Here is a 70,892-nt window from a genome sequence, read left to right on the forward strand (position 1 = left end):
TTGTGGTCCAGGCAGTTGATCAAGTTCTCAGTGACACCAAAAAGACAGTGGGTACGGAAATTTTGGGCAAGGTTGTGTTGCCTAGCTTTTCTTTGCCATTTCTCAGGCTGAAGGAAGGCATGCCGGTATTCTGTCTCCAAAACCTGACCATATGTACAGGCTTATGCAATGGCACTAGGCTGTTAGTCACAGGTATTCAACCTCATGTTTTGAGGTGCCAGATACTGAATGAGCCAACAGTGGGAACAGAATTTGCCCTTCCAAAGGTCATCCATGAAGCAGATGAGGCATTTGGAACCAAATTTTCCCAATATCACTTCCTGGTAGGCCTGGCTTTTGCAATGACCATCAACAAGGCTCAAGGTCAAACGCTTGGGCAAGTTGGAGTTTTTCTACCAAAACCATTTTTTTCACATGGTCAGTTGTACGTGGCTCTATTCAGAACAAGGATTGTGGACGGCGTCATGGTAGGCTTGGTTGCGGACACGTGCAAATCATGTGCAACTTCAAATGTGGTTCATTTGGGTGTGGTAGAAGAGGGGGTGGAGTAGCACAATGTTTTACAATATTGTGGGTAAGTTTTCCTTTTTGAATATATTTTGGTTCCTGTACTTGTAGCAAATTTCCTCACATTTTGTGTGAGATGTATTCTGCCAATGGTTATGTTAATGTGCGTGGGAGAGGTTGAGGATGGTTGTGATCCGTGGCAGAGCCGCGAGTTCCCTAGTTTATAGGGAAAAAGGGGAGAGGGACAAGCTTGCTGTGGCTTGGACCTCCATTTGGATTTTGACACTTTTTGAATGGATTCAAAAAGTGAAGAGTTGGACCACAAACAGGCCCAACATCTTACTCTCTGATGTACCAGTACTGTTTGCTGGAAGGGCTGCATTTATCTTCATGAAAGTGATGTTTCCTATGTTTCTTGACTATAAAGGCAAACTACTAAGGGTTCTCAGTTGCAAAGAGCTGTATAGACATACAAATCAGACTGGGCTACAAAATTTGGTCAATAAATTTCCAGGATTATTAGGAAGAAGGTTTGGGAGTGAAAGTTGAATTAATTGATAATCAGGAAGAAGAAAGTGACAATGGCTATGATTACATTTATTTTATCTAAAAATCTAAGGCCCTGTTTGGCTGCGCGATGTAATATGATAAATCGGGCAATTTATAACGGGCGGCGCCCGGGGTATCACACCTGTTTATTTGGTGTTTGGGGCTGCCAATGATATTGTAAAATGCATTACCCCACATCACCAAAAAAAATATCACCCCCGCCATTTTGGAAATAGAGGTCAGGACCTCTATTTCCGGGTGATATATCGGTGACTACATATGTACTCACCCCCCATTCATCAAGCTGCACCTCTCGATGACCGATCATCTGGTCATCAAGAAGGACACAACCTCTTGATGACTGGTCAACCAATCATCAAAGAGGACACAACCTCTGGATGACCGGTTGGACCGGCCATCCAGACACAACCTCTGGATGACCGTTCTGACCGGCCATCCAGAGGACTTCACCTCTCAATGATCACCGGTTCAACCGGTCATCGAAGAGGACACACCCTCTTGATGACTGGCCAACCAGTCATTGAAGAGGACAGACCCTCTTGATGATCGGTCAACCGGTCATCAAAGAGGACATAACCTTGGGAGTCTGGTTGACCGGTCATCAAGAGGGTGTGTCCTCTTTGATGGCCAGTCAACCGCTTCACCTCTCGATGACCAGTCAACAGGTCATCGAGAGGTTGTGTCCTCATGACCAGTTGACCGGTCATTGAGAAGAGTTCAGCTCTTGATGAACGGTCAACCAGTCATCAGGAGCTGAAGCCCTCTGGACGACCGGTTCAACCAATCATCAGGAGCTGAACTCCTCTAGATGACCGGTTCGACCAGCCATCCAGAGGAGTTCAGCTCTCAATGACCGGGTGATCGGACATTGAGAGGTGGGCTCCTCTCGATGACCGGATGATTGAGAGGAGTTCAGCTCTCTCGATGTCCGGTTGACCGGTCATTGAGAGGAGTTCACCTCTCTTGATGTCCGTTTGACTGGTCATCGAGAGGAGTTCATCTCTTGATGTCCGATCAACCGGACATCGAGAGAGGTGAACGTTCTTGATGGACCAAGAGACGTTCCTGATGGACCGTTCATCAAAGAGGAGTTCAGCTCTTGATGACTGATCAACCGGTCATCAAGAGCTGAATTCCTCTGGATGGCCGGTCAGAGCTGAACGCTCTTGATGGACCGTTCATCAAAGAGGACTTGACCTCTTGATGGACCGTTCATCAAAGAGGACTTGACCTCTTGATGACCAATCAACCAGTCATTGAGAGGTGAACTCCTCTGGATGGCCGGCCGAACCGTTCATCCAGAGGTTAGGTCCTCTTTGATGACCGGTTGACCGGTCATTGAGAGGTGAAGTCCTTTTTGATGACCAGATGACCGGTCATCGAGAGGGTGTTACTCCTCCAGATAACCAGTTGAACAGGTCATCAAGATGTGTACTAGGTGTGTGTACATGTATGATACTGTCTGCTCTCCAAACAGCCTGTTATAAATGGACTCCAACATTATTCTGGAGTGGATGCGCCAAACAGCCATGTTATAAATCTAATCATTTCTTGATTGGCTTTATTACAGTTGGATTGCACATTGGGTGGTATGTATATTATGATGCAATTTATCATGTCACACCGGGCGTCCAAACGGGGCCTAAGTTTATTAAAACCACAGTTTTGCCAAAAAAAAATTCAAGGGTTTCCCCTATATACAAGCAATCAAAAAAAAAAATACAAGCTAAACTAATAAACAAACAAACAATGCATATTGTAATCAACTAATATATGTACAAAAAAAGCAAAGGATTTAACAAACTCCCAGCCTGTGACATGCCACAGGTGAAAAGAGACCGGTGTTAACCCGCTCAGCCTGGCGCAAGTGCGTGGGGCAAAAGTCGGGGCTGGAAACCCCTCAGCCAATTGCAAGTGCAATTGGGGAGGGGGAGGATCACCACCAGTGCTCTGCAAATGCACGAACAGGGAGGATCACCTGGGGCATAAAACTTGGTGCAGGAGATGCCCCCTTATATGCTCAATATGTTGTGATTGCAGACCGCTTCATCATCACCTTGGCCCAGGATGGCCCAGAAAGCCACTGTGACCGTTGCCAGGTGATGTACAGCGCTAATTCCAATCATACAGCCACTGTAACTACCATTGAAGCCTAACCAGCCAGTGCCCAGGCATTCCGCAATGAGACGCCGGCAGGGAGTCTTGCCAAAATCCTCTTCATCAATGTCTTCTCCTTGCCCCTCACGCCTGGCCTTTGAGGACCATCCTCTCCGTCTCGCACAGACTCTTACCGGTAACTCATAGCAAACAAAACTCTTTGACCTTTACTGCTGCCTGCCTTGTCATCAATGCAGATGATGAAGACAACCGCAGACAGAAAAGGCTGTGTCGGTTTGATAGAACCCCAGCAGCTACCTTGGCCGTCTATGGCCTCATGTCACCCAGTTGCTCCAGAACACGCTTGAGATCATGCGACAGGAACTCAATCGCTCGGTGATGTCCCCCCATTTAATAGGTCAGTCACCTCCCACACACATTCTCTCTGCACAGGGCTACTTAGACTGCTCATCCCATTCCTTATATATATCGAGAACAACAAATGGCCACGCTTCAGCTGACCCCGGACCAATACTTGAGCTTTGGCGAGCTGACGAAGCCCTCACAGGCGCTGATCAGCAGGCTGCAAAGGGCCGATCAGCTCGACCGGATCCTACTCACGAGGGCCTCAACCTTCTTCGTGCTGGCGTGTCTGTACATCCTCAAAAAGCGGATCCTGGACCGCAGCGTCTCGCTGCTTCCCACCCTCCTCTCTCCCCTCAGCCGGACGACGGCTCAGATCATCACAAATAACAAGCAGGCCGCCGTCGCCATCGCCTCAACTGGCGCGCAGGATGTCCTGCTGGGCGCTTCAGCAGAGGCCGCCGCCGCCGCTGTGACCACCTACACAGTCGCTTTCATCCCAAGCCTCGCATCCCCCAATTTACCCCCAGCCGTCGCCAAACTTCTGCTGACACCCACCCCCGCCAATCCATCTGTCCCCCAAATGCCAGAAATTGAACTGCTTCATGAAGAGCTTTAAAGTTGCATACTTCCCTTCAGGACTTGTCCAGCTGACCATGACACTTACCAAGATTTCGTATTCTTTTGTACTCATAGTCTCATACAAATACCCTGTTCAGATTGCTACCCCAAATCTTTGTATTGTATTTCCTGGTCCTGACAAGCAGCTGTCATCCTTCTTGTTTGCTCTCCCTGGCGGTCATTGGCCTGTGGATTTGGGCAATGAACAACACGGAGGTTGAGAAACGGACGCTCACCAGGATGCTCCCTGGGGGGCAGCTCAAGGCCCGGAACATTGTCACCAGCAGTGTCGCGCTTGTTATCGTTTGTGTGCGGATCTTCCTCTGATTTTTTACCAGCGCGACGGCCCCTTCCCGAATAGGGACGGATCCTAAGACGTATTAGCCTGTTTTGCATATCAAATATACATCAGAAGGACATACTACTGACAATCATCACATCCCTTCTGTAGATTAAAATGGAAGCCACCATTTGAAAACTCAATTGACTTCTGTTTAGAACTCAGTGTTTTCCCTTTTAACAGACGGCCCAGAGGAGGCAGACTTTTATGCAAATACACTATTTGTTCTGATGATGAATTGCGGAGAGAAGGGAAACAGTTTTTTGAAACACTCGAGATGTCTGATGAAGAATGGATGGAGTTGAGTGTGATTCCTGCCAAAAGTTGGGCGCAAATAACACAGCTTTGTGTGATTACTGACACCACCAATGTTTTAACAACCAAATAGACGAAAACAAAGACGTGAGCAGCTTGGTCATCGAGTTGTTGACGTTGTCTGGGACGCGCCTCAGAATACATGGAAACTACTGAGGTTCAGGGATGACAAGAGCAATGGTAATTATCGGGCCATTGTCTTTTTGATCCTCAACAGTATTTGCCATGGCTGCCTTCGCCCTCCCCTCGGCGGCAGGAACAATCAACTGGACGGCCGCTGCGCCCTTGTGTGTCTTTCAAAGGCTTCATCGCTCAGAAGGCTAAGGAATCCATCCGCAGCCACACACTGGCCTTGAAGCTGCTCATCATCCTTGCCCTTATCACACGCCAACACCTAGCATCCCCCTCCTCCAGCTGGGCAATGTCCAGCAATATCTGTTTTTGGTTGCCGGTTGAAGGACAAGGACACCCAGCACTATGACAATCACAAGATTGAATCAAAAAATGTTTTTCCCTATTATTCAAGCCTCACAAGGAAAATTTGTGTTGTCCAGAAACTAATACACCAATTAGTGTAAGGTCTTGATTGAGAACACATCAGGGCTCATAATGGACCATGAAACTGTGACTTTCATTGTCCACTTACTAATTGAGATGATGAGAAGTTAAGCTAATAATAAGAGACGCCAGAGGACCGCAGTGAGCACGCGAGGAGATCGTGGGGGAGCGAAGAGACGAGGAAAGGAAAACAAGGGAGACTAATCACCTAAGAGACGCCAGAGGACCGCAGTGAGCACGCGAGGAGATCGTGGGGGAGCGAAGAGACGAGGAAAGGAAAACAAGGGAGACTAATCACCTATTGAGGTGAGAGAGAGACGACTGATGTGAGTGTGCATTGCATAGCAAGGAAACAAGAAGACAGGACACAATGAGAAAGAGAAGAGAAAAGAAAGAGAGCAAACCTAAGAGACGCCAGAGGACCGCAGAGAGCACGCGAGGAGATCGTGGGGGAGCGAAGAGACGAGGAAAGGAAAACAAGGGAGACTAATCACCTATTGAGGTGAGAGAGAGACGACTGATGTGAGTGAGGAAAAAAAGGAAAAGGAAATACAGGCTAAGTTCGGATGTCTGTAAGTACACGAGTGATGAAACCTAAACTCAGTATATACATGATCCATTAGGTTTCCCCCCACTTTGGTCAGTGACCCCTATCCCAGATGTCCCTGTCCTGTCACAAATAATGTCTAAATTTTTTGCTGCAAACTGAGGTCCAAATGTGATTGGGCACAGTTTGAATTGACAATGTACAAAAGAATGATCTACAAAAGAATGCAACCCAGAGATGTGGGGTTCATAGCTTTGGGGTTGTAAGTTGTATTCCTGGTGGAACAGTGACAGCGGGAGCTGTAATGTCAACAAGGGCAGGGATTGCCAATGGTCAGGGTTTTGGGCAAGTATTGGGGGGTGGAATATGGGGGGTAAGGGAATGGAGGTGGAGGTTGGAACCCTGAAAGTGCAGCGGCGTAGCCGCCTTGGACTCTAGTATGTCTTGAACCTTGATCCATTAGGGGGGTTCACAATAGGATTAAAATAAAATTTTGTAGTCATTTTTATGGCCTTTATCACCAAATTTTAAAAATCTGGCAAGATGTGCAGGACTTGCTGTCCCCTGAGAATCAGACAAACTTCTTCATTTTTATAAAAAAAATTCATAAAGGCCTTGAAATTAACTACAGACTTCCTTTGTGTTGCGCACTAGCACTTTTCTTTTTAATTTTTGTATCTTGGGGAAACCCTTGTTTTTTTTTTGTGATTTGATGTATTTATAGGGGGAACCCTTGATCTTTTTTTTCAATTGTGGAAAATCTGTGTCTTTAATAAACTTGGATACAGGTCTTTATTGACGTTTTCTGATAATAAACAATGATCAGCAATGTTGGCAAGGCACAAACAGCTCAAGTGACTCAATTGTGTGCTCATGAGTCCCTAACCATCAAGTGCAGGCTTTGATAAGCTTATTCTTCAGCAATCTGGGATAAGTTTAATCTGTTGGATATTGTGGCTCAGCAATACCTTTGATAACAAAATAAAATGTGTGATAAGAAATGCCCAAATTCATTCAACAGTACATACAAAACCTCATTTTTGTTGACAGATTTCAATCTTGGGATTGCTGGATCAGTGGGGTTTGGGCGGGTGCCATCCCTGTGCCGTGAGCAAGGCAACAGGGGGAGCTTGGCCCAAGCAGGGGGCGTATATTGTGCAGTGGCATAGCCGCTTTGGCCTCTAGCAAATAGTGAAAGAAGTAAAAGATGAGAAAATATAAGACACAGGCAAAAGAAAAATCAATCACAATAAAAAAGAAATGTGTCAAAAAGGATCATAAAAAAGTAAGTCAAGGAAAAACCTCTGGTGCTATCCTTGAGATTGAGGTTCTTGACTCTTGAGGCTCCTGGTAAGTGCACAGGTGTAAACACCACACCAGGGGAATACAGATATCAGTTCTCTACCATCATCTTGCCACATTATAATCTCAAAGTTTATCTCAAATATTCATCAACTCAATGAATTGACAGTTGAATATTTTATAAATTTCTTTCTTCTGATTTTCTTCACCCCATTTTTTCCTCCAGATATTCCATCAAGTCTTGAAACTCAGCATGAACGTTTCTTGAGTTACACCTGATTCCTCTGAGCTCCTTTTGTATGATGGGTATGTTTAGTATATTTGTTTTGATTTTCCTTTCAAGTATTTTTTGAACCCTTTTATAATCTTTAATCATATTTGAAAGCAGATCATATTGGTTTTTATAGAAAGATTGAATGTTGCATGAATGTCTCCGGAGACGGTGCTTAATGAAGCTATTGTACTCTTCTTCAGATATAGATTTGGTATATTTTTTCATTCCATGGATACGTTTAGCTATCAAAAGCATCTTGAATTTGTATTCAAAGTACTTTGGAAGAAATATTTTCTTTGATTTATATGTGATCTTTGGTGAGTGTCTTGATGGTTTCTCAAGAGATTTGTTCAAATCATCAGAGATACCCTTTTTATATTTTTTCAAGACATGTCTGATAATACCTGGTGAAAATTTCCTTTCAAAGAAATCCAACATTTCACAAGTATCATAAGTTAGTATTTCTATGTGATATTGTGAGCTGCAGTGGTAATTCTCCAATGGTAAACTCATTTCAGGACAAATTTTCACCAGAAGAATGATGAGATTCTTTACATCAAGTTCAAATTCAAATTCATTCATTGATTTGATTTGGATTTCATTATTTTTGTTTTTCAAACCTGTTGATTGATTTAAAGTACCTTTGAGATGCTTCATTAATTCTTTACTGGAGCTCTCATACCAAAAATTGAACTCTAACCCATCCAAATCATAAATATCTGTATAGCGATAATAACTGGAAGCAAATTTGTCGCTGTAAAGCTTCATATTTATTCTATCTTCACCACTTCTACTGAGAGCTGGGGTGTTTAAGGATTAAAAAAATAAAACATTTCATGTCCCATGAGTATCAATCTTGACTTCAAAAGTTGTCTGTTAAAATAACTAACCCTCAAGGAACTGGAAATCTGATTTCCAAAACCAGTTCTCAGTGGGATCTGTCCCAGAGTAAGTAATACTATATTCTGGGAGGGCCTTGGATATATCTTGAATCCTACTTCTGGTAAAAGAAAATAGAAGTTTATCTTCTTCAAACAATCTTCTGATATCATTCTTATTGACAAATCCATTTGTGAATATAAAATCAATTCCTTTGAATAGGTATGGCGTAGCTACGCGGGATTCATGATTGTAAATTTCATAAAATGACTGTTGATTGTTTTTCATGTTATTTTTGAATATTTCTTGTATTTCAATCAAAAAGGAAGTACCATGATTTGTCCTTGATTTGTGTTTTGCAATCAATGGATATACAGCATCCGGTAATTCTTTCAGAAATGAACTGTTTGGTTGATCTTGTGCAAGCAATTCTATTAATGGTTTCATTGACGAAACTGTTGGATTAACTTCCAGTATATCACAGAGCACAAGACGCTTAAATACTTGTAAATACTTGTGATATTTGTCCAGAAATTCTGCAAATTCAGGTTCCAATCCTTGAGGAAAGATACTGGGCTTCAGTCCCTCAAGCATTTCAAACTCCTCCTGAAGCCATTTCATCTGCTCTAAAGCTCAGGATAGTTGATATATAATTGATTGGTTAGTGATGGAATCAAAAATAAATTTATTAGAAGCTTGCCTTTCTTTTGTTCCAGTTTTACTTTCATTTCATGACGTTCTGATAATATTTTCCCAATCAACCAATCAATCATGGAATTCAAAATTCAAAAGGAAATGATTTCAGCAATCTAGGGGAATTCAACCAACTTCTTTCACTCTTTTCAGGCCTTTTGTGGCTCAACCTATTTTCCCAATATAACTTGGGATCTTTTGTATTGCTGTTTTCACCAGAATACCTGGGAATGGACCTTGAGGACTCATTTTTCTGTACTGTTTCCCCTTGGAGAAAATATAAAGATTTCTTTTTTTGGAAACGGGATTGGCCTAGTGAAGAAAATCCGAAATTAGAATGGAAAAGGGATCATAAAATTGTGTAAAATTGATGTGAAGAGAAGGCATCTTTTACCATTAGGAGTATATCTTTGACCAATATGCTCTTGAATCTCAGTTTCTGCTCTCCATGGGAGCTCAATAGTACCAAACAAAGCTGAGATGGAGAATCCACTAACAAACAGAAATTGGAAAAGCATTTTATCAGGTAGAATCAGAAGATTGATGGAGTGTGTCAATGTGCATGAATGAGCCAGACAGTCAAATGGAGAGATAAGAAGCCAATCCAAGAAAAAAATGGCTGGATTAGAGAAATTGTTTTTATATTGAATTTGGTTTGATTATACTATGTGACAGGTTCATATTTTTCAGTCACACATGCTGTATATTACTCATGATGAGCATTTTTTTTAGCTGTTTTGTTACATTTTCTTACCACTTACATGAAATTTAGTTATTTGTCTTTTATACTTGAATGATGCTTGCACAACTCACTGAAACCAAAATCAACAGTACACGCATTTCAGTGCAGACAGGTTTGGTCAATTTAGGAAAAACATACACCAGGAAAAATAAATTTTCACTTGAAGTTGGGTGATATTTTGCAAATCGGGGTTCAGCTCCTTTTCTGCTCTTGTTGCAATGCCAAAATTGCAATAAAAACTTGTGCAACTGAATACTGATGCCAGTTGACATGCAAGATCTTTGAAGAATCTTGTGGTTATACACAAGCCTTTGTCAAAGGTTGCTGTTCACCAAGCTTCAATACACAAAAAACATTGTTGAGTCCTTTGCCAACGTTACAATGGCCATTACACAGGAGTACCTCAAATGTCAAATTGCACCAACTAGTGTTTCTTGCAGTGCAATAGACTTCAATGGACCCTTTTTCCTCTGCAAGGGTTTTTAATCATAAATAATGGGCCAGATGCTGGATTGTGGGATAAGCTTGACCTGATGTGACCTGTTGTCTTGTGACATTTTTTTTTCTTCCCTGGGGATATAGAGAAGGGTGTAACCAACACACTTCATCAAACCCAGCCAAATTCAAGTGTAAAATTACCGTCTTGTACACCACTGGGTAGCAAACCTGTCATCAGCAGTAGGCTAGGTGGGCACCACCAACACTGAAGACAATACTATAGACAGATTGTATCATGTGGGGTTTTCTCCCAAGTTGCATGGCTAAAAACCAGTTTTGTTGGATTGCATGACCGCTATATTCAAATAGAGCTGAAAAAAAATCATTGTGATAGCAGTATCTATTTCAGCATTGGTACCACAGGTACTGCTTACGCTTTAACCAGGATGTAAACAGATTGGCTTTGGGTTGGAAAACAGTGCCCAAACCCAAATCAGATTAAATGCTGGGCTGGGGCAGGTTCTGAATATGCTGGCCAAATCCAAACCCAACCAATAGGTTGGGTCAGAAATTGGTCTTTTGACTTTGTTGGGTATAATTAGGTCTCTCTTGGGTTGACCACACCCAACTTTTATCCTGAGTTTTACTCTCTTGATGACCGGTCTAGTGTTCCAGCCATTGGGTGTTGTGTACTCTCTTGATGACCAGTCTATGCTGGTCATTGAGAGGGTAGTACACTGCCTGACCTTGACTGCCACCCCAGATCACTGGCCATTGAGGAGTGCTTCTGGTGGGTGCACAGCCCACTGTCCCGCAGGGACCTGGTGTGTCTTTGAGCCCAAAAGCACATACCCGGCCCCACACACGGCACCCGCCGGAGGGTATGTGAAAGGTACCCACTGGCCATCTAGTGCAATCTTTCCTCCAGCTCCTCCCAAAAGCTTTGGTGGGACACGTAGCACTCCATGCTGTGTTGTCTGGGCCGCCCTCACATTGTAGCAACCACAAATATTGTGTTATCACTCACCATAATCTTATGGGGGGTTAAAGTTGGCCAGGCTTGCCTTGTGCAAGTTGTGTTTCAAGGTTGTTCTTCAACAGAAGTTTAATGTGAGTCCACACACCCCCTCATGGTGGTGTTCAACTAGGGCTGTTGTTTGGATCACAGATTGTCCTACCGACTTCCCACCTCAGAAGAAAAGTCTTTTTGGTGTGGCTCCAATGATGCCCGCTAGCTCTTTTCAACTTTGGGGGGCTTGCCTTGATCTGTGCTTGCCGTGCTTGTGGTAGATTTCCCAGGGCTAGAGAAGCAAGGAAGTGATTGTTGGTGGTGAGCAGTTCGGGGGTTTCTGGCTGTTTCTGTGGCTTACATAATCCTAAAACCCCCAGTTTATCTTCCCTCCCTCCCGCCTAAAGGTGTAACCCGGGGTTCAGGAGGGGGGGTCACTCCCATCCCAAGGGCCGTATCCAAGTTCACCCGGGTGTAGACCAAACCACCCGGGTGCTTAGGCTTTTTTTTCAAGTTCTGCAAAGGAACCCACCCAACCACACACACACATACCATGCAAAAAGAAAAATAAACAGAAACAGCGGGATGCAAGCAGACAAAGAAAAAGAACAAAGGGGGCAGGCGCTGGTACATGTTACGACTGCGGGATGGAGCGGGGCAGATGGTGGAGAGAGATGGACAGAGAGACTTTAGGAAGAGAAAGCAAACCAAAGAATTAAGAAACAAGCCCCAGTCAGGCAAAAGAGAGAGAGACGGGGGGAAACACCAAGCACAGTGCACAGGCAGGCCAAGCATGGTAGAGAGGGGATGACATGGCATGCCGACGGGGGCCCTTTTGAGAAGGAGAGAGAAGCTGAACCTGGATGCAATGGCTGAGGAGGATGTTTTCAAGGCGGGAGATTTTGGAGGACAGGGCGGAGTTACCGTTGGCCATCCAGACAACAAACTAAGCTGCCTGTTTGAGGACAACGGACTTATTGGCGCCGGTCTCGATCTCGCCTCTTCTTCCACGGCCGCTGGTCTTAGGCTTCTTGGCGTTGTTCTACCCGGACATCGGTGTGGCTGAGGAGGCAGGCGGAGGCAGGCGGAGGCGGGTTGGGCGTGGCAATGGAGATGCCCGACTGGGATTTCCCCGCTCAAAGGATCTCCACCAGGCTTCCAAAGCCGCCTTGGATCACGTTTTGGTGCTGTTGTTTGGACACGATGTGGGTTGCTTTGACCGGCTTGGCAGCCTTCTTTGCTGGCCGACACGTCAGGTCCGTCCCTCCCGAAGGAGGAGGATCATGGGGCCAGTAGTGTTGGATGGGAAGACGGGTGAAGGTTGCTGCTCCGGTGGTGGGGGGGGGGGGGGGGGGGGGGGGCGGCTGGATGGGATACTGGCCAGCCCGCCGGGCCACTCACCAACAGCTGGCTCAGGATTGATGCGGGTCCAGGAATGCATCTCGACGTCCGGCTCGGCCTCTAGGTGAGGAAAATGTGCTCGTTCCTAATTGCTCTCGACCCTCCAGTATGTGCTGCACAAACCACCCGGGTGTTCGGGTAGTCTCACAGATTCAACCCGTGGCCCAACACCCGGGTGGTACCACCCGTGAAAACACCCGGGGTGCGGGATTCGGGTTACAGCTTTACTCCCTCCCTCCGCCAGCCCGGTCAGTGCCCCCCCTCTCTCTCAGTACAGCTTGAAACCATAACTGATTGGCGCTTATCCAGCTACGCCAACTCAGTCCTCCAAGCACTCTACTTCTGCAAACCATTTCGCCAGCTACTCGAACTCTCATCCGCAGACCCTCTACTCCCCCCAGCCAGCCAGCAGCCAGCAGCCAGCCAATCCAGCTCCTCATCACCCCACTCACTCACCCAGCAGCAGCTCCCAAACCCCAGGATCCCCCCCTCATCAGAATCACCCTCATCGAACCATTCGAAAAACCATGTCAGATCAAAGTCAACAGGCCTCGGACTAGATACCCTCCAAAGAAGGAACCAGCAACAATCAAATCCACCACCCTCATCCTCACCCTCACCCTCGCCCACCACCACCACCCGTCCTCGCTCCAAGAGCAACCAGCTCCTGCTCACCAAGACCCTCACACCATCATCAACCTCATCGCCAGCTCATTCCCAGCAGCAGCCGCAGCCTCCCAAGATCCATCTCAAAACCGACCCCAACACCCTCTATGGCACCCAGAATCACCCATCAGTCCCTCCAAAGACTTCGATCCCCACACCAGCCAACCATACCAAACGCAACTGGGCTGCAGCCGATTTCGACCAAGGCGGCGTCGGCAAATTCCATCTCCCATCCGCAAACCCCTCCAGCAGCAGCAGCCGAAACCAAACTAGTACCCCCCTGCAGGCCGACCCCGACCAACCAGATCCGACGATCTGCTCATCCCTACGCGATCTCTTCCGCCACATCTCTGCTCAGCCTAATTCGGTCGGCGCGGTAGCACCCCAGGCGTTCATCACGACGCTCAAGCGCTACAACGAGCTCTTTCGGTCGACGATGCACCAGGATGCACACGAGTTCCTCAACTATCTCGTCAACTCGGTCGCCGAAGATGTGTTTGCAGAACAGGAGAAGAAACGCCAGGAGGACGAACGCTCATCCTTACTCGAACCCACACCGCCCTCCCTCCAGAAATCCAACAACAACAACAACAACAACACACCATCTGTAACACTCGCCCATCCACGCTCTACCTGGGTCCACAAACTGTTCGAAGGCGTCCTGACTAATGAGACCAAATGCTTGACATGTGAGACTGTTACTCAGCGCGATGAAAGCTTCCTCGATCTGTCGATCAATATCCATCAAAACACCAGTTTGACCGCCTGTCCTCTCGATGACCGGTCTATGCCGGTCATCGAGAGGAGTGTGTCTCTCGATGACCGGTCTGTGCCGGTCATCGAGAGGGGTGTGTCCGCTCGATGACCTGTGCTGGTCATCGAGTGTACTGCCCTCGATGGCCGGCCTGCGCCGATCATCGAGTGTACTGCCCTCGATGGCCGGCCTGTGCCGATCATCGAGGAGGGGCTGGTTTTGGCGTGGCAGGGTGTTCACTCCATACCAGCCTGGAGTGCCGGGTTGGGCACTCCAAATGGGGGCTGGTTTTGGAGTGAACAATCCTCCACTCCAAAAATCTTGGAGTGGTCCGGAGTTCACGCCTGTTTTGGCGCGCATCTGGCATTTTTTTGGCGTGCCTAAAGCCTGACCCAAAATAAACAACCTGGTCCGGCGATACCCCAGCCCCAACAGGTACCATGAAAAAACAGATAGGAAGAGTTGGACATGAAATTGAACATACTACAGAAAATATACTCAATATATATTGGAAAATTCAATTCCAAATTGAATGACATGAATGATGAGAAGAATCAAGAGACCTGGAGTTGATACCCTGATTCACAAAGCAAAACTTTTTGCTTGTTGAAAGGATGAATTGAAGTATTGATGGATGGTTTTTGGTAGGAGATTTACATTGGATGAAATTACTGAAAGGTTTTTATCGAGAAGCTTGAGAGTATTTAATCTGAACGCATAGTAACAATCGTCTTGGGCTGTCACTGAGGCTTCCCAGAATTTGGACCACACAAACAGTATGTTCTTCCAATGAGTTCGCGTGAGTGGTCTCTTCATTAATTTATAAATGAAAGGAATCAAGATTGAGTGTGATTTATGCAGTTTTTCCAAACGCCCTTGTGCTGTGCGCAGAAATTTAGGGACCAGAGAATGCGAGGCGAGCGCTGCTGATGCGTTGATGTCAGGCGGACTCCAGTCAATTATTTGACAGGAGTAGTGTTTGCAGAGTGGTGGAAGAAGACCAGCAGGATCATTACTGTGGAGTCCGTGCTCTACTTCACTCCTAATCGACGATTCGCCTTGTCCTTGAGGTAAAAAGGGTACCGGGTAATCAGCTCCTAAAAGAGTAAACTCATTGAATGTTATGTCTTGCATGGGTTGATGACTCAACCAACTGGTCGGCTCCGCTGTGTTTTGGTTCGTTTGATGAGATCCAAAATGATTGAAACCAGGATGTGGGGCTTGGAAACTCATATTATCAGCAAATCCCGCGTCCCATGGCCGCTCCTGAGAAATAGGTTCTTCAAACTGGGCGCTGGACATTGTGTTTGGGTTCATGCTAACTACATTGAATGTTGTGTCTTGGAAGGGTTGATGATAACCAAGATGAGTCTCGGGGGAATTCATTTGGTTGACGAATTCCATATGCGTTGGCTGCTCCTGGTAAATTAGTTCGTCATATTGGGCCCTGGACATTGTGTTTGGGATGATGCTGGTAGGATGCCCGGGTGACTGCTCCCGTCTTGGCAGACATGCCGCGTGCGAGCCAATTGTTTCCTTTGTGAGTACTTCTGACCTCACGCGCTTTGGAGATTGAGGCTCCTGATCATTGGCCATGCTCACAACTCCTTTTTGGTTCCCGAGTAGCTCAGAACCGTTTGGATATATATCAAGAGCCTCATAGTTGACTAGTTGCTTGTGGCTCTCTAATGGACTTTGGAAGAGGGGGAGCTATTCAGAATTTGTGGGTTCTCTACATCAGCATACATACACGGCCGGCGCTGTTTGACGCCCAAAGTACGGCAGTTTTGCTGTCCTCGCGCTTCAGTTTGACCCCGCGGGGAATGATGATGTGAGTACGGGGCGCACGTTTTCCGCAAACAACCCAGCATGCGGACAGCTTACCACCCAGTGTCATTACGGTCCGACTGCTGGCCATCCAGCGGAACGTTGACTGGTTTGGTCATCACATTGGGTGCTCTGACGCTATCTAGACAGCCAACAGTAACCCATAACTCTGTCAGATGACCAACACTGTGCGGTCATTGGAGTGGTACACAGGCACACGGTAGGCAATCCAGTGGTTTGACCAAGCCTCGCCCATTGTGCAAACCTCTCAAGATACAGAGCCGGGGTGTAGTGCATTACTCTAAGGTTTTTGAACGGCTGCTGAGACACACTCTTGATTGCTCACAATTGCTTACTTGGCTGAGACTTCATTATATTCTAATTTTTAGCTGGGGACTTATTTATTTAAATACAAGCTATTTGAGGATCAGATCAATGGTACATAGTCATTAGAGAAACAAATAGAGATTGTCTGATGGGACAGAACAGATGAGCTGGACTCAATATACAAGTGGTTCAACCTTGAAACGAGGATTGAAAGCCCTGATCGGGCTTGGGAGGAGAGCAAGCACAATCAAGAAGGGATTGATAATGAAGAATGTATGAGGTGGAGGGGGGAGGGGATTAGAGCAAGGCACGATTGAGGGGAGAGGATGAGAGCGAGATGAGATGGAGGGCAAGGCGAGGGTATGAGAGGGGGATCGGATGGAGGCAAGAGGATGGAGGCGAGAGGATAGAGGCGAGAGGATAGAGGCGAGAGGATGGAGGCGAGAAGATGGAGGCGAGAAGATGGAGGCGAGAAGATGGAGGCGAGAGGATGGAGGCGAGATCATTGATGGGAGACCGAGAGGGACAGGGAGGGGAGGAGAGGCGAAGGACTTTATATGTTGTATTCTAAAACAGATGTCGTCACATCTGCTACACTCACGGGCATGGTTGCTTGCCCTTCATTGATGGGGTGAGTTTTTGCTTGCGGTTCTCTAACTTATTGCCCCAAGGGGTTATTCAATGGGACCATGGGGTTGTGAAAGTTTGACCAAATCAGTCTGCCAATGTCACCGAGCTGGACATGAGGTCTGCAATGAGGCACAGTGAGGCACTCACTGATGACTGCAACAGAGATGACTGAAGTATATCGGTTCCAAGGACCACTTCAACTGTTTGGTGGCCTTGGCGGTAAGCACACCGTACTATCATCTCTTACGAAGCTGGGCCACCGACCAAGGCCGGCAAATAGGCAGCATGCCGCCGACCCCTCAACCTCGCCGGTTGGCGTGCTGTGGTTTCAAGTCAGAGAGCTGTTTTTCTGGCCTGGCCGACTCTTTGACCCAATGCGAGTTCGCAGATCGCGCCGGCCGTGTAGCTACTCTTGCTTAATGTCTCTTTGTTTGGAATATTCAGCACCCTCACATTCGACATGCCCTCGAGAGGTCGCTTTCCGCGACTTTGACTACTTGGCCGGAATGGCAGCTGGCCGGTATTCTTTTTGGCTCCGGTTTCATGAACAACGTCCAGTTTACACAAAATCTTGTCAATCTCGAGACAGCATACCAATAGCGTTATGAGCAACGAACCAAGCCAGGATTGCATGCTGAGTCGAGCCTGCTAAATTGAAGAATAGGTAATGGCAAATAGGTCACACGAGACTGCAGTGAGTATGATTAGAGGGTAAACTCAAGATTGCAGCAAAATTTAAGGTCAAGCCGGTTGTTCTGGTGAGCTGTTGAGGCACGCAGGAACTCAACAACCCGCGGGGCCTCTTCTTGATAGGAGACACATGCTTGCACGAGTGTCATTGTCTCAATAGTTATCTATGTATACCAGACCCTGCGGATTGTTGAATTGTTGCTTGAAGTTGGAACATGACGTCACATGTCTGTTTTGCGGGCGATGGAAGTACACGGCAGTTGCGCGGATTAAGGTTTCGCCCGTCAAAACTGCCGTCAAAGACAAAACACCCGCCTGATTGACCGCCCACCTGTCGGCCTCCGGTCAGCCGTCAAACTGCCAGCCAAATTAACAGCCGAACAGCCGGCACTTGACTTCAGGCAAGTTTAACATAACTTGCCTGGGGTTGGTTGGCCGACGAACGCGCTTGACCTGACAACAGCCGGTGGGAACAGTGGCAAGATGCCGGCCTCCAGGCTAACCCCAAAAAAAGGGCAGAGGGCCAAGACAAAGTCTGCCCATCAGAGGGACACGTCACCCTCGGCCCTCTCATTTTTTCCAAGTCCGCTCATCGGATCACCGCCACCCTCCATCTGCCCCACCCTCACCAACCCACATCCTCAGACGTGTCCCTCTGCCCCTGCCTCCTCCTTGCCCGGCCCACACCCCATCCACAGCACGCCCACCTCCACATCACATCCTCCATCAAGCTCCGCACCTTGCTCGGCTCTCACATCCTCCATCGAGCTCCGCACCTCGCTCGGCTCCATTGGCTCCTTCCGAGCCACGTTCAACTATCGCTCCTCCTCGTCTTCCTCCTCGCCTGCTCGCTTCTGAGCTTATTTTTACTATTGGTCAATCTTTCCAACCACAGGGAACGTTGCGAGGACCCGCCAAGATTTGTGCGGTCACTGATGGCCAGGCCTTTTCTTCTCATCACGGCCTCCAAGCTGAGGGAACACCCCACCAGCCAACCACGCCAAGCCCATGATGAGCCCATCCCGCCGGCTGAGTTCGAGCAGCACTTCGGCTCTGTTATTGGTTGGTCCTCGAGAACTGGGTGGTGTGGCTGAGAGACCGAGAGGCTGATGCTCCTCATTTGCTTCTCCCCCGCAGAGTTGTCAAGCAAGGCATTGGGCAGCTCAATCGTTGCCGTCTCCATAAAGGGTGATCATCGAGCTCGGCGTTCCCTCAGGCACGATTGTCGGGTTCAACATCAACACGACCCTCTTTAGTGGCAACAAAGCGACGGCCTGCTTGGTCTATGGCCTCAACAGACTCAGCCCTGCCCCGGACTCGCCGGATGATGCTCAGGTGTGCCCTCCGCGTATAAATAAGCATGGGGACAAACCGCCGCAGGCAGAGTTGTTGGCGCTTCTGGAAAGAGAAGCCGCACTCTCCCTCTAGCTCGGTATCAAATTGATTTTTCTCTCCCATTTCCCTCTTGCCATTTATTCATAGAAAAAGCTGAAAAAAAACATAGAAGAGCCAAAAAAAGAACAAAAGCAATGTAAAAAAACCATAAAAACCAAAAAAAAGTGCCCTGGCGGCCATAAAAACTTTTTGAGAGTGCCATGCGAGTCGACCCAACAAACTGGGTCAAACCTGCGTGATTAGCGGGCAAATCGCCGGCGATTTGTGGTCAAAGGGCGGTCAAAAAGCCCTGACCGGTTTTTTTAGGGTCTTGGGTTGGACGGCGAGTTGCTGGATGGGTCAAGGTGCCCTATGTTTCGCCAGCGCGTTCTCTGATTGCGCATTGGCGGGGGTGCCGCCAAGTTCGGTGGTCCGCTTGACGGTTGACCGGAGGCCGGCATGTGAACGGTCATGAATGGCTGGGGCGCGTCCGTCAAATTGACGGCCGAACTTTGGGCGCTTCGGCGGCGATGTGCAACTGCCGTGTACTGTCAGAAGGGAACCGTGGAAACCTACCACGGAGCCTGATGTGGGGAGCAAAAACACGGAATGTCCGCGCCCAGTACAATTATACCTCATGGCGGCCAACGTGGGATCAATTGCTTTCAACACCTCAATACTCTCTTTGTGACTTATATGCTCATTAGGGTAAATCACCAACAACCCACGAGCAGGCCGATGGGGAGTTTGTGCAGTTTTAGACATTTGGGGCTAATCAAGATGTCCAACAGACAGCTCATACCCACCTGACACTTGATCAGTATGATTTGAATGTTTTTGCAGATTGTTTATACAGCCATTCAACTCCAAGAAATGGCTGTCCTCTCCCAAAAAACCAATTCCCTCCCGCCCTGGGCGGAGTGGTAAACATGCCACATCATCCCAGCCTGTGCCAGAGTGACACGCAATTGTGCCCCCCGTGGCCTGAGAGAACTGAGGAATTTGGTAGAGAGTTTCTCAATTAAGCCTGACTCATACATCTCTGGATGGGTCTGACTCTTGAGTGGAGCTCCATGAGGGCCAAAGCCACCCCCATCTGCCCCCACCCCATCTCCTTGATCTGCCATTTCCTTTGTAAAATCATAATCAGTAGTTATGGATTGATGTGTAATACAGGATGAAGTGGAACAACAAGAAAATATGGAAATGTTCTCCATGATTAACATCTTCCCCCAAAAATCAGCCACCCAGTGAGCTGGTGGCGCCAGAAAGCAGCAAAAAATGCCACTGTTCTAATTCTCCCAGGCCGCAGGATTGAGTTAGTGATGAGTCCCTCTGTTGGACGTCCTGACAGAGAGCTTTTTCAGATTTGGCAGGGAAGTGTTTTTGTTTTAAGGCCACTTTCTAAGCAAATGAGCAAGCTGGAATCTTGGATGACAGGGAAGAAGGCCTGGACGTTTGCCCCATGCGCAGCGATTTGGGTCTTCCTGCCCCTCCATTCTCGCCCCCAACACGGGTTGCTGGGCGAAGGGATGCGCCAAACGCTGGGCCGCGGGAAGGCCGTGGCCCTTTCTGGCCTCTTAGACACACCAATGCTCCACCCGTCAAGCAGACTGGGCTGCCACACTTGACCGTCTCCTGATCACCGATCTCACCTGGACAATAGGGGGGTTCACGTAAGGCTGATTTCAAAAATCAGCAACCAAAACCAGCAGATGCAGCCTTTGAAAATTGTGAGAAAGCAAAAAGGTTTGGCTGGGCAGCTCCCCTTTGGAAGCAATCTGCAAGGCATAAACCTTACTCACAGGTGGATGAGCAGACGAAATCAGCATTGCTTTTTTTGCAACGTGAACCCCCCTAATGCTGGCATTCTCTGCTGGCCGGTTTTGGCCCATTGATGCCCGTTCACTTGGATGGCCGCTCGTGAGGGATTCTCTCTCCCACGTGGCGGGAGGGCAACATCTTTTCCGACAAGCTATCCCCAGCTTCCAAGCCGACTTCTGTCATCAGTTACTAGGACCAAGTTGATATCTCGCCCGAAGGCCTGAGCCCGCCGACCGCGGAAGAGCGCCGCTTCCAGCCGCCGCCCATCCTACCCACTCCACCACCACTCCCCTCCCAGAACACGTACACTTAAACAGGCGCCCCGAGCAGGCCCTCCCTGCAAAGATCAATCAAGGAGCAAGCCAAGGAAGTGCCAATTGAGTTCAGACGTGTGTGAGTGTGTACAAGAGGGGGCAAGAGAGGAAGAGGAAGAGAGAGGCAAAGACAGGCATAGACCAATTCATTCACACGAAATAACATAGCAAGAGACACAGAGGACGGGCGCGGGAAGGACAGAGCGGGATAAGTATTAGCGGGCTGTTATTATTATATATGGCGGCGAGGAACCGGGGCTGGAGGGAGACAAGATACACCACTCGCGCTGTTGGCAGGCGGGTGTGCGAGGTAAACAAAAAAGAAACTCGGGGACAAATAAAAAAGCGTGGGAGAATTAGGACGGGGCGGACACGACAAACAAAACTAAGCTTGGAGAGGGGTGGAAAAGAGTGTGTGTGGGTGAGAAAGAAAGAGGCACAAGAAGACACGGCAAAGAAGAGGCAAATGTGAGAGAGAGAAGAGAGGAGAGGAGAGAGGGAAAGAGGGAAAAAGCTACAGCCTGCCCGCCGACGCCGGAGACCCGTCGGCATTCCCTCCCGCGTCGAAGTCTCCAGTGGCCGCGCGCTGATGATGGAGCGAGGAGGGGGCGATGCGGGGTTGCGGGACGGGCCCGACACTGACGACCGACGCGGACGCGCGATGGCCATGGCCGGAGGAGACGAGCGAATGGGCGGGGCCGTTCGCGGCCGCCAGCGCGTGCATCTGGGCCGCCGTCTGCGCCTGCACAGCCATCATCTACATCCCCCAGAAGAAAACCATCAGCTTCTTTGGCTGTGGGCAGAGGAGAAGAGAAGCGAGACTCCACCTGGAGGATCAGTTGGCTGCGCTGATGGAGGGCGATTTTCTGCGCCGTGTCCAGGCCGGCATACAAATAGGGATCGACGCCGACGGGCGTGGGCAGGTCGTCCACGCTGCCCGCCGGAGCGGGCGGAGCAGGGGAAGCGGTCCAGTACCCCGCGGGATTTTCGGGAGACGCGTCGGGACCAACGGGTGGTGGGCGGCCTCCGCCTGCTCCGCCGACTGCTGCTGCGCCCTCGCCGCCGGTGCCGAAGGTCTGTCCGTCTGAGATCGATAGGTTGGGCCCACCATCTGGTTGAGTAGGCGCTGATGATCCGGGCGGGCCGGGCATGAGATAGCCCGGCCCGGCCAGCAGCGCAAAAGCAGGATGAGGGTGGGGATGGATGTGGGTCGGGACGGGAAGGAACGAGTCTCTTGGAGTAGCAGGGAAGTTCCACGACCCCGACCCCGACCCAGAGCCCCCCGAGCTCGAGCTGGCGGGGCTGTTTCCCCGTGGATGGCCGGCGAGATTCCCACTCCCAGTCTGTTGGGACTTCAGCGCTGTCGACGAGGAGGGCGCTGGGGAAAGGTCGGGGCGCAGCAGAGGGAGAGGAGGAACTACAGATAATCAATCAGACAGATGTGCAGGGAAGGGTGTTTTGGACGGGCGTGATGGGGTGTCTTACTATGAGAAAGGTGTCGAGCGGCCTTATCTCCACCCGAGCGAGCCGAAACAACAGACGCCCTTCTATCATCTGTGGAAGCGCCGGAGCTAGAGAATACGGATGCGGATGCAGAGGAGGCGGAAGAGAAGGGATGGATGACGGAGGCGTGGAGTTGGTGGCGGGTGCGGATGAGGGTCTGGGCCGGTGAGATGGCGCGGAGCGGGTCGCGGAGGGAGCTGCATGACTTCTTCTTGAGCTTCGAGAGCGGCACCTCGTCTTCATCCTCGTCCTCATCCCTGACAGGCTTAGCGGAAGCGGGCTTGGGATCGTCGTCGTCGTCGGAGTGCCATTGGTCGAGGTGGCGCGGGTCCTGGCCCTGGCTCTTCTTCGGCGTCGTCGTCGTCGTCGTAGTCGAGCGGAGCCTAGCAGGATGCTGATGGTGGGGTTGTTGGTGACGGAGGACGACGGGGACGGAGCGGATGCTAGCGTTGCTCGAGGATGCGCGCGGGTTGTTGTAGAGGCCTGCAGGAGCGCCGGTGGAGGCGCGGTTGAGAGTGGCGGAGATCCTTGGGCCGGCGTAGGATTGCCTGGAGGGCGACTGTTCCGAGCTTATCGATCGGACGGACATCCGGGAGCCATAGAACGCCGGGCGGGGAGGCATGAGGATGTCGTGTTCGGCATACAGCCCGCTGTTGGCCGGGAATCCGGCGGGGGATGGAGGGATGGGCGAGGCGGCGTGGCGGTCAGGGATCTGGCTGATGAGCGAGGGCGCGCCGGACCGTTGCTGGTGGGGTCTGTTGAAGTTCTTGACGGGGCTGGAGGAGGGCGGGTGGCCGTAATCGGAGACGGCTTTCGCAGGGGACGACTTGAAGCGGGCATGTTTGGTGATGGGTTGTTGTTGTTGTTGTTGTTGGGAGGGGGGGTCGGGGTGGATGAGGTTGGGGATGGCTGCGATGTCGGAGAAGGAGCTGGAGATGCTGGCGCGCGAGTTCCGGGCTGCTCGGGCCTCGCGGAATGCGGCGGCGCTGATCTTGGAGGAGGGGCTGGAGGGCCGACTGATGGAGGTGATCGAGGCCGGTCTTGAGAGGGTGGTGGTGGGTGGAGCAGGAGCTGCTGGTGCGGGTGCTGGTTCTGGCGGTTGCTCGGCTGTTGGGGTATCTACTTCTGGGGGCGGGTTCGGAGTAGTTCTGACGTTTCTGAATGATTTGAGGGCAAAGTTGTTGGTAGATGGTTTGATGGATTCGACTAGGGAGATGGCTGATGACTTGTGGGTGAGTCTGTTTGGGCGTAGTTTGGCAGTGATGACTGAGAGTGGGTTGGTGTTGGTGGTGTTGTTGATTTGCTGTTCGAGTAGGAAGGATGGGTTGGGTGAGCTGTAGAGGTTGTTGCTGTTGGTTTCAGAGACCGAGCGTCGGTTGTGAGCTGTTGGTTTGAGAGTGATTGGGCTGTTGAGAATCTCGAGTTGTTCTTGGGGTGGCTGGGGCTGGGGCAGTGGTTGTGGATGTTGTTGCTGTTGCTGTTTGAATAGTTTTTTGATGCTGAGCCGGCGTCGTTGGTGTTGTTGGGAGGTGGCTGATGGTGAGGGGGATGGGGGTGGTGGCTGTCGTTCGTCCTTGGTGGTGCGGGTGCTGCTTCGTGTGCTGAGGGTGCTGAACAGTCTGAACTGGACCATCGTGTCGAGCGTATTAGGAAGTGATAAGGAGAGTGATGAGACAGAATTCAAGAGAATGCAAGTTGAGAGAGAAGAAGAAGAAGAAGAAGACGGAGAGGCGGTCAAGAGAGGGACGAGTGGGAAAGTCAACTCAGTTTTGACTTTTGACTCAGATCGCTCCCATACTCCCATACCCCCCATACCCCATACCCCATAACTCACCCTCACAGTGCACACCCACTCGGCTCACAGGAAGCCCCCTAGCGATCAATCAGTCGTCCTAGCAAGCTGAGCTCCGAATCCGATATAAGATGTGTGTGTTGATGAAAGGGCACTCTCTTCCGCCCGACACTCCTCAGTTGTGCTTGTAGATGGATGCATGTCTATCCCCAGGAATTGTGCGTGAACAGGCAGCATCAAGCTGGGAGAGAGAAAATTCTCTCCGACCTTGCATTGATCATCTTAATCTTAAATAGGATTCAAGATAACCAGTCTTCGCCGCTCGTCGGGTATCTATTCTACCGTGCATCCCGCCGAGACTGTCTCTCAGCCTCAACGGAATTCGTCGCCGGAACAACCGAGCTCCGTCGCTCCAGTCGAGGCCATCCACGCCGCACCCACCACATTACATCCACAGAGCTTCTCCGTGAACGAGCGGTGGTGAGCCACATCAGCTGAGCGTCGAAACACTCCGTCATTCTGTAGAGCACTCCGCCAATCACCATTGATCGCCCTCCGGATGTGCCCGCCGATCGTCTCTGTACCAGATTCTACCAACAACGCAGCCATATCTTTGCATACATACCACACACTCGCATCCGGCCAAGTCCGTGTCTCTGAGTTGTTCCTCAATAGGCGAGCCATGACGTACGATGGATGTCTCATCATATCTCAACCAATCAACCGATTACTCAAAACACCGAGCTTGAATCCTGATCCCCTCGCCGTTCACCGTGCCGTACATATGTAGTACACAACGGGCTGCGTATCGAGCATCGTGTTTTGCCCAGCTTCGATGGTCTATGTACCCCAAGTCCATCAAGAAATGTACATGTATTCCAAGCGGCTGTCTACTCGACACTGCGCTATCGGGGCGATCCCAGCGATGATGTATGTTATCAGTGGCCTTTGGTAAGCGCCCTCTGCCACACGTCCATCATCAGTAGGCGGCATCCTTAATTGGCCCTCAGGTCATGTACACGTTTACATACATAAATAATTCCAATCAAGGCTTCCTTCAGGCCCGTCCCCGATGACGGTGTCGTTGTGTTATCGAGAGCTGGCAAACTTAACCCCGAGACTCTGATCGTGGCCAAGGAATGGGGGACTTCCCGTCGGCTAAAATGCTTAATCTAGAGGGACAGGCTAAACCTTACTGGCTGGTGAAACCTGATTGATATTGAGTTTTCACCAACCAAACAAGGTTTAGTGGCCTCCTCTAAATCAAACCTTTTAGGCGACGAGAAGTCCTCCAATCGCATCATCAAGCTCCCTAAGTGCACTCAACTTGGAGGAGCTGTGAGGCACTACAGTTGTCAACTTTTTCATTGGGTGAACTTCCTGTTGAGATCTGAGGGCCTCCAAGAAGTGATCTGGAGCCCCAAAAGCTAGATTTCCCAGCAAAAATCTAGACTGGAAGACTTCCCATTGTTGCCTAAAAGGCTTGATTTGGAGGAGACCACTAAAACTTTTTGGTTGGTGAAGACTCAATATCAATCAATTTTCACCAGCCAGCAAGGTCTAGCCTGTCCCTCTAGATTAAGCATTTTAGCCAATGGGAAGTCCTCCACTCTATATCCACAGCTGCAAGGGTAACAGATGTGATGGGAAGTCATCCATTGAGTGCAGCAACCTACATACAGTCAACTCCCTATTAACTCATACCCCTTGGTGGGCCCATTTTACTATGGGCTAAGAGGATCATAGGGGAACAGTGAAGTATCTGTTAACCCATGATATTGTGGATAATGAGAAGATTGGAGCTACTAGAATATGTATTGCGTTAGGGGTTTGCTCTAGATGACTAACTACAAATGGTGTAGGTTGAGAGAGGTAAGCAAATGTTTACCTAGAAGCAGGCAGAGGGGCCGCCAGCTAGGGATATAGGAGAGCTGAGGAAGGGAGGGTTGGTTGAGCTGAGCTCTCTCAATGCTGGCTTGTCTATCATAGCACATCAGATGATCAGTTGTCTTGCCTCCTTTCCCATGTCTGGGGAGTCTGCCTGGCAGCTTACTTGGCTGAGGTTCTTTCCTCCTTTTTGCCTACGCTAGTTGCTTGCTTGGGCTGGTTCCGCTGTTGTTATCTGTAGTACAGTGCACGGCGTTTAGAACCAGCTCCCTTGCTGGCTTAGCTTGAGAAGGACCCGGCTACTCACCGTCTTTGGAACTTTTTTGTTCAACGATGGTGCGTTGTTGGGTCTTGCTTATTGGTGGTTCACCTGCTAGCGGGGTCAAGGCATTTAGCTATGACTTGTCAGTTCTAGGAAGGAAATCAGCGCTCACCTTTGGTGTTTGCTGATATCCTTTCCAGGAGTGACAGTTGTCAGTTGTTTGCTGCTTTTTGTCAGACACTGAGACACTAAGTTCATGTGTCTACAATGCATAGTACATGTCTTATAACCTAATGGTTAAAGACTGCTTTAATAATTGACTCATGTACATGAAGTCAAGAGTTCAATTGCCTGTCATTAGACTAATTATGTCCTTTTATGCCTATGTACTATTACTATGTACTTACTACATATTTCACATTCTTTTGAATATGTAATTAACCTTATTTCACACTGATTACATATTTGTACATACAGAGAGAGATAATCTTATCTCTCTATGTATTTATCCTGATTAAGCGCAATGTATGTACAAATGGGAAGATTACATACCCATTTATGTAAATCCCCTTCTGAATTCCGTGATCACTCCTCTCCTTGGAGTTAAGGATCCCTCAGGTCCTTGACTTGAAGGAGGGAGCTGATCCCTGCAATATAAAAAGGGAGGTCTCTCACCTGTAGAGATTCTCCCACCCAGGTTATTGCCATACAAACCCGTGTACCTTACTGAAAATACAGTGAGTGGGGTTTTTACATAATCTACTAACCTTCTTCTTCCTTTACATCCTTCTCCTCTCTTCGTGTATCTTTCCCCTAGGTACAGGTGTTATTATCACACCTGTAACCTAGAAGATAAGTGAGCTACTCCTTATATCGCAACGGCGCTTGGCTGAATTTTGCCGCGTCCCCTTACATATGTAAGGGTGCCAGTCCCTCCGCCTACTGGCGTCAAGTTGGACTTACTTCCACTTGTTACTTTCAGTAACTGTAGTGTGACCTATTTCTCCGCTTGCCGCTACATCATTGCCGCGGCCTGCAAGCTAAAAACCCATCAGAGTTACGTCACATAAGAGACAAACCCTGACACTTTTTCAACCTTGCTTTTGGTCATAACGGCACCTGTGTGGATCAACAAACATTCACTCAGTTTTCCCGCCGCGTGAGCAGCTTGGGCTGCGGATTTGGGTTTGCTTTGCTTACCTTCCTCCGCAGCTGAAGTGGTTTGCAACATCTTCCTCACTTTTTGAGTTAGGTGTTGCACCCCTTGGCTAGTATTCTTACAGATAATACATAATGGATCCCCATTATCTCTCTTAACCCATAATACATTTACAAGAAATAAGAGACATTTTTTTTATTTTTTTAGTGTGCTGCTGACTCAGATGTCATTCCACATGGCTATAGTTATTCTAGGGCTGGTACTTAAGCTTTATTAATTTTGTTCTTCATTGTAAACTTCTGTTCCTTGATCCTTGGGTGACTTGCCATCCCCATTGTCAAAGTCAGCTCACTTCCATAAGAGCTAACACCAGGTTGGTGGTCATGCCAGATGCAAGGCTAGGCACACTGGTGCCCATGGTGCTCAGTGTAAAAAAAGATCTTAAGAAGCCTGGTAAAAAAACCCTCTAAACCAATATATCACATTCATTTCTTTTTCTTCCAATAAGCAGTATGGGATTACTAATGCCATTTTTAGCAGTGGTGTATTGCAAGCATAATGATGTGGATTCTTATGGCCCCTGATGAGGTTTTGGTGGACTTTATCAGGTGCCACACAGGATGTCAAGCAAAATTTACATTATTATGCTTGGAATATACCACAGCAAAACACGGCCTAAGAGCATCTCCACCGCAGTCCAATGTCAGCCCACTTTCATAAGAGCTGATACCGGGTTGGGGGTCATTACTTGGAAAATGTTTGCAAATTTTTTGAAATGTGCTGTGGACCAGGGTTGGCAAATTCCATACTGAATTGATTTTTATTCAATTATCATTTGAAGAAACTTCAAAGCTACTTTGTATCTTTGCATCCATGGTGTATTTGCTTGCGTAGGTACCCAAATAGGGACCCAGGTAGAGATTATCTAAGGTGAAACCGCTGTTCTTTGCTGTAGAAAGTGTGGTTTTAGCGCAGTGCATTGGGACCCAAACTTAACAAAGTCCCTTGAGACTTTGGGGGTGAACTCGCCAAGCAAGCCTCTGTCAGGAGGGACTTACTGTCAGCCTACGTGATGCCAAGGATATTATACTTCTAGCTAAACGTGGTGCAAAGCGAAAGATTAGAGTTGTAAAACTCTAAAACAAAGGTATGAGGGATAATTCCAACGTAAATGTTGGGAATTATTGCGTAAAAATTAGGGCAATTAGGGCCAATTTGACGTAATAAAATTGATATAATTAATTTTAAGAGGGACCTGATAAATCAGGGGTGTTTAATCCCTCTAGAATGAAGAACTGGGGCCTGTAAACAGGGGTGTTTCAAATGCCAGAAAGAAATGGCGGAGAATCTCAAGAGAAGGGGCTTAAACTTACTAGTATAAGACCCTAGAGGCACTTGAGGTTCTTCAGGCGTGAATTTGGGAAGTTGGAGGCGCTCAGAGGAGGTAATCTTGAGGGCAGGGTGGTTACTGGACAGCTTCAAGGCGGAAATTGGGGCTAAAAATCACGAAAGTAGGTATTTTACCTGGCAAATCACAGGCTATTGAGGCTGTTGAAGGCGGGTAAAATTCTAATAGGTAATGTAAAGCTGGGAGATCTCCTTTTTTGCAGATAAAGGGCCCTTTTTATAGCCTAGGCAGGCCTCTAGGGGCGCCCAGGGGACAGGGGGACACTTGTGGGCCCATTCTGAGGCAATTTGGTTGCGCTAGAAGGCGCTGTGGGTCGAGGAACCTTGGGGCTTGGATACAAGGGTTGCCAAGGACTATTTACAGAGATTCTGTGCAGAAAACTTGGTGCAGGAGATGCCCCCTTTATATCAAGTTGTCATGATTTCGAGTGCTTCATTCTCAGTTTGGCCCAGGATGGCCCGGCCAGAAAGCCACAAGCTGCCACTGTGACCGTTGCCATGTGATGGCTGCCAGTGCAATGTTACATATGTACAACAATTCCGATTGTTGGCTTGGTACAGGCTTACAGCCACTCTCCCCTGAAGCCTACCAACCCAAGCCAGCGCACGGCAATCCGGCAGGGAGTCGAACGCATTGGGGCACAGGGCACACAAAGCGCCACCTGTGGGTTCCCCCAGATGTACCGCCTTAGGGTACTCGTCAGGGGCATTGTGGATCCCCACTTCCCAATCGGGCCAAGTGGGGCCACCACAAAAACCATGCCGCTGTGTGGGCGCCCTTGTGACGCTGATCTCAAGGGCGCTTGCATGTTGCCCCGGTCATCTGGGCTCAAAGGATTGATCCGCCACGGAGGAGTCCGCTGGGCGTTCGGTGAGGCCATGGCGCCATTCGGGCGCAGGCCTGGTGACGCCGTGTGACCTCGTGTGACTCAAGAGACCCAAGGACGCTGTCAGCAGCCGTCATTGAGTCGCTAAAACGCTTGAGGCCACAGTGTATGTCCCACCGTCAGGCTTGGCTGGGGCCGATCGACCAAGCGGCACCAGCCATCTCTTGCCTCTGCTCTTTGTGGCCGGCGCAGTTCTCTGCCCCCCGATGGGAATGTGTTAAAATTGTGTCTGGTAGCGGCCCAATGTGGAACTCCTAAAAGATCAGGAAAGAGCTGTGAGGGGAAATAGTCAACTACACTACTAATAATGTAGGAGAGGCTACAGGTGCTGGTGAGGCTGCCCTCTAGACTAACGCTGATGGAGAGAGGGTTACACTAAGAAAAAGAAAAGGGTGTGGCTGATGATTCTCTTTGACTTAGATGGCTTTAACACTTTATGAGTCTGAGGTGTATCAATCCTACTGAGTGAGAGAGGAGAAGTGAGAAGGGGAAAAGCAGAAGCTCTTGGGAGTCACTCTGAGATGGGTAATGAGATATATGCTGGGGGATATATTTCTATGGTGATGAAAGTGTATCTAAGTGTGATGTGTAAAGGTGCTACAGAGGGGATGTAGTAGAAAGTGCATGATGGGGATACAACATCTAGAGGGGTGTTTATATATGTGAGAAGTACTACAGGGGGGTGATACATGATGAGCACATAGTAACAATATCTGAAGATGAGCAGTAATGATGAAGGTGCAATGACCAAGGAGTGTACATGAAAGGTAACTATGTAGAAGATGAAATAATGATGAGCATTTGATAATAACTACAAGAGCTATGAAGGAATGTACTGCTGATATCATATGAAGGGGAAAATGAGTAATGAAGTTTATGTAAGATCTGCAGTCCTATGTAGCTATGATATTAATGAATGATGTATGTAATAATGCTAAGGATATATATGAAGAAAATACCTGCCAAAACTATACATGCCAATAACTGCTGATCCATTTGGAAATCCTAGGTGAAATGAGTGGGTGACTAGGGGTAAAATGGGGTGTAGAATCTGAATATGAAGTAATAATGAGGTATTTATGAAGGGTTTAGGTGATATGAGGGTGATAGTATGAACAGGAACAGGGTTACCACAAGCTCCCCCAACTTATTGTCTGTCCCCAGACACTGAGAGGAAAAGAAAAGAGATGAAGAAGAGAAATTTGGGGAAAAAAAAAAAAAAAAAAAAGAAATAAGGAAAAGGAGTTAGTCCAATCCAAGGAGGGAAGTAGTTATCCAACCAAAGAGGCCAAGTCCAAGAGGTCCAAATCCAAGGAGGGAAGTAGTTATCCAACCAAAGAGGCCAATTCCTGAGAGAGGTCCAAACAAAGAGGGAAGTAGTTATCCAACCAAGGAAGTCCAAAATCCAGTGTCCAAAAAGAAGTCCTGAGAGTACAATCCAAGGGTCCAATGTCCACAAAGAAGTCCATAGAGTCCATAAAAGAAGTCCAAAAGTCCAAGTCCAGAAGAAGATAATTCTAAAACTAATCAACTATATAAAACTGAATATCTCAAACACTATGAAAAACTAGAAGATCCACTATATAAGATAATACTAGAACTAAACTACTGAAAATCTAAGCTTATGAAGAAGAGAATTGAGATAGGGGGAGTGGACGATATACTAACTATGTGTAGTACACCAATTATGAAGACTAAAATCTAATGGCATATCCATAGACTAGTAAAAAAAGAAGACTAAAATCTAATGGCATATCCATAGACTAGTAAGACTAAAATCCAGTGGGTATCACTGAACTAGTAAGGGGGGAGTGAGGGATGGAAGCTTAGACCAGAGGATAGGCAAGTATGAAGATATATGATGAAGCTAATGATAATTCAGAATGAAGAGTTGAGGTATTTATATATTTAACCTGAAAGAATATCTACTGTTGTCCAAAGAAGTCCAGAAATCCAATGTGGCCATGTGACTTGAAGAGGGTTGAATACTTGAGAAGAAAGTCCAGAATTCCTAGAAGAAGAGGATTTTATATGGGGTCCAGAGTCCAAAGGTCCAGAGTTCAAAAAGAAGAAAAGAAGGTTTTTAAAGCAAAGGAAGGGTGACCAGATTTTATATGTATGAAGTGGGTTTTATATGTAGGAATGGTTGGAGTATCTGAAGTAAGAAGGAGTCCCAAAGTGGCAAAAAAAGGAAAAAAGTAGACCAAAGTGGCAAGTAGAAGTAGTCCAATGTGGCCAGAAAGGTGAAGTATATGTTTGAAAGATTTTTATGAATGAAGAATAATCCTAGTGGCATAAAGAGGAGTGAGGAATTTTTATCTGAGGTAGTGCTCATGAAGAGAAGGGAAAAAAATCTGAAGAAGGATTGGGGAAGGAGTGTAATTTCCAGATGATAATAACAGAAAAAATCTTGAAGGGATATGAAGGAGAGTAATTTTTAGATTAATAGAAATAAAGGGTCTGAAGGGAGTTGGAGGGGAGCAATATTCAGATTTAATAGGAATAAAGGGTCTGAAGGGAGTTGAAGGAGAGTAATATTCAGAAAAGAAAAGAGGGGAGTAAGTTCCATCCATGATTATTTTATTTTCCTTGATCCATAATCCCTTATCAGCCTTCCCCCCATTATGAGGTGACTAGAGGTCCTTATTTATACTAATTTTATTCCTGAGGATGTTGTTGATGCTCCATAACAACGCTGATCCAGTTTTACTTGATTGGGCGCGGCTGCGGCGAGTCTGTTCCTAGGCGCAACGAGTAGATATCGCCAATCTTTGTTTTAGTCGTCCAAAACTCATGGGGTAAGGGAATAAAGAAAAGAAAAAAAAAAAAAAAAAAAGAAAGGAAAAGGAAAAGAAAGGGAAAAGAACTCAAAAGGAAAGAAAAATTAAACCGGGTCGTGCACCGGCGTCGAAAAGAGAGTGAGAAAACAACCAATCCGGGTCGCGCACCGGCGTCAAAAATGAAAGTCGAGCTTTGACCGCTCATAAAATCGAAACCGTCCGATGGAATTCGATAAAAATTTGATAGAATGAAAGGCCAGAGGGCAAGGAAAATTTGGCGCTAGAAATCAGCCCGAGTTGTCGTGTGCCGGTAACGTTCGAAAAGGAGAAGTCCGTAGGTCCGCGGGGCTAAGAAAATTCGATCCACGCCTTTTGAACGCTTGTATCTTTCGAACCGCTCGATGGAAATCCAAAGGTCCACCGCCAAATGAAAGGCAAGACCCCAGGAAAAAGTTTGAGCCATACGGCGGCTTTGGGAAATGAGCGCCGATACCTTTTCTAAAAGGATTAATGAAAATCCGGCCCGAGCGCGGCCGGAAGTAGAAAACCAAAGGAGAACCCGCCTGGATCGTGCACCAGAGTCGAAAAGAGTGTTAATAATAAAGAGTGTAGGGTCTGGGTCGTACACCAGCGTCGTCCATAGTTTCTTGAGCCCGTAGTCCTCGCAGAAATCGCCGAACTGCCCATTATTTTTCCCTAACTCGAAAATCAAAGCGATGTCTTATCTTAATCCTATTATAATTGAGGATAGCACTATTGAAGAAGAGCTGTTTCGTCCCCCAACTCCCAATTCCGAAGAAGACGCCGCCGGTATTCCAGTAGATAATTCTGATAACAGTGTTGATAATGCCGAAGACCCAGCCGAGTATTCCGACGACGAAGTTGATTATAATGGAGTACATACTCCTCGAATCCATCCCACCATGCCTGCTCAAGCCGCGTTTCCGGCCGAGAACATTCCTCTGCGCGGGGCACAGAACTTTTACCATGCCATGGAGCTTGAGTTTGTCGAATTCGCCACCGCTACTCATAGAGACGAGGACGCCGTTCGAGCCGCCAAGGAACGCTTCTTTGCTCAGTTCAAGGAGCACTACAACCGAGTAAGTTCTTTTATTTATTTTTAGAAGTAATTTTTAATACTAAAACAAGTTAATTTCTTTTTCTTTCTTTTTTTTATTTATTTATTTCTTATGTGTAGATGATTGATTTATCCAACCTGCGTCCTGGTGACCGGGACGCCATTGCGAGATCCGACTTCGAGCGCCAAGTGCGCCGAGCTGATAATTTGCGCCTGCGCCGCCAAAGGAACCGCGCTAGCCGCCGCCTACGTCGTGAGAGGGAAAGAGAAGAGGCTGCTAGGAATAGGAGAGAGATGAATAGGGAAAGAGATGAAGAGGAAAGAAATAGGAGAGACAGAGAAAGAGCCAGAGAGAGGATTGATGATTGTGAATGATACTAATGAAATTTTATGTTGTGATTATATACTAATTTTTACTTATTTATCTTTTTTTTTTTTTTTTTTTGCAATTAGCCTGGGATCCTGTAGAGTGGGCCAGATTTAGAAGGGAGGAAGGGAGATTTATCTAGGGATTGATATATATATATATATATATTTTATGGTATGTTTTCAGAGAAAGAAGTCCTAGAATGATACTTTTTGACATGTGTTGATGCATATCTTCTGGCCAATTCAGTTCCATCCAGTTCTTCCAAGGTGTAAGAGCCTCCAGGATTTTGAGTTTTTATTCTGTAAGGTCCATTCCATTTATTTTCAAAGAGTTTCCCAAATTGGGAGTCCAGAGATTTATTGTATACTAATACCAGTTCTCCAGTTTGTAGTGGTTTTCTTGCTGTCTTTTTGTTGTTCCAGTAATCCACAGAGCTTTTCCTGGTGTCCATAAGGTGCAAATGTGCCTGCTGAAGAATAGTGTCCCTGTTTTCCAATTGTTGAGTCCTGGCCAAAAGAAGGTCCTGAGTTGATTCCACTGTGGTCCAGTCTATTCCAAAGAAAGTTTCCAGTTCCAAGTCTATGGGTAAGATGGGTGATTGTCCAAGAACCAATTCATAGGGAGAGTAGCCAGTTGATCTTTTGGTGGATATTCTGTCTGCAAACAATACTAAAGGTAAATAAGACCTCCATTTCTTGCCTTCAGTTCCACACAGTTTGACCAAAGTGTCCTTGATTGCCCGATGTCCTCTTTCTACCATTCCATTAGCTTCAGGATAATAGGGTGTTGTGACTTTTACTTTGATACCTGCTTCTAGAAGTGAGTTTTGAAATTGTTGTCCAAATTCTGAGCCTCCATCCACCGTTACTGACCAAGGGGCTCCATATCTGTAGATCCAATTTTCCAAGAACCAGTGGGAGATTTTCTTTGCCTGTATTTTCTCCAGTCCAACAGCTTCTATCCATCCAGAAAGGTCATCTCTAGCAATTACCAAGTATTTCCATTTACCTGCCTTGATGTGTACTGTGTCCAAACTAACTCTTCCAAAGATTGTTGATGATTCAGTGGGCTTCTTTGGTTCCATGGGTAGTACTGAGTTCCTCTTTTGGCAAGCTTCACAAGATTGGACCCACTTGGTAACTCCTCTTTTAAGTCCTGGCCACCAAAATCTGAGTTTAGTTCTTCTGTAGGTTTCTGAAATTCCTCTGTGACCTAGGGTTTCACGGAGAGAGCTGAGGATGGATTTCTGTGCTGAAGGGGAAGTGACCACTATTTGGGAGAAAGGTTTGTTGATCCTGTGTAATACTCCATTTGAGAGAAAGTAGTTGGCTGATTTGTGCAAAATTTGTCTGAATTCCAGGGTGCTGCATCCAGGAGGTTTGTTCATGGTGGCCAGGTAGTATTCCAAATGTTTCCAAATTCCTTGTTGAAGAGACCTTACCTCCTCCCCCAACTCAGCTGATGTCCCCAGCAGCAAACCAGGACAAGAAAGAATTCCAAAAGAAGATTGCTTGAGTCCAAATCCAGGGTGAGGTTTGATCCATTCTTCATCCTCATCAAAGCTAGGGCAGTCCTCCTCATCTGGGTCTGGAGGCCTCCTGGAAAGTCCATCTGGTAAGGTGAAAGTTTTTCCTGGGGTGTGGACCAAGTCAAAAGAGAAGAGCTGAATAAAGGCAATCCATCTGTTCATAGGGGCATTAGGTAGAGAAGGGTTGTTGATCATTCCAATAAGGCACTTGGCATCCACCCTGAGTTGAAAGTGTTGGCCCCAGAGCTTGATTTGAAGTTTCTTGAGGATTTTAGAGACCCCACAGAGTTCCAGTTTTGATTGTGAGTATTCTGATTCCCTTTTTGAAAAGACCACTGACTCATATAAAACTGGCCTGTCCAAATTAGCAGAATCCTCCTGGGTAAGAACAGCTCCAGCAGCAATATAACTAGAATCCACAGAGAGTTTGATTTGTCCAGCTTCAGGTCCAAATTCCAGTTTCTTGAGGGTGATATCCTTTCCAATAATCCTTTTAAGGTCCTCAAAAGCTTCCTGGCAGTCCTCTGTCCAATCCCAAGTAGAGTCCTTCCTGGTGAGTTGTCTGAGAGGTGCAGTGATGGTGGAGTAATTTTGGATAAACATTCTGACATAGACACAGATACCTAGGAATCCTCTGACTTCAGTTGGGGTGATTGGGGTTGGCCAAGTTTCTATTTTGTTGAGTTTCTTAGCTGAGATTTTCCTTCCTTCCTTGCAGACAACATGGCCTACTAGATCCAGGGCAGGGACACAACAGGCAAACTTTTTACCAGAGATAGTGAGTCCAGCTTCTTCAATCCTAAAGAGTATCCTTTCCAGAGTGATGGCATATTCAAAGATAAATTTTCTGATTTGGGGGTTGGCATCCAGGGTTTGTCCATTGTAGTCTGAGGTTGGTCCTTTGATTCCTCCATCATCAATAAAGATTCCCATGTGGTGAGGTAATTCATCCTGGAGGATCCACATCATCTGGGCCTGATAAACTGCAACTGAATTGGTGGCTCCTTGGGGTAATCTGGTGAGTTGGAATCTTCCTAGAGGAGTTTCAAAGGTGGTGAGGGGCCTAGATTCTGGTGCTAACTCCCTTTCATCATATCCTCCCATAATGTCTCCAAGTCCATAGCAAGCCCTTCCAGTGAATGAGTCAATGAGTTCCTCTGGTGATGGTGGTAAGCCTGCATCCTTGATAGTGACTTTGTTGAGTTTCTGGAGATCATGGACTATCCTTAATTTGCCATCTTGCTTTTTGACACAGAAAATGGGGCTGGAGTAGCTGGAAAAAGATTGTTCATAGAGGCCAGTCCTGAGTCTTTCCCTTACTAATTCTATGACTTGGTCCTTGATGGGTCCAGGGATTGGGATAGGTTTCTGTTGCCAAGGTTCATGGGGAATAACTGGGATGGTGTAAGGTTGTCCATAGGTATGTTTGAGTAGTCCTCTTTCATCTTCCTTGAAGGCCAGGGCTCCTTGTCTGATGGTGATGACCCAAACTAATAATAAATATTCTTGTTCTGAAAGCCATCCAGGGGGTCCAAAGTTGATAAGGTCCAGCCTGTCTTGAGTAATTTTGGAGGTAGGAGTAAAAGGAGGTGGAAATGGAGTTAAAGGAGTTGCATAGGGATCCCTGGAGAGTGGTGGTCTGGCCAGAGGAGGATTAAGAGAAAGGGGCATAGGTTGGTTGACTGGTTTTATCTTTTTTAAGGTTGATTTATATTTTGAGGCATAGGTGGCATAGGTTGGTGATGTTGCTTTAGACAGGGTTCCAGATCCTATTGGGAGAAGCTGAAATCCTGTCCTTGGCCTAAAAAATCCCTGGTGACTAGATTGATTGGAAGGCTGGTTTCCCATTTGTGATGATTAGGCAGGAGGATTGGTACCAAGTAAGTTTGTCCTTTGTCCACCACAGACAGTGATTCCTCCCTGTTTCCATTGTATTTGATAGTGGCTGATGCATCCATTAAGAAGGGTTTTCCTACAATTAGCTGAACTCCTCCTTTAGCTACCCAGAAATGAACAGTCTTGGTGATTTTTCCTAGAAGAACCTCCACTCCTTCAGCAATTCCAGTGATTCCAGTATGGTGGCCTCCAATTCCTTTGAGCTTCATGGGTTTTTCAGTGATAACCAGTCCTGTAGATTGGGCCATCTCCTCAGGGATAATGTTGACCATAGATCCAGTGTCCAAGAGTGCTTCAAAAGATTTTCCTCCCATGGTGAGTCTGACATAGGCAAGGGGGCAGGAGTAGTGAGTTTGTCCAGGAGTTTCCTCTTCTTCTTCCATAGCTGCAGAGTTGGCTGATTTGGTTGAATCCACAGAGACCCTCCTGTTGGAAATTTTCTTTTTGAAGGCTTCAGAGGCAGAAGGAGAAGAGGCTAGAAGTTCCCCAATGGTAAGTTCCACAGTAGTTTTGTTGAGCACCCTGTTGACTATAGAATCTTCAATCCCTGGGTATTCCTTGGCCAGTGGCTTTTCCAAGTGGGTTTTCCTAGATGGCTTGTCTGTACTGGGCTGGCCTTGGTCCTGGTTGTCCTGGAATTTAACTTTTGGGCCTGGTTTGGAAGGTTGGGCTGGACTGGGTTTAGGAGGAGTTTTGGAAGGTGAGGTTGCAAATTTGATTAAGTCATCCTGGTCCATATCCATTAGAGATTCCTTTTCATTCCTGGTCCTTTTTCCACTAGTAGTAGGTTCATCCTCTGGGTCCTGGCTAGATCTGGTCCTTTTTCCAATATCCACATCATATACAGTTGGAGAGTCCTGGGCTAGTTCCTCAAGTTGGCCAAAGGAAGAGATGGTGGTTGGCCTGGCAGAATCCTTGGAGAATTGGTCCACTATAGTTTTGATAGGTCTACTGGTATCCCAAGGAATAGGTGTGTTGTCTGGAAATTTGTATCTGTTTCCATCCCTGATGACTAATCCAGAATCCACATCATAGTTTAGAAGAGAGAAAGACCTGGTTCCATGGTTGTTCTGAAAGCAGTAGAAGCATTTGAAATCTGGTTTATTCCTAGGAGAAGGGGTGTACTGTTGGCCAGGGGCAGCTCCAATAAGGTGAGGTGGGGCTGATTTTCCTGCAGTAAGAGCTGCTAATTGCTGTGTGATCTCCTCTAGTTTCTGCTCTGTGGTTTTAGGTGCCTGGGAAGTGGTAATCTGAGGTGGAGGCCTGGAAGGAGGAGCCATGGGTTGAGAGGTGGAAGGAGGGGCCTTGGTTACTGGAAGAGTTGAGTCCTTTTGATCCTGGGGAAGAGCCATTTTGAAGAGTTTTCTCCTTTCCATGACTGATGCTGAATGGACTTCTCTGATTATGAAGGAGCAGATGGTTGAAGTTGGGGGTAGAATCATTCCTCCATCCTCTGAGGCCAGCATTTCATTGCACTTGATGAGTTCCTTGGTGACAGCTGATTCCAGTTCTGGGCTAAGGGCATCCAATAGAAATTCTCTGAATTCCTCCAGGTGGGAGCACTGTTTCATTCTTAAAAGATAATTAGTAATTACTGAATATTTATTGTTGAACAACCTGAATTCTTCTGAAGGTTTGATTCCTCCAGCCTGGATTGAGTTGTTGATCAATTGAGTGAGGTCCCTCCTAGTATATCTGACCAAAGGGAGTGGGGATCCATATCTGTCCAGTAGCTGCTTCTTGAGGTCCTCCCAGTTCTGGTTCCTGTAAGCCTCCATTTGTTCCACTTCTTCCTTGATAGCCTCCCCTTTGAGAAAAGAAACAACCTGCCTGACCAAATCTATAGAAGAAGCTCCATCAGTTGATCCTACATTTTCATAACTGTTAATAAAGTTTTCAATGGTGAGGTTGGTTCCATCAAAGCAGAGTTCCTTGTCCAAGGGCTTGATTTTGACTCCTTTGATTGGTCCTTTGTAGGCTGGCATCCTGGTTTCCTTCTCCAAAAAGTAGACCACAGAGTGTTTGGAAGATACAGATGGGGCTGGAGGTGTGATTCTTTGTCTGAGTCCTAGGTGAGAGCTTTCTGAAGGATCAGGTATGTTGTCCCTGTACTGGTTGAAGACATTGGGGTGTTGAAACTGAGGATTGTTGGGGCCAGTGCTGCCTCTGTACTGATTGAAGTTGTTGGTAGGTTGAGGTAAAGGGTTGGTTTGAGCTGGATCTTCAGGAAAGGGATTGGCTGGTCCAGCAGGGTGAGTGTTGTTATCTTCTGGAGCAGTTTGGAAGGGGTTGTTGAAGAGAGTTCCTGGGTTGTTACTGGCAGTCTCTCCTAGGTTGTTGTTGATAGGATGAGCAGCATCTTGAGAGTGGATGGACATCTTGAAAGGTAACTGGCTGGGGAAGAAAAGAGTTCTGAAGAGGAGGGAAAAGAAGAGGGAGAAATAAAACTGAAGAAATTTGTTTTTATGGGTTTGTGGTTTTGGGATCTGATGCACTGAAGAGGAATGGAGTGGAAAGGGTTTGTGTAGGTGATAGAACTATGAACTGGTAGCGAAAAAGGTAACTAGGACTAAAATCTAAAGGTAATCAGGCCACTGTTGGGACACCACTTGTGGAATTCCTAAAAGATCAGGAAAGAGCTGTGAGGGGAAACAGTCAACTACACTACTAATAATGTAGGAGAGGCTACAGGTGCTGGTGAGGCTGCCCTCTAGACTAACGCTGATGGAGAGAGGGTTACACTAAGAAAAAGAAAAGGGTGTGGCTGATGATTCTCTTTGACTTAGATGGCTTTAACACTTTATGAGTCTGAGGTGTATCAATCCTACTGAGTGAGAGAGGAGAAGTGAGAAGGGGAAAAGCAGAAGCTCTTGGGAGTCACTCTGAGATGGGTAATGAGATATATGCTGGGGGATATATTTCTATGGTGATGAAAGTGTATCTAAGTGTGATGTGTAAAGGTGCTACAGAGGGGATGTAGTAGAAAGTGCATGATGGGGATACAACATCTAGAGGGGTGTTTATATATGTGAGAAGTACTACAGGGGGGTGATACATGATGAGCACATAGTAACAATATCTGAAGATGAGCAGTAATGATGAAGGTGCAATGACCAAGGAGTGTACATGAAAGGTAACTATGTAGAAGATGAAATAATGATGAGCATTTGATAATAACTACAAGAGCTATGAAGGAATGTACTGCTGATATCATATGAAGGGGAAAATGAGTAATGAAGTTTATGTAAGATCTGCAGTCCTATGTAGCTATGATATTAATGAATGATGTATGTAATAATGCTAAGGATATATATGAAGAAAATACCTGCCAAAACTATACATGCCAATAACTGCTGATCCATTTGGAAATCCTAGGTGAAATGAGTGGGTGACTAGGGGTAAAATGGGGTGTAGAATCTGAATATGAAGTAATAATGAGGTATTTATGAAGGGTTTAGGTGATATGAGGGTGATAGTATGAACAGGAACAGGGTTACCACACCGACCATAATGCAATCTGAAGCCCAGACATCCATGCCGTCTGAAACCCAGAAATTGATGCCATCTGAAACCCTTGTTCAAATGGTTTCAGATAACAGCAAGTTTACATACGTACATAGCAGGTTATTCCTGTGAGGCATGAGCTCCATCCCGTGTCATCCCTCCAAGTGGGTGACTTTGATCTCCAATATCATTCTTTCCAACAATCACCCACTCCCCTTTTGTGGCAGGATATTGCCTCCCAACTTCACAAGGGTGCAATATGTATTCCTGCCTTTCTGTATGCGCCATCAACCTCAAGGCGTTCCAATTGCGCCCACACGCCGTCCAGCCATGGCGCCCAGAAGTGATCCGCCCAAACTACGCTGCCATGGCGCCCAACTCCTGCGGGGTCACGGTGACGCAGCAGAGGACACCGATCTGACGAACCACTCCCCCGGGCGTGTATTCATGCCAACTCCCTCTTTGTCAATGTCTGCTAATACGTCGGGAATTTTTGGCCGCCCATCTAACAACGCCTACCTCTGCAATGCAAGCCGCGCCCGCGACCAATGCCTCTCTGCCAACTCAACCCATCCCGAGTTCTTGTCAAGATCTCTCCCCAGGTAATTCTTAGCGCTCCATTGACCACCTGCTAGGTATCCCAACCAAAAACCCACCCGGCCCATGGATATGGCTTCCGCTTGTCTGCCATGGGTTTGGCCCCCACTGAGGAGGACATCAATGTTCCCTTGGCTGCACAAAGTTTGTGTGGGGTCTGCCTGTCCCTATGGACAACATGCTGCCCTGAAATTTGCTGCAAAAAACGGAGCCCAGGCTATTGCCAGTAATTTCACAGGTCAGTATCCATGGGACTTTCCTCCCGCCCTCAAAGTCTAGCTCATTGAAACCGGGAAGGACAGCTACCCAAGCCACCCAAAAAGCCTCATACATGAACTTTTCCTTGATTGTGACCAAAACCAAACTATCTATCACCCTTGAATTGGCCATTGAAGTTCCCATCACATCCACCCCCAAATCAAACCCACCCCCAAAATAATCTTCACTTTGGAGTCACCAGAAGTCTTGACACTAACGCTCTTGCAGACTCAATTACGCGGGGTTTAATAAAGACTGGGATTTCAGGTGAAAACAGCTTAACTAAAAGGGGCAACATTTGAAGGTATAAAAGTCAGGTACATAGTTGCCCTTCAACTGCTTGGCTTGGAATCTTTTGCGCTAGATTAAGACTTGTCTCTCCTGCAAGCGCCGCAAAGCCGCTGAACTTCTTGCTATCTGAGATGACCAGAATAATTGCCATCACAACACCTGTCGCAGCTGCTGAAGACAAACCGACAGCAGGCGCGGTGTCTCTTGTGGCAACCCCACCAATAGGCGTATTTTTTAATTAAAAAATAGCACAACAGAAGAGCACACAATTTAGACAAAGCCATTGAAAATATCCCCAAAGACCCAAAGGCCCTATGGATGACCCTCCAGCTGTGCCATAGCAACAAGCAAAAAAGGGCCGGTTGTGAAAGACTCTGTGAAAGAGCCATCAAGGAGGGGCCTAATCAAGCAACTAGGGGGCGGACAAAACCGGAACCCCTGGGGGACATTCATGCCTGACATGCTGGCCTCCTTATATACCCGCTCAACCTCTTTTGCCACTGGCTATGACAGTATGGATCCAGTCGCACTTGTTACCACACCCATTCTGTTGCCTGCTCAACTCAACACCACAAACAAAACCAGCCACCGCACACTGTCTCCGCCGCCTTGGCCATCCGCCAATCAACTTGCGGCAACTACTACCAGAATCACTGTACATTCAAAAGCCACATCTTGAGTCGAATCGGGGGACTGGGGAAAGCCGGGGAATGATGATTATGGGACGAGTGACACATACCTTGACCGCCCGCGAGAAGGCAGACGAGAAGCAAAGGTGGCTGTGAGCGCTCGGGATGGTCTCAGTCTTGTCCTTCGGTCAAACCTGGTTGAACACAATGAATGGTGCAAGTCAGGTCTTTGGATTGGGTTCGCTTGGCGGTAAGCGTGTCCAAGCTCCTCGGGGGAGAAAAGAAGATCCCGCCTCGACGTGGTGGGGTGGAGAATGGAGCGGCAAAGGGGTCCGGTTGCGTCGTCTCCGTCCAAAACCGACCGTTGTTTTTCAGTTGGCTTGTTGTTGGAAGGAGATGGCTTGGTGAGGGCGGGAGTGGCGGTGGTGTTGAAGGAACATGGCGGTGGCGCCACGATGCCCCCAACAAGTCAAATTCTACGGTTGATTTCAGCTTCCAGTAGCGCGCCATCAGATGTGTTGACCAGGGTGGCCAGAAGATCTGAGATGTAGCTAATGCCTTGCGGGTCAAAAATATGTACAGCGGCGGCGTGGCGGAGGCTTTTTTGTCAAGGATACATGCGGGGGGATCCAAGGGGAAGGCTTGAGGCGAGCTTGGCACTGCTGGTTGATGGTGTATAAAAGGGGGGGTGCTCTTGTGTTTGGATGATCCCCCAGGGGTCCTCTGCCACTGTACTTCCAGTGTGCGGTTCTTCCTCACCCCCTCCGCTGTTGCACTTGTGCAGTTTGAGGGGTTAAACTGTAGAAACTGTAAAATGAAGATGTGTCTGGTGAGAGTCAAACTCACGACCTCAGCTATGCTGAGACACATACTAGAGTGCTGCCTTTACCAACTAGGCTACAGACGCTTGTGGCTGCCAGCTGGGTGGTTGGTTGGTAGTGCTCATGGGTTGATCCGACAGCCCTCCATACTGTGGTGATACATCATGGTAGCAGACTAACAGACAACTCAACATAAACTCGTTGGCCCCCCTTTGCATAATGCCTTAAATGCGGCGCGCTGGGGGTCATCCTCTCACCGTTTTTTAACCCTGCTAGACAGGGATGGACGGTGGACCACAGTGCATCAGCTTGCTGATGTTAGGTGGCTGGTTACAAATGTCATCAGATTGCTTACCTGGAGAGAAGAGAAGATAAGAAATGGCAGCAGTTCTTTTTAGCCTTGGCTGGTACTGGATGTAGTTTTGGAAAGCTTGTACATGGCAATGTGGTCCCTTTGGTGAGAGATGCAACCTCCATAAAGCATCATCAAACACGGATCTCAAATAGACTTGCCCCACTTGGTCCAATTGCATGTGGGAGCTGCAGTGAGGTATTGAGTGCGGATAGATTTTGCAGAACTGGGAAGGGTGTCAGCAGGGGCCAACTGCGGGTGGTGGGTTGCAACTTGAAAGTTGTGGGTTGGGTGAGATTTGAGGAGAAAGCCACGCTGACCTTGGGACAAGATTGACCTATGATGGGTTCTGAGGCAGTTGGTGGCGGCTCAGATGGTATATCAGATAGATGTCTTGTCTATCTTACGTGATCCTCAAATTTGGCAGGAGTATTGGCGCCTGTGTCCACCTCAGACATCACTTCCACCACTTTGACCGGCAGACATACCGCACCCATTGGTGGTGGGTCATCTGCCTCAGCAGAAAAAACAAAACATAGGGGGACAATAGCTCTTGATGCTAGGCGAGCAAGATATTTCAAGGCTCATCCCTGCTGCTGTGTGACTGCTCAGGGCCAAAATGGCACTATTGGTGGGGTTGCCACAAGAGACACCGCGCCTGCTGTTGGTTTGTCTTCAGCAGCTGCGACAGGTGTTGTGATGGCAATTATGCTGGTCATCTCAGATAGCAAGAAGTTCAGCGGCTTTGCGGCGCTTGCAGGAGAGACAAGTCTTAATCTAGCGCAAAAGATTCCAAGCCAAGCAGTTGAAGGGCAACTATGTACCTGACTTTTATACCTTCAAATGTTGCCCCTTTTAGTTAAGCTGTTTTCACCTGAAATCCCAGTCTTTATTAAACCCCGCGTAATTGAGTCTGCAAGAGCGTTAGTGTCAAGACTTCTGGTGACTCCAAAGTGAAGATTATTTTGGGGGTGGGTTTGATTTGGGGGTGGATGTGATGGGAACTTCAATGGCCAATTCAAGGGTGATAGATAGTTTGGTTTTGGTCACAATCAAGGAAAAGTTCATGTATGAGGCTTTTTGGGTGGCTTGGGTAGCTGTCCTTCCCGGTTTCAATGAGCTAGACTTTGAGGGCGGGAGGAAAGTCCCATGGATACTGACCTGTGAAATTACTGGCAATAGCCTGGGCTCCGTTTTTTGCAGCAAATTTCAGGGCAGCATGTTGTCCATAGGGACAGGCAGACCCCACACAAACTTTGTGCAGCCAAGGGAACATTGATGTCCTCCTCAGTGGGGGCCAAACCCATGGCAGACAAGCGGAAGCCATATCCATGGGCCGGGTGGGTTTTTGGTTGGGATACCTAGCAGGTGGTCAATGGAGCGCTAAGAATTACCCGGGGAGAGATCTTGACAAGAACTCGGGATGGGTTGAGTTGGCAGAGAGGCATTGGTCGCGGGCGCGGCTTGCATTGCAGAGGTAGGTGTTGTTAGATGGGCGGCCAAAAATGCCTGACGTATTAGCAGACATTGACAAAGAGGGAGTTGGCATGAATACACGCCCGGGGGAGTGGTTCGTCAGATCGGTGTCCTCTGCTGCGTCACCGTGACCCCGCAGGAGTTGGGCGCCATGGCAGCGTAGTTTGGGCGGATCACTTCTGGGCGCCATGGCTGGACGGCGTGTGGGCGCAATTGGAACGCCTTGAGGTTGATGGCGCATACAGAAAGGCAGGAATACATATTGCACCCTTGTGAAGTTGGGAGGCAATATCCTGCCACAAAAGGGGAGTGGGTGATTGTTGGAAAGAATGATATTGGAGATCAAAGTCACCCACTTGGAGGGATGACACGGGATGGAGCTCATGCCTCACAGGAATAACCTGCTATGTACGTATGTAAACTTGCTGTTATCTGAAACCATTTGAACAAGGGTTTCAGATGGCATCAATTTCTGGGTTTCAGACGGCATGGATGTCTGGGCTTCAGATTGCATTATGGTCGGGCCGCTACCAGACACAATTTTAACACATTCCCATCGGGGGGCAGAGAACTGCGCCGGCCACAAAGAGCAGAGGCAAGAGATGGCTGGTGCCGCTTGGTCGATCGGCCCCAGCCAAGCCTGACGGTGGGACATACACTGTGGCCTCGAGCGTTTTAGCGACTCAATGACGGCTGCTGACGGCGTCCTTGGGTCTCTTGAGTCACACGAGGTCACACGGCGTCACCAGGCCTGCGCCCGAATGGCGCCATGGCCTCACCGAACGCCCAGCGGACTCCTCCGTGGCGGATCAATCCTTTGAGCCCAGATGACCGGGGCGACATGCAAGCGCCCTTGAGATCAGCGTCACAAGGGCGCCCACACAGCGGCGTGGTTTTTGTGGTGGCCCCACTTGGCCCCATTGGGAAGTGGGGATCCACAATGCCCCTGACGAGTACCCTAAGGCGGTACATCTGGGGGAACCCACAGGTGGCGCTTTGTGTGCCCTGTGCCCCAATGCGTTTGACTCCCTGCCGGATTGCCGTGCGCTGGCTTGGGTTGGTAGGCTTCAGGGGAGAGTGGCTGTAAGCCTGTACCAAGCCAACAATCGGAATTGTTGTACATATGTAACATCGCACTGGCAGCCATCACATGGCAACGGTCACAGTGGCAGCTTGTGGCTTTCTGGCCGGGCCATCCTGGGCCAAACTGAGAATGAAGCACTCGAAATCATGACAACTTGATATAAAGGGGGCATCTCCTGCACCAAGTTTTCTGCCCCAGGTGATCCTCCCTCCTCTTGCATTTGCAGAGAACTGGTGGCAATCCTCACCCTCCCCAATTGCACTTGCAATTGGCTGAGGGGTTTCCAGCCCCGACTTTTGCCCCACGCACTTGCGCCAGGCTGAGCGGGTTAAGACCGGTCTCTTTTCACCTGTGGCATGTCACAGGCTGGGAGTTTGTTAAATCCTTTGCTTTTTTTGTACATAAATATATTACTCAATTGTGATTTGTATGGTTTGTTTGTTTATTAATTTAGCTTGTATTTTATTTTTATTTTTTTGTGATTGCTTGTATGTAGGGGAAACCCTTGAATTTTTTTCTGGTGAAACTGTGGTTTTAATAAACTTAGATTTAATGTTTTTGCGTCGTTTTACATATGTAAGAGTAATAATGTCTCTTTCATATGTAAAACTACTTTTTATATTTTTATTTGTATATTGTCACGGTGGCTCTGCCATAGTAGCCAGCTGACACTTACCACTTAGCTCCCCAAACTTGTGCACCAAGAATGGATTTTCAAGGCATTTTGTTTATTTTTTCTACAGCTCAGCTACCACATCCACTCCAATTTTATTATCTCAATCTCATTGGAACATGCTGTAGAAAAGCATACACATTTTTTTACCTCCCATGATCCCCTTGATGTTCTGGTGGAGAGCAAACTGTGGAAGCTGAGTTGGGGAGCACAGACCCTCTCCGTGCAAAAACCTTATTTTGAGTGTTTTTAAAGGTTTTTTTTGGACTGGAAGGGATGTTGCGAAGTTACCCAAATTCTTTTGGTTCAACAGACACAAGCTAGTCTTCAGTCTAAGCAATTTTATTGCAAATAAAGTTAAGGAAGCAAGGAATTATAGAGGTTTGGATATTCCACCCAGCCAAACCCAGATTCTTGGCACACCAAAAAGGGGCAATAGAGCGCAAGTCCCTCCTGCCAAGGGCTGTTGGAGGCTTGCTTCGCGAGACACACGCCCGCAGCAGCGAGGGCCTTGGGTTAAGTTTGAGCGGGACCGCACTTCCCAAAAAGCTGAAGCGCAGGCGCAGCCCCGCTGCGCCCAGTGCTTGTAATTCCACATGGATAGCAAAAGGAAAGTTCAAATTAAAAGCTATAAAACTGAAGAAAAAGAGCAGCGCAGCGCCAAGTGCACTTCACTCTGCACAAACTTTTTAAAAAGCCACAAAGGCTCTTCATCCCAAATAGCTAAAGGATGTTTGATTTTCATTTTCCTTCTGCCTCATTCCCCTTCCATTCCAATCTATCCTGACTCCAGCTTATCACACCTCTCCACTTCTTATGCCTCTCACAATGTAGTAATTTTTTGGTGTGGATTTAGCCTGCCCCTAAAATTAACACACATAAACTTCTGCTATCAACTGAATTAGTGGATAGTGTAGCAAATTTCCGCTTCCACTGCGCTATTTCTAATTGCCTTGGGTGGGTAGAGGTCAAATGGTGTTCATAGCAATTTTTCAACAGCTTCCTCTGCATGCCTCTGGGATGTAGTGGTGTGACTGCTGTGTTGCCCTAAATGACCGCTTCTTTAAGCGCAACACAGCAGTTACAACATTGAGAGCACCCTCCTTTCATATCACACCGGGTGCGGGTGGAAGTTTTCATTCTTGGTGGAAATTCAGGCAGGCACCTGCACCCGCAACGGGTACCCAGGTGCAAATTGCTATCTCTCTGGGGAGCTGGGCCAACAATCACGCAATCATACTCTTGAAAGAGGAGTGAATTGTAGAATTCTGTTCAAAAGGTGCAGTTGAAATTGCCCATTTTTGGTGTGCAAATTGGGCCATAACTGATAGGTTTTTCTGGCCCCAGCCACAATGTCTTCTTGGGGTTTTCCCATTTTTGTGATTTTGAGCCAATTGGCCAGAAAAAAAAACCCAGGTATTAATTTTGGCCAAATATATAGTTTTTCAACACCCCTGTATCCTAGTTCAAAGTTGGGCATGTGCAAGCTGTATTTGCATTTGCATGCTGATGTTCCACGCTGTTTTTAAATCCCAAATTTCAGAAAAACCTTCCTACAATGTTGCTTGCATGCACTTTTCAACTTGTTTTTTTAAGCAAAAAATTGAATACCAACTTTCAAAAGTGCATGCACCATGAAAAAAGTAATGTGAATAGGTGTCAGGCAACATGCAGTAGCATGTGTTGAAAGTCCAGTGGTACTCCAAAAGTACACCCCTTGAATAACAATGGCCCCCTTGTCACCATCAGGGGGCTTCAACAATTTTTCCTGGGAGTAAGGTTGGAATAAAGGCTGGAATTATCTGCATGTCACCTGACACCTAATCCCCTTATTTTTTTGTTGTGATGCAATTTGCACCTGGCCAAATTATAGCCCTCTATTAAATGATTCAATATGCGCAAATTTTGGCTCAGATTCATGCTTTACCTCATGGGCTCATCTGCTTCAGAATGACTGATTATCTTCCAATTGAAGAGCACAGGCTCCCATGTACAAAGCTTACACATACATGTCACAGACAGCACTCTAAAGGTTCAAGAGTCTGCAGATCCAGACTGATTCCTCATCCTGCAATCTACAATCTTATAATCCAGAGCCCTAGAATCTCTCTTTCTCTCCACTTACTGTTGAGAATCAAACTGAAGTAATTGCAAAAGTTAGAAAAAGAAAAACAAAGAAGAATTTTGAGAGAAAGGAAAAATACCTGAAGGCAAACACAACACAGAAGAGCACGACAAAACAAAGAGATGACACAGAGAAGAAAGAAAGAGCAGACTAAAGTAGAACAATGTTAATAGGGTCAGATGATGAGAGAAATAGAAAACACGACATACGACCAGGAGCAGACTTGGGCGGAGGAAGTGAGTGAGCTTGAGGTTTGAATTTGAAGACCGATTTGAAAGGTTTCTTCGGGAGGAACAGAGCAGTCAGAGAGTTTGAGAAAGATTCAAGACTGCCGATGTAATGTGTCGAGTGATGATTCAAGTGAGTTCCCCAAGGGAGGAGGAAAGAGGCGAGATTCTGCGAGTTTAAATATGTTGAGCGGTTGAGGATAGCTGATGAGAAGTTGTGGTTGAGAACAGTTCAGGTTTGACGGAAAGGAAGATGAGCGGAGCAAATCGAGTTGTCCGAGAGCGTGATGAGCAAGAATCGAGTTGTCCAAAATAGTGAAGATGAGCAAATAGAGGAAAAATAGAGAGAGAGCCGGAGAGGAATATGTTGTGTGACAGGTGACATGACAGGTCCATTACAGGCGACAAGACCTCAAGTTGAGGCAAGGGCTTGACTCTCAACACTTACTAGACCATAACATAACCTATCTTCATATCATCCTCTTTATCGTGTTTCTTCACCAGAAAGCTATTCTGAAAAAGGTTGGCCTCTGGAGGGAATCCTCTCCCGGAATTTCCAACTGGATTTGTCAACCTTGTGTGCAATATTCTGTCAAGGTTTGAAATTGTATCGATATTATTATTCAATATCATGACTACCTCATTGATATATATGCAGGATTTCTATCTCCCAAACAGTTGAGCTTAATCAACCCCTTCCCTTTTTTTCTTTCATTTTGATTCCAGAAATTGAATTGGAATCTTTGGTCAATTTTCACCCCAGAGATCATTGGCCAGCAACACAACTGGGTTCCCCCCTTCCCCCACCAGTCAGCATTCTTTACCACCAAATGGCTTGACTGGTAGCATCTTGTAAGAAATTTTGTTTGAAGGGATGGACATCCATCTGTCCAACCTGTAATTTCAATACTGGATGTGAAAAAGTTTGCTAACTTATCAAAGGCCCTTGTCCCTTTGTGGCAAGCAAGGGAACCTTGTCAAGGTGTGACACACAACCCTTGACCGCAGGGAGAGGGACTTACACCCAAGCAGCCGTGTCTTGCATGTGAGGATCTTGGGGTTTTGGTGTAAACCAACTTCCATGCCCCAGGAAAGATACTTACCACAACCCAATCAAAGAATATTTTGGGGCCACTAATCCTGAGCTTCTTGGCTTTAGATCCATCAACTCATATTCATCAAATTCCACTCCTATCATACTATTTTCCCTGCTCCAAAGTTCATATTTCCATTTACACAACCTTCAATCTCAGCCGTCCAGGGTGATACAGTCAAACCCTTGAAACCGCATACCCCTCCATTGTAAGACTCAAAAGGTGCTGTGAGACCCTTTTGCTGAATGGTGAAAGGTATGGATGAGGTGCAGGCTCTGCCTTTCTGTATATCAGAAAACAAGACCACCAAGGTAAGCTTGGCAATTTATTTTGTGATAGGATATTTTCAAAGATGAGATATATAAGAGGATTGTTGTTGATGTCTGAGGTTGATTGAGTTATTGATGTATGAGATAGGTGACGGCGACTTGACGTCTTGAGTGGGGCTTGAAACTAGGTCCTTGGCCTGGGGGTATATAAATTCAAAAAGTGAGGGATGATGAGGGGGAGAGGGAGCTAAGCTCAACCAGGAGTGGAACCAGGGACTGGGTTACTGGTGGAAGGTATGTGAACTGAGTTGTGACATAAATTTCAAATAAAGTGTGAAAGGTATGTGAACTGAGTGGTGATATGAACTGATAACTGTAATCTGGGATAGATGATAATATGAGTGGTGATAAGTGAGTATGGGATATAGACTGCCGGATGGCATGAGGAGGGAACAACTGGCAGGAAGAGGCCTCCCTATATAGACAATGATGAGGGAATTTAGCTCCAGGGGAGCAGCTTTGAGGGAATTTGGCTGGTGAGAAAGTAAAACTGAGGTATTTTAGCTAGACTATCTACAATGTGTCCCTTCGATATGCAAACAGGATCATATATATTCATGCAAGGTTTTTGCAAGATAAAAGATATGCAAATGGGAAACAAACATATGCAAGGGGAAATAGGAGGTGAGGACTGATAAAATGAAGTAAGAAAAGTAATTCATGTGCCTTATGCATTATGCCAAGTATGGTAGCCAAGAGTTGAGTTTGTGTGTGAACGCGCTTGGACTGATGCGTGAAAGGGGTGATTTGCGTATCTTCTGATCCGGTAGAAATATGAGGGTGGTTTTAGTGGGTGAATAACCACATAAGTATGTGGTTAGAAATACCTCCAGAACCGCATAAATAATATGTGGTTTCAGGGGTATTTTTTAATAATTCTTTTTGATGAAAACCTACAAAACACATGTATATCATTGGGTTCAGGAATACTTCCTTGGCAGACCCATATATTTACTTTGGATTTGTCTCCAAAATCAGAATTGTGTTTTGAGAGGTGTAGATTGGCATCAAAGAGGAAAACCGCTATGATTGTGGGGGAAAAGCATGTGGTTACAGCAAAATTGTTCCTTGTTTTTGCGCCAACATAGGTATGTGGTATGCCGTTATGCGGTATGGCCCAAAAAAGCCCAAATTTGGCCCGCACCAACTATGGTGGAATGAAAGTCCTGTGTGGTATGGGAGGTTATGTGGTTTAACAAGTATGCGCTTTTGCGGGTTTGACTGTATAACCCATCACCCCACATGTAGACATTCCCTAAATTCAAAAAGTTGGCTTTGGCAAGCCAACACTTCTTTTATTTAAAAAAATAAAATAAAAAGGGATGTTTGCCGGAAAAAAAGAACAAAAAAAAGTCCAAGCAGTGCTAGTCCTTTGAAAAATTTTCAGTGGCATTGTGAATGGTGGAATTTAAAATTCCAAAAAAGAGCAAATTACACCTCAAACTCAGATCCTCATGCGTGAGCTCCGTCGTCTTGGGTATAAGCTTTGCATGCACTTCGCGCATGGCTCTTGCTAGCAAGTGCTCGCAAAGCTTTGCTAACCTAGCAACATTTGGAGGTGGAAATTCCTCCAGCCTCAGGAAAGGCCAAGCTTCTTCAGAATGGCTGTATAATTGGCATCAATTGGTTCAACTATCTTACGCTGATATCCTTGTGCCTTCAAGTCGCATAACATACACCAGCTCACATATTTACCAGTCCAAGTCTACAAAAGTTTCTCCAGTCAATTTTATTCAGAATAGATTTAAATAAGAAACAATTGTAGGTCATCAAGCACAGTGTATTGCGGATGATACAACGAGTGTCCGAATGGGAGCTGTTTTTGGAAGATTGTATTTTTTTGGATGCACTTTGAATCTACCTTTCAACAAGAAAATAACTTCTGGGATTTCTGTGTTCTGGTGCTGGGCGGAGATGGATGAAAATTTGATCATGCAAATAACAAAAAAGCTGGGAATAAAATCTAGGGATAAGTAGCCCGGATGAGAAAACCAAAGTTTGCCTATCGGAGACTTTTTCGAGAGCCTTGGTCTGGAGCAAGAGGAGCAGGAATTGTGATAGAACTTTCACATGAAATATAACCCCTTAAACGGCAAGGTAGAGAGTATTTGGATCTTGGTGGATTGCAACTCCGAGCTTATTCATGGAACATGGTTATCGAGTTGGCTTTGAACAATGGCGGAAGGGAGTGTAAACAAGATGTAGGTGGTTACCGAAAAAAAAGACTCGAGGGTCGTGATTGTTGCGCCAAATAAGTACATAACAAGGAAGGACCGTGGATGGAAGATTGTATTGCGGTGCAGCCTGTTGAAATAGCCGTGATCGCCGAAAAAAGATCAGTCATTCTGAAGATTGACGTGCGCCCAGTCCTTCGGATCCTTTCCTGGAGCGTCGTCCCGGGATGTCGGCTGGAGCGTGACAATCATTTGTTCGACCTTGTCTTGGAATCTGTATTCGGCCTGCTCCTGTAACTCGGGGTGTTCGTCAAATAATTCTTGAAGATCTGCCCTTGCTTGCATAGCTTGAGCCCGATCTTTTTCGGGAAGTTGTCCATTTTCCTCGAGCCAAATCTCCCGCAAGTCTACAGATACCTTCTTGCTCACGTCCGGATGAGCTTTGGCGTACTGTTCAGCGACGTCGCTAATCGCTTGTGCAGCTTCCATCTTCACTCTCGTCTCATAATCGGCACCAACACGACTATAGTCATGCCAATCCGAAGAGCATCCCCAATTAAACATTGTGTTGAACGATACGGGTCCGATGATGGGAATAACAACCAAACGAGGGGCAGCTAGGACTTTTCGTTTGGACAATATCGATCGTTTCACTTGAGAAGCTTCCGGGACGTTTAGACATCTAGTGCTCGCGGGGAGATGGAAGGTTGATGCGATGATTATCGTGAACCACAATGCAAAACTATTGGAACTAAAGAGCTTCATGTCGAAGTAAAAACGACGATGTTTTCAGGTAGGTAGAGTGTAGCGAATCAGTACCCAAGTCCTTGTCGGCGATAAGGATTGAATTCTAATCAAAGAGCTACGGTGGAAGATGGCTGCGCGTCAAATGAAAGCTAGAATTATGTGAGGAATGGGAATGGGAGTTGACCTACCGTGAATGTGAATAATCTGCGAAAAATATTCAGGGCGGCGGCGGAGAAGTCAAAGAATTTTATGCCGGCCCCACTTGACTTGCTGAAACACCTATGTACAAGTTGTTGACTCGCTGAGACACCTCCAAGTTCAGGGTGGGTTCGAAGTTGAAGGATACATCACATCAAACAATTCCGCAGGAAGACGAGGTCTTCACTGTTCAGTCTAGGATATGGCTTAGATACGGATTGGCAACATTTCGCAGTTTCGGGCTCTTGTTTCAACACTCTAGTTAGTATCCAAGAAGTATAAGGCCTGGGCCCTGGCAATAGACTTGGCATTACAGATACAAAGGCTGTCAGCTCTTGTCTCCGAGTCCAATGCCTCTTTCAACTGTCCCAGCATGCACAGTTTCTTCCCGTTCAAATGATGCGGAAAAGGGCCCGTCGACAACGCCGGCACTACAGCCAATCCGAAAAAGCTTGGATGCTTCGGAGGGAATTTCCACTGGAAATTCCTATGGGATTTTCCAACCTTGTATGGAATGAAGTGACAAGGTTGGACATTTTGATATATGCAGGATGCCTATATCAAAATCAGGCAAGCTCAATCAGAGACTTCTGGCTGTTTTTCCCGAATTTTGATTACAGAATCAGAATCCTTGACCAATTTTCACCCTGGACTTCTGTTCCGACGAACGCACCCGGGTGTCATGGTGCCGGTCCCCCCAGCGGCCTGCATTTTTTTTCGCTACCGAACGGCGCCGCCAATAGCAACTGCGCTCGCGGGGATGGATATCCATCTGTCAAACTGTGTTGTTGGATACACACAGGTTGGCAAATCCAGAAAGAATTTCCGCTGGAAATTCCATCCAAAGAAGCCAAGCTTTTTCGGATTGGGTGTAATTTTAACCAAGACCCTCACATCGGAGGGCCCTGGTACACGCAAAGCGCCCCTCACGCAGCAAGCTTCCGAAGGAGGGACTTGGGACCAATGTGTCACAACTGAATTGAGAGATTTGGCTCTTCCGAACCAATTTTGCAGGTCATTTTGTGAGATTTTGTGCCTTTGCATTTTTGTCCCTGATCCCAAAGGGTCCCTGCATGCCCTTTCTGATCTTCCAGTACAAATACCCTTCCTTCTGTTCCTTGTTTTGATCACAAACAGCACTGCTGACCCCCGTTCCAACACTACAAACCGCTAATGCGCTTCTTAAAAAACCCCCACCCCCCTCACCTCATTGTTATCCAATCCTCAGCCTCTTATCCAACCAAAACCCGGAGGGCATTCACATCTTATTTTCCATTCCCCTCCAACAAATTCTGCCAGCCTGCACTGGATGGAGCTCCACATTTGGTCCCCCAAGAAGGGATTGAAAAGGACCCAGGAAAGCCCCTGTAGAAAACAGTAACCTAAGTTCCCATATTTTTGAAAAATTCATACATTTTTGGAGCTCATTCATACACATTTTGTGCATAGTTTCAGAGCTGGTCACAAAAGTCATACAAATTTTGTGTGTATGTTTTTTTTTTGCCGCTGTGAAGAAATGCTCCCAGCAATAATTTTTTTGAGTAGTAATGATGTCTGGGTATCAGGTTACTACCACACTCACAGTCACCTTGCGCTATTGCCATCAATGATGCTGCTGCCAAGGGGGGGGGGGGAAGAAAAAAAAATGTCAGCACCAGACTACTGTTAAGGGGGGTGTAAAATTTGTGACAACTAAGATAAATTCCAATGTCAGAAATAATCTCCTTTAACTATGTACAACTGAAATATGAAAGCTACTTAAGTCTTGGCTTTGAAAAGTGAAAAAGCTTTTCACCTAAGAGCAGGCAAAATTGCCGCGCTTCTGGATTGTTGAATGGAATAAGAGAAAAAGAGTTGGACACAAAGTCTAGAGAGAGAGAAGATAGGAAGGGATTGGCCAAGAACGGTGAGAGGACAAGAGACTACGATGTTGTTTGCATTGCGTTGGTTCTATGAATCCACTTGCTGGATTACTACAAGGAGACAAGTACCTCTTGTGTTCCGCACGCTTGTTTCAACGTTGTTGAAGTCTTTGGCGTAAGCTTGAGCTGTTCCTGTTACAGCTAGGATGGACAAAATCTTTGTTAGTTATTCGCAATCTTACTGCCATTAGGAGTGATGCTGATTTTGCTTACTCGTTGGTCTGATGACTTATTCGAGTTGCTAGGTCTGTGGGGCTGTCAGAGATTCTGTGGGACAGTGGACTGCAGATTTTGAGTGAAAAGAATTAGTCTGGTTCCTCATCTGCTGCCTCTTAAATACTCACGAGATCGAATGATCAGAACTCGGAGCTGCCCTGATGTTGCTGTGTTCTTTGCCTGTGCGCTGCGCCCTCGTGGAGTTGTTGCTCGTTTCATCTGTTGTAGAGAAGACAAGACAACAGGGTTAGCTTCTGTGGCTTAAGTCTGAAGGGATGAAACTTGGGGCTTACGATGCATTGCATCAGAGTCTGTTTTTCCCCCACGCCTTTTGGCGCCTAGAGCATCAGCCTCTGTATTCTGACAGGCTGGGTTGCCTTGAGCCGCTAGGCTCGAGGCAGAGGAAGGAGCAGTGGTTACTCCAATTGCTTGAAGGGATTTTCTGATGCTGCATGTTCCAGTTGGTTTGGTTAGGAAGTCCGCAAAGTTGTTGATAGTCCGAATGTAATGCAAGGCTATGAGTTTGGAGATGACGAGTTCCCTGACAAAGTGGAGTCAAATGTCCATGTGCTTGGTTCAAAATCCGTTCTGAGAGATCTCACTTTTCGCCAAGTCAATGGCTCCTTGGTTATCAACGCCAACAGAGATCTGATGAGGAGTGTACTCCAGGTTTATCTCATTTATGAGACTGCACAGCCAGGCCAGTTCTCTGCCAAGGTCTGAGAGTGCTTTGTGCTCTGCTTTGGTTGATGAGAGAGATACAGTCGATTGTCAGCAGGCTTTCCATGAGAGGAGTTGTGAGCGAGTTAAGACGGCATAGCCAGTTGCTGATCTCCTGGTGTCTGGGCAGTTGCCCCAGTCGGAGTCAACGTGCACTCAAATTTCAAGGCTGGGTGACTTAGTGAACACAAGGCTCACATGTTTTGTGCCACTCAGGTAACAAAACACCTGTTGAGCTGCGCCAAAATGCTGAATTCCAGGTTTTTCAAGGTGCTGCAAGAGCACGCTCACTGCGTAGGAAACGTTGGGCCGGGTTAGAACGCTGAGGTAGTTGAGCGAACCTATGAGTTCTCAATAGTTTACGTTGAGTTTTGAGAATTCCTCAATTTCGGCGGGTGTTGCGGCCTTGAGGTGTGACTTTGGGTTCATCGGGCACAAAGCTGGTGTTGCGGTGTCAAGACCAAATTCAAGCAGCTTTCTTTCAATGTATTGAGTTTGATGGATGTGAAGGTGATTCTCAGAACGGTTGATGTTCATGCCAAGAAGGAAAGCAGCCGCCCCAAGGTACTTGATGTCGAATTTGCTTTCCATTTCGGCTTTGTCCATTCCAGCCTGAGTTTCTCCGCTGGTACTCGTTGCAAGATGCCTTACAGTATGTCTGGCTTCTCGCGACAAGTGTGGGAAGAGAGGTTGGCAGGGTGGTGGTTCCCTGCTCAGCCTCGACCAGAGGAAAAAATCTCGTGGATCTAGGTGTCTTTACAGATGGAGTAGGGTATTCAGGTGAAAGCCCTCAAAGCAGATCTCCATTGAGGGATGTCCATCTTGCAAGACACTGACAACGGCCAAGAATGGCCAATGGTTCTGTAGAGCGAAAACACGGAATTGAACCAAAAGGTTGTGAGAAACAAATCAATTTCTCCATTGGCAATCCAGAAGTCACATGATAACGGTTAATAGATTGTTAATAGTAAGAAAATACACTACAAGGAAAGAGTGCGGGAAACTGTAATAACATATTGTAATACAAAACAATATGCAATATTACAATCTATGATAGTTGTGTGCCTGGGATTGTCTCGGTTCCTCTCAAAGAAACAATCTGAGAAACCAGAGAAACAAAAACAACATGTCCAGAAGAGCTGGTCCTCTAACACTGCAATGTAACGAGAAAAACCCAGTCAGGGAGGTGCACCTGGTAATTTAGATAACTTGATATGTTCGGTGATGTGAGAGGCATAGTAAAACCGGGAGAAGAAACCAAAATTCAAATAAAAAAGGGGAGGAACAACCGGGAGATCTACCTACTTCTTGATAATGGCACTCTGCCCTGAGGAGTCGCCTGATGGGCCCGGCCTAGCTGCTCTATCGTCCACAAAATTCCTTGGGGGGCCATTGTAACCTTTGAAACGCTTCCTGGAGTCAGCCAATGCGTAAGGCGCGGAGGAATGGAAATTGCTCCCTGTTGAATGATAAGGATTTGGCGTCGTGAAAGAACGATTGAATTTGGGCTGAAAAGTCCGATTATTCATCCTATTTTGTCTGCCCGTATCCCAAAAAGGGTGATTGCTGCAGCTGAAAGGTTGCGGCCCATAATAAACACCAGCGTTGTGACCGTAGTGTTGTCTAGTTACTTGATCTGAAAAAGGTGCCGGGAATCCTTGTCCGTATTGCGATCCCAAACCAAAACCCAACTGAGAGTTCACTCCGTGTGACTGGATTAAATCCGCCCTGTTGAGTCCTACAGGTCGTAGAGTGCCAGGTTCAAAGGGCTTTCCGGTTTCTGGGTGGTTGCTGCATTCGCCTGTTGCATAAAGATTTTCCGTCCAGCCTTCTTCGTGGAAAGTCCTCACTTTGACGTAGCATTGGTCTATTACCAAAGATTGGCGGACAGAGATGTCTTGAATTTCTGAGCCGTCTTTAGATGGGATCCGGTGAGGAAAAGCGGTCATTCTAATGGCCATGTCATATCACATCGCCGTCATCAACCCATGACCACCATGCGCTATTGCGTCACAATGCTCTTTGTGCGCCAAGAGCCTCGCTGCGAACATCTCCATACCGTATACGTCTCAGAGTGCAATATAGAAAGCCCTATGATTGCTGTTCCACTGTGACTCGGTCTGAGACCATTTCGAAGGATAGGGTAGGCCTTTGTGCGATTTATCGTTGTCGCTCCCTTTTGAATGCTTCCTGTTAATGTACACGAGGATAGCCTTTCTCTTCCAACCTAATAAATTTTTAAAGAAATAAATAAATAAATAAATAAATAAATAGATAGCGAGGTTTTAACTCTTCTGATGCCATCTTTGGTAACATGCAACACTGCCGCGAACCAAAACCGATCAAAGAAGGAAAAGAAAATAGACCAAGCGTGCCAATGTCAAAAATGGTTAACGGGATTGGCGCCCTAAGCGCTCTTATGTTATCTTCAAAATATGGTGTAAATCCCACATCTTGGTGCGAAGAGACTGCGCCAATTGTGTGAACCAAACCATGCTCTTGTTCTGTTTCCACTGAGCTGGATATCATCCTAGGATCCACCGTAACGAACACAGGTGTTGCGGATGCTGATCTTACTGGCTGTGGTTGATTGGCTTGTCGTTCATCCATACCAGACCAGATAGACATTAGGTGTTTGTTCATAATAACGTCGCCCGCGGTCTGGCTTTCTTGTATTTTCAACCAGATGTGAGCCCGCTCTGCCTCTACATCTACATGCGTGATCTTCATGGGTGGGACATGGGTCAAGGCCAATATGCCTGTTACTTGATCTTTATTCAAGGCTGTAGAAAAACCAGTATTGCCGGATGGTCAGCATTGAAGCTACGCTAAAGCTAAATAAAAGCTTGCGCTCCTCACCTGGCATGGCTACTATGGAGGATACATCTGGTGTATCTGCGGGTCTTGCGACGTCTGATGTAGATTTTTGGGAATCTAAACGTGGCAATCAAAAAATAATCGTCAGATCTATAGACGCTGTCGTAGCTTTGAAATGCGAGTAACTAAAGGTGTTATTTCTTCGCCTTCCTCTGTGGACAAGAAATCTTCCTCCCCAGCTCCTAGACCCTGACTCGTGGGAGCTATATCGGTATGTATCCCGGCTGTCGCCGTGGTAGACGACGCAACAACCTCTTCTCGCCTGGCCGCTTCAATTCTTTTCGAGGACAGGGCTCTCGTGTTCAAACTCTTCTTGACCATCTTAGCCTGAAAAACACCAACCCCACAATTCAAAAATGGTCAATGATCCGATTACCAGACAAATTAAGAATGACCCAGAGGTACTATTGCTTGGGCTAAACTTACCTTTCCGTAAGGATGTTGAATGACAGATCCACCAATCTGGAGAGGTGGGATACCCAATGAACTATCTTTACGTGGATCGGCAAGGAACGTGACTAGAACCTAATTTTAAGCTAAAAAATCCGTGAGAAGAGCAACCCACGTCAGAAACGTGGAGCAAAGCAAAGATATATATAGAACGAGGTATTAGGTGTGTGAAGACAACCAACCTAAACTGAGACTTTGATCACAGGCGTACAGAGACAACCTGACAGGAATATTATAATGTGTCAAAACGAAGTGTAAATACGAGGCGTACAAAGACAACCTTTAGCTGGTAGTAACTACGAGGCGTACAAAGACGACCTATCTGTTGGAAATGAAAATACAAGGCATACAACGACAACCTCTTTATTGGATACGATTTGAGAACTGTGTGAAGTGCTACGAGTTATTTAAAGTAAGATAGAAAATGACTAAAAATGACTAAAAAATTCTTAAGCTTTTGGAGAGGGGGAAAGCTCGAAAGGCTCAAGGATCAGGAGGGGAAGAGTTGGATAGCAAGAGGCTATTCCAAGTCTTCGGGTGTCGGTGTTATATACCGCGTTAAGTGGTTCCGCGCATGACACCGCGACCCAATCCTGATCCCTTGTGCGCTTTCCCCTACTCTAGGCTTGCATGGACAGGGGGAACTCGCTGGTTCCCGCTCGATCCCCTGCAAAAGACAGATGGATCACTGCTTATGATGACGATGTCATCTACATGGCAGTACAGCCATGTTGCCGGAGTTGATAGGCGAAAGAACACGCATGGATCGGAAACAGAGATGCTGAAACCGATTTTCTTCAGATATTTGCTGAGGCGCTTGTACCATACAAGTGACGCTTGCTTGAGGCCATATATGGCCTTCTTCAATTCAAAGACTGTTCCTGTTGGGCAATTGTAACCTTGAGGTGGCAGGAGGTTTACCGTGTCTTCCAACGGGCAGGTGAGGAAAGCGCTCCAAACGTTGAGCTGATGTATGTCAAGGTTGCGGTTAACCGCAAATGAAAGCAAAAGGCGTAACAAAGCCGCCTTCCCAGTGGGCGCATATTTTAGCTCAAAGTTGACGCCAAAAGTCTGTCAGAATCCCTGAGCACATATTCTGGCCTTGTACTCAACAACTTGATTGTCGGAACCAAGCTTCTTCCTATAGGCCCAAGTCAATGCAATGGGATTGTTGGTTGATCTCCGCTTGCGCTCCGTCCAGACTTCATACTTCCACATATTGTTGATTTCTTTCAGTTTGGCTTCAATCCAGTGCTGGGAGTCATGGCTTTTCATTGTGTGGTGATGAGACTTTGGATCTGTTGAGATCGCAACTTAGCAGACTGGTTTTCTTGACCGTTTTCCATCCACAATTTTGTCCTTGGAGATGTTGCTGTCGATGTTGTCGGAAGGTTCAAAGTGTTTGACGTCAATCCAGCGCTTGCCTGTCTCCGGGCTGATGGGATGGGATTTGACTGGTGAAAAGGACAAATCTTAATCCGTCTCTTCAGGCGCGGCGGGTTCTTCATGGTTCAGATTGGGAGTCTCATCAAAAGGAAGGATGGGTTCAGATTTGAAGATGGGGATCACAGATTTGACCTCTAGATTATTGCTGAGGCTTCTGTTGATAGCCGCACATGTTGAGAATACGTTCTCTTCAAAGCAAACTTGACGAGACACAATGATTGATTTGTCTTCATGCCTTAAGATGCGGTATGCCAAGAAATTGTTGGCATAGCCAATCAAGGTTCCTTCCCAGGCAATCACATCAAACTTCTTCTCTCTCTTCACCTTTTCCTTCAAGACCCATGCCTTGCATCCAAATGGCTTGAAGAATTCCATATTTGGGCAGGTTTTCAGCAGAAGAGTGATGGGCAGAGTTCAAGACTTGGAGAGCAAAGGAAGAGAATTGGTGATTGCCGCCTCTCCCCACCATTTGGCGGCGAGGTTTGACTGGAGAAGGATGAATCTTGTCATCTCGATTATCGTCCTGTCCGCACGTTCCGCAATGCCGTTGTGTTGCGGTGTGTAATTAGGGGGCAATACGTTATGCTGTATGCCTTCTTGTGCCAAAATTTCTCCAAGTGCGTTGCTGCAGAACTTGCCGCCTCCATCAGTGATGATCTTTTTGATGGTGTGTCCGGTTTGATTCTCAAACTTTGTCTTGAAGTCGAGTATAGATCCTGCCGAAACGGATTTTTCTTTCAAGAGGCTTATGTGGATGTATCCGGTATGCTGATTGACAATAGTGAGAAAGTATCCATATCCACTGTTTTTTGCGGGCCGGATTGGTCCAACAAGATTGCCATGGACAACCTCCAGTGATGCCTCGGTCGGCGTGAAGTGGCCTTTGAATGGTAGTTTGATCATTTTGCCTTGCATGCAGGCAGAACATGCCACTTTTTCTCAAGATATTTCTTGAGTGCCAAGGACTGCTTTGATGCGAGCGGCGCTAGCATGTCCAAGTCGGTTGTGCCAGGTCATGAGCAAGTTCTGAGGCGATGCAACCGTGGTGCTCAGTGAGATTTCCTCAAAGTGTTTGACGCCTTCAATCTGGAAAAGATTTTGCTTGGTGTTGATCTTGAGGCTGTGTTCTTCGTTTAATCGTACAAACATCTTTCCATTGTGATTTGTTATTTCAGCCTTTTCTTTTATTAGCTGTGCAAAAGACACGAGATTTGTAGAAAGATTGGGGACATAGAGCGTGTTTTGGAGAATGATGGTTGGACTGTCATTGAATTCTAGCTTGACGGTGCCCTTGCGAATTGCCATCATTTCTAATTTTTCCTTGCCTGATCCAGTTACAATAAAAATGTTTGTTTCCGTTGAGTCAGTGAAGTGTTTGATCAAGTTGAACATATGTTGACTCGCGCCTGAGTCAAGAATGACTGCGTTTCTTCTGACTTGTTGCAATGATGTTTGATAGGTGTAGCTCTGAGAAACGCTGGATTGGTCAGATGAGCCTCCAGTAGTGGTAGCAAGATTGGTGGCTCTCTGCTTCTTAGCCGGTCTCAACTCGGGGTGCAACATCCAGCACTGGTGCTATTCATGGTACGCATTGGGATTGTGCTTTCCATTCTTACAGGCTATGTATGGTCTCTTCCTACCAGCGGTGGTCGCCAGCGCGGTTCCTGAGGGTGGATTTCCTCCTGGATTTCCTGATGGTGCAGCGGTGATGGCTTTTAGCCTTGTTACTTGCTCGTGATTGACGATGAGTCTCAGCTTGTCCAGTAGAATAAATGGATTGGCCAGTGTTTCCATGTCACCTAGAATTCTCTCCATTATGATCGGACACTTTCCAGTGATTGTTTCGATGATGCTGACACTGATAAGTTCGTTCATTACGCTGAGACCGATCGTGCTTATTTCGGCAAGAGCGGCCTCAACCTTGATGATATAATTGAGCAGATCACCGTTGTAGGAGATTCTGAGGTACTGAGACCAGACTCGATAGATGCCGTAGATTGTTGCTGTGGCATAGTTGTTTCTTAATCTGTTCCAGATTTTGTGCGGGTCACAACCGCAAGTGCTTGATAAGCTGGTGAGGATCTTCGGGACTATCTTGGAGTTTAGAATGAGCCAGGCTTCAAGTTTCTGCTCCTTGATCTTCTTGTCAGTCGATTCCTCAGTGTTCTTTTCAACAAAGGGCCACAGTTTCTTGAATTCCAGGTACGCGCTCATGGCGTTCTGCCAGTTTGCATAATTACTCCCGTTGAACGTCGGTATCACGATGATTTCCTTCTCCTCTTTTGATGATTTGACGGCGGTGACTGCCGTTCCAGGAGTTGGCATGCTGATTGGTGGGAGAGATCCTTGTCGAGTGGCGATCATCCCTTCAAGATCCAACCAAAGAACATCAAAAAGGTGGTCCAAGCGGCATACTAAGTCAAAGGAGATGTGATCTGAACGGGGCTGCTGAGCATCCTGCTGGCGCGGAAAAGTCCGCCGGAGCGAGCGGAGTGGCGGGCAACAAGCCAGGGGTGGAAGGAGAAGTACTTGTTTGTGTAAGAATCGTCAGGCAAGAGCGAAGCAATCAAGCCGCGGCCTGCAGGAGGTCATTAAGGCGCCCAACGTCTGGTCCAAGGCCGTCCCAGGGCGCAAGGATAAACTGGCAATTTCTACTTGGAAGCGGCATTGCAAACCTTCACTATGAACTTTGCAATGGGCTGATTTCAATCGTGCCGAGCGCCCCAGAACGAGTCCTGTAACATCATCCGCCTTGCGCGGGTGTTCTTTTCATATGAACTTCGCGATTCTTGTCACACTCTATCTCCACGAGCTTGACGACAACAACTTCTCCTTGTGCCAACGAATCCAAATATCTTTGAGCAATCACCCCATAACAATCTTTGATCTGGCTGAAGACTTGTATCATGATTGGACAAGTTTGTCCCCCCCTCCTCTGTTTCCTTGTTGTAGATGCTGACAAAAATGAAGGCTGTGATTTTGGAGTGTACCATGAAAATTCAACAAAGCGCATAGGTGTTAATCACCATATTGTACTCAATGCAAGTGTTTTGTAATATTCTAAATGCATCAGAAATACTGTTCCACATATGTAATTATTCATTGCCCGCAAAAACGAATAACTATCACAGGTTGCCAAGTACTACAACTAGAAACAATTGATGTCACACTGTGCAAAACTTGAGGGATGGAGCTGATGCAAAGTCAGTGGAGGACTTCCTTTTGATCTGGAAACTCATATTTTTCCAGATTTTAGAGAAAAATCTGGGCATGGTCCTACTCTAGATTTCCCTAGAATTCCCTGCAAAATGTGAAAAAAACTGGAATCTCAGAGTCATGGGAAGTACTCCAGTTTCATTGATCTGAAGTGTGTGTCATTCTTTCTTTAAAGGTTCTTTTGAGAAGGGGGCAGGTGAAACAATAGATGTGAAATTAAGTTACAACAGTCAAGTATGTTATGTACATCAATACACATATCTTGTTGTTTCTAGGGTTTTTTCAATGTCTGAGGAAAAAGGGAGGCTGCAGGAGGCTGCGCCCTGCAGCGGCAAAGCTGCTTTGGCCTCTAGTTCAAATTAATTACAGCATTTCCAAGAAAATGGGTTTCACTAATTTTACTGCAACATTACCACATTCCGAAATTCTAAACCCAATAATACCAAGTTGACTTTTACTTTAATTTTGTACATGAGGGCATATAATGTGAATTACAAGAAACTCATTTTTTTTACAGGAATTACATTCAAGAATGGCAATTTTGCTTTCCTATCCTTCAACATCATCAAACAGGAGAAATTGATGAGTTTGACTTGGGTGAAATATCATTTCATCATATTTTTTCCTCTAGTTGTACCTAGAAAACAAAAGAATTCTACACAACATTGTGTTGACTCCCAAATAAATTCTGACTGACTTTTGACTCACTTCTGCATCCACTTCAATTCATTTAGGGATGAGTTACTGGTGCACATCAGGCTCACATCCAACCAAAACTCACATCAAATTCAGCTCTGGCACTCCCTGGGGAGTGGGAACATATCTCCCCTGGTGTTAAATTCCACTATCCGCTAATTTAGCGGATAGCGCAGCGGATTTCCGCTTCTGCTGCGCTATTGCTAATTGCCCTGGGTGGGTAGCGGTCAACTGCTGCGCGTAGCAAGTAGCACAGCGGTTTTTTCAACAGCTTCTGCTACATGCCTCTGGGACGTAGCGGTGTGACCGCTGCGCTGCGCTAAGTGACAGCTTTTTTTAGCGCAGTGCAGCGTTTAGAACGTTGATAAGCACTACAGCATGTTCAGCATTGAGATGCTGAACAAGGTACACACTCAAGGTTCACCAGCACAGAATTTGGGTGCTTGACTCCAGATTGAGCTGCGGATTGATTCAAGCTTACTGCATCTCAACTGCAAGTAGTTTCTAGAGTTTTCCTTGCAGTCACATTTACAATTGCCTGGGTGGCATGCTGAAACTGACCAAGGAAAAATCCCCCCTTTTGCAGGGAGCTGCACGGGCGCAATGGGTACCTGCAAGCGCATAGAATTATGTGCTGAAGTGTGGCGGGTACCCGCCTGCGGGTGCCAAGTGCCATCTCTAGTCTTGTATTAGCATTAGAAAAAATGCATTACTATCTAGAAGGTTGTAAAGTCATAGTTGTCACTGACTGTACCACAGCAAAAACCCTTATGAATATGAAGACACCTAACCATCACATGCTCAGAAGGCAGATTGCAATACAGCAATACTGGAGACATATGACCATAACCCATAAAGCAGGAGCCAAGCACACTAATGCTGATGGACTGAGTAGATGGGCTCTACCTAATAGGGGGTTTCAAAGTTGGCCAGATGCAACTTGTATGCACTTTTGCAAGTCAGTGTTCAAGTGCATTCTTGAACATGGAGTTGCAAAAGTGCCTAACTTAGCTAATTTCCCTCCTTGGGGGAGCAAAGCAACCTCCAAAGGAGGGACTTACGCGCTATGTCTACCCTACGGCCTGAGAGAATTTCAACTTTTGGTGGGCACTTTTTTATAATCAACATAGCACATGGGTCTCTGGACCAAATTCCTTCTAGCCACCCAAGCTGTCCCCATCAATGTACTATTTCCATCTCCCCCATCCCTTTTCTTTGATCTGCAATACCCTTTGTAATATCATTAGTTTTGGATCCTGTACAGTGCAAGATGTGTAATGAAGGATGAAGTAGACATGATGGTGGTCATAAAAAAGTAATTTGAGTGCCACTCAAGGCTTCAAAAAATTTGAAAAATATGTAGGAAGATTCCCTGTGGTCTTCTGCATCTTTTGTTTCCCCAACACCTAATCACCCAATGAGAATTGGTGCTGCTACAAAACATCAAAAAACAGCATTTTTGAAATTCTCTCAGGCCACAAGGTCGACATAGCGCATCAGTCCCTCCTTTGGAGGGTCCCTGCGGGACAGCGTCCCCCCTCCACATAGAGAGGGACTTAGTTAAGTTAGCAAAAGTGCATGCAAGTCACATTGTAATACACCCCCCAAACCTGCTTGAATGTTTCTTTAAATTTTGGTGTTCAAGACAAGCCTTTAACACCAACTTGCAAAAGCATGCATGGTCAACTTTGAATCCCCCCAATACTCCAGACAACCCCGCATATGAGGTGGGCCCAATGGATTCAGCCCACCTCCTGCTATGCTGCCAGTAAAACCACAAGAAACATTTACGGGTTAATTTCAATGGGAGGCGATATGTATCATATTGAATTGGTAGTATCTGCAGGTCGAAAGGACCAAGATAACTTTTGAGTATCACAAATATACCTATTGGATACAATCCAGATAGCTGGAGAGAATATTCCGATCTGTCTTGAGATCAATCCGAGTGGATTTTACTTTGAGCGATCGACGGGTTCAGAGGAAGGGGTAAGAGAGGGAATGTTAGGTTGATTGACATCACGGACGAGGAGGTCAGCGCTAATAAGCTTAAGACGAAAGAGAGCGGCCGACGAGTCATGCTGAATCTTTTTAGCGGATGAGGTGACATTAGCGAGGAGACGGGAGCGAGGAGTGGGTCGATGAGCGCGTAGGATAGCATTGGCGAGGTCGAGTTTAGCGGGAAGATGGCCGGAGCGAATGGAGAGAACGAGACGCTGCTCGAGTTCATCCATCGGCCATCCGAAAACCTCAGACGCTTTCGAGAGCTGCGCTGATGAGAACGAGCCAAAGTATTGTCCAATCGCCCGTTCCTGAATCATCATCATTAAGCGCTCCGTCTGCTCGGCCAGATACAAATCACCCTGGTACAGCGGCTTATTTATTGATTCAAATGATCAGTTTCCTCCGTCTCCCCTCTCGACGAATGTGGAAAGAGTAAGGAAACAAACTAACCAGAGAGGCTTTCAAATACTCAAACACGCCGCGGTACTTATTTTCTCTGAACAAGTTTAAGATCCGTCTCAGCTGGGGCTCGCTGTCGAGCATCGACCTGAACTCGAGGTTATCGATCAGACGGTCTTTCAACTGCTGTCGATCGAAATGAGCCAAGCCACAGAGGGTCGTATAGATCGCTATGTCGGTCGCCGTCGCCAGCTACACACACAAATATATACTTAGTCTTAGCTTCCTTCTCTCCACTGAAAATCGGGTTCTGAACTTTCACGTCCTTACCAGTTCTCCACCAGTGCTATCTCCTGCATCTTTTCCAACCTTGAGAAAGTAGCTCGTCGCTCTCCCAAAGTCTCCCTGTGCAAGCGATGTGAGTGCATTGACAACATTAACTCTGTCGGACCATCGTTGGATATCTTTCTCGGTTCTGGATAAACAAAGCATCAAATTGAGCACAAGAGGCAATCACTGCTTTATTTTGAGAAGGAAGCACTCACGGGTCACGGGAATCAATGCCTACGGTGGATATAGATCCACTAGTCTTAGTTTTTGCGGCTTTGAGCTCCAAGGATCCAATGAGGGTGTCAAGAGCACCCTGGGCCTTAGCCGCATGACTCTGAGCCAGCTTGAAGTTTTCAGCGTCGAGTGCCAGGTCGAGGGAGGCGAGGGAGAGTTCGGCAGCATGTAATGCGGTCGTGGCGTGTTCTCTAGCCTTCGAGAACACTCGATGAGCGCTCCCAACGTCACCCACTTTGCGGTAATGGGCACCCAGCGCTTGGTAACTGGACTGGAATTCGATTCAGGACGCGTTTTAAATGGAGCGATCAACAAAATCAATCATAATCAACAGATACGAAAGACTCACCCGGATCCCATCCTTAATACAATTAGTCGTGTTGTGTTTCAGGTCGTTCTCGAGTCTTGCAAGCGTGTGATTGATCTCGTCCTGGGTACTATCGATCCAGTCCTCGTTTGCGGTCAACAGGGGAAGATTGTTTGCCGAGGCAAGCTTATTGTGCGCGGCTAGGGTCTCCTTATACAGTGAGATATCCCAGGTGGATTGAACAATCGCCTCCAGCGCCAGTTCGTATGCGCTCAGAGAAATCGGCGAGCATAATTGACCTAAGAACCGGAGCCGATTGATTGCTTGTCGACCTGGACGCACCCATGTTTTTTCAATTACAATCAAGTGCTCGTCAGTTCAGCCGTTCTACAAATAGATCCTTTCTTTGAAAAATATTTTGATGAGCCACATGTGAAGAAGACCTGAATAATGTGAGATTCGGTTGATGAGCTCAAATGAGACATCGGCTTGTGCAGAAGCTTCCATGGTCTTCAAACTGCTGTCGTATGATAATTGGTAGGTTGATCGAATTGGCAATTGGTCGCGAGCCTGGCTGGATTGATCGATTTGTCCGGAGGGTTCACGTGGGTGGATAAGCCGGTGATCCGAGCACCGCTCGGAGTCGGACACAAAACAACCACTCGGATAATGCTTCATTGGCAGATCAACACACTTTGATTTCAACACACAACTGCTCCTACATCTTAAATGGGTGACTTCCCTTCAAGATCTGAGGGCCTCCCAGAAGTGATCTGGAACCCCAAAAGTTAGATTCCCTGCAAAAATCTAGACTTTTTGTATATCCCCATCTGCAAGGGTCCCAGATGTAACAGGAAGTCATCCAATATATTTAGCCCTTGTAATCAACACAGAAAGGTGTGACATTTGAAAAACAGACATACACAGTTATGAGAGAAATAATGGAGGACTTCCCAATGGTTCTACAACCCAGAGCCAGATTTGTTCCAAGTAAACCAGATCAGGTGACATATAGCCTGTCACCACCAGGAAATCTGGTTTTATTCAGACTAAATCTGGTTCTGCAGGCGCTGCAGAAATAATGGGAAGTGCATGTGAGCCCCCTCCCAAGGTGTCACACACATATCCCAAGATACAGAGCAGGACCCATATAGTCCCAGCTCCTCCTACCTACCTAGCTCTGCAGAGATACTGATCTCTCATTGCTGGTCCCTCTTACCTTTTCCCCAGTTGTAGATACTGAGAGATACTGATCTCTCATTGCTAGCTCTCCTTTCCACTGCAATTCATCACTGTTGGGCACTAGGACCTCCAAGACGAGTTCTCTGCGCCACTTACTCAGCCTTCAGTGAAGATTCCAAATGGGACTCTTACACTTTTTTTTCTAGCCCACAAGAACAGAACACCAATTTTTTTTCATACTTCTTCTTTGATAATTAGAGATACTGATCTCTCATTGCTGGTCCCTCTTACCTTTTCCCCAGTTGTAGATACTGAGAGATACTGATCTCTCATTGCTAGCTCTCCTTTCCACTGCAATTCATCACTGTTGGGCACTAGGAACTCCAAGACAAGTTCTCTGCGCCACTTACTCAGCCTTCAGTGAAGATTCCAAATGGGACTCTTACACTTTTTTTTCTAGCCCACAAGAACAGAACACCAATTTTTTTTTCATACTTCTTCTTTGATAATTGACCTTGCTTTTTTCAAACCAAATCAATTTATCATTGCCTTCTTCCCTTGCAAACTAAACCAAACCTTTGGCACAAGCAAAATGCCAACAACTTTATCTTGAATTCCTTTGCACTCAATACACCATACTTGCCCAACCCCACTGCCAGGAAGCCCTCATTACTGATCATTTGGACGCTTCCAGGACCTTCTA

At 46.8% G+C, this 70,892-nt stretch overlaps 7 protein-coding genes across 7 annotated transcripts; 2 read left to right on the forward strand and 5 right to left on the reverse strand.

Moving 5' to 3' along the window:
• Positions 1-3,546: 3,546 nt before the first annotated feature.
• Positions 3,547-4,156, forward strand: PtA15_8A350 (uncharacterized protein; the record flags this gene model as incomplete). Its single annotated transcript, XM_053171771.1, has 2 exons — positions 3,547-3,592; positions 3,669-4,156. The coding sequence occupies 2 exons, from the start codon at positions 3,547-3,549 to the stop codon at positions 4,154-4,156; spliced, it is 534 nt and encodes a 177-aa protein (XP_053023001.1).
• An 8,302-nt stretch (positions 4,157-12,458) lies between these two features.
• On the forward strand, positions 12,459-13,991 carry PtA15_8A351 (uncharacterized protein; the record flags this gene model as incomplete). Its single annotated transcript, XM_053171772.1, has 3 exons — positions 12,459-12,511; positions 13,314-13,880; positions 13,979-13,991. The coding sequence occupies 3 exons, from the start codon at positions 12,459-12,461 to the stop codon at positions 13,989-13,991; spliced, it is 633 nt and encodes a 210-aa protein (XP_053023002.1).
• Positions 13,992-14,758: 767 nt separating this feature from the next.
• PtA15_8A352 (uncharacterized protein) lies at positions 14,759-17,493 on the reverse strand (the record flags this gene model as incomplete). Its single annotated transcript, XM_053171773.1, has 3 exons — positions 14,759-14,886; positions 14,949-15,786; positions 17,314-17,493. The coding sequence occupies 3 exons, from the start codon at positions 17,491-17,493 to the stop codon at positions 14,759-14,761; spliced, it is 1,146 nt and encodes a 381-aa protein (XP_053023003.1).
• A 4,083-nt stretch (positions 17,494-21,576) lies between these two features.
• Positions 21,577-24,966, reverse strand: PtA15_8A353 (uncharacterized protein; the record flags this gene model as incomplete). Its single annotated transcript, XM_053171774.1, has 5 exons — positions 21,577-21,819; positions 21,890-22,479; positions 22,548-22,616; positions 22,983-23,391; positions 24,799-24,966. The coding sequence occupies 5 exons, from the start codon at positions 24,964-24,966 to the stop codon at positions 21,577-21,579; spliced, it is 1,479 nt and encodes a 492-aa protein (XP_053023004.1).
• A 28,441-nt stretch (positions 24,967-53,407) lies between these two features.
• Positions 53,408-54,010, reverse strand: PtA15_8A354 (uncharacterized protein; the record flags this gene model as incomplete). The annotated part of the gene is made up of 1 exon (XM_053171775.1): positions 53,408-54,010. One exon carries the CDS (start codon positions 54,008-54,010, stop codon positions 53,408-53,410), a length of 603 nt encoding a protein of 200 aa, XP_053023005.1.
• Positions 54,011-59,821: 5,811 nt separating this feature from the next.
• Positions 59,822-60,246, reverse strand: PtA15_8A355 (uncharacterized protein; the record flags this gene model as incomplete). The annotated part of the gene is made up of 3 exons (XM_053171776.1): positions 59,822-59,831; positions 59,908-59,982; positions 60,086-60,246. 3 exons carry the CDS (start codon positions 60,244-60,246, stop codon positions 59,822-59,824), a joined length of 246 nt encoding a protein of 81 aa, XP_053023006.1.
• A 7,442-nt stretch (positions 60,247-67,688) lies between these two features.
• Positions 67,689-69,685, reverse strand: PtA15_8A356 (uncharacterized protein; the record flags this gene model as incomplete). Its single annotated transcript, XM_053171777.1, has 6 exons — positions 67,689-68,108; positions 68,188-68,388; positions 68,467-68,611; positions 68,682-68,971; positions 69,050-69,339; positions 69,451-69,685. The coding sequence occupies 6 exons, from the start codon at positions 69,683-69,685 to the stop codon at positions 67,689-67,691; spliced, it is 1,581 nt and encodes a 526-aa protein (XP_053023007.1).
• Between the last annotated feature and the right edge of the window lie 1,207 nt (positions 69,686-70,892).

The sequence above is a fragment of the Puccinia triticina genome, chromosome 8A (assembly GCF_026914185.1).
Source record: "Puccinia triticina chromosome 8A, complete sequence".
Taxonomy (NCBI): Eukaryota; Fungi; Basidiomycota; class Pucciniomycetes; order Pucciniales; family Pucciniaceae; genus Puccinia; species Puccinia triticina.